At 41.2% G+C, this 72,089-nt stretch overlaps 1 pseudogene; it reads right to left on the bottom strand.

Moving 5' to 3' along the window:
- Positions 1 to 36,881: 36,881 nt before the first annotated feature.
- LOC112815027 (protein SPO16 homolog pseudogene) lies at positions 36,882 to 38,543 on the bottom strand (annotated as a pseudogene).
- Between the last annotated feature and the right edge of the window lie 33,546 nt (positions 38,544 to 72,089).

Here is a 72,089-nt window from a genome sequence, read left to right as displayed (position 1 = left end):
CACAAGGGAATAATTACATTCAGTTTGGGCAAATGAGTGTTAAGACAGTGAAATGTGAAACCAGGACAGTCAATGTTATTAGAAGCGTACAGCTTTTCCTTGACATTCATTCTGGTGTCAACACAGAGGGAGGTATGCAGACATTCACTTCCAGTGTGAAAAAGTATCAGAGTTTTTGGGCGACTGGGAGGCTCAGTCATTAAGCGTCTGCCTTCCGCTCAGGTCATGATCCCAGGGTCCTGGGATCGAGCCCCTCATAGGGCTCCCTGCTCTGAGGGAAGCCTGCTTCTCCCTCTCCCACTCCCCCTGCTTGTGTTTCCTCTCTCGCTGTCTCTCTCTCTCTGTCAAATAAATAAATAAAATCTTAAAAAAAAAAGAGTATCAGAGTTTTTAAACACTTATTATGGATTTTAAAGCAGAAGTATAAAGATAAAACTAAAACAAGGACCTATAATCCTGCTGCCCAAGTAAATGCACAGAAGCAAATCCAAACAAAACTACTCTTCCCTCTCGTTTCAAACTGTTTTCCCTCAATGTCACCACTGTTAATAATTTCTCTGCATCCTCTGAAAAAGTGGAAACTATTTCAATGAAATGCCACTATACAGTCATGAGAACAACCTAAAAAAAGAAAAAGGTAGTGTAATTCCAAATGCTGGTCACTGCAGAGAAATCAAGATTCTTAGACATTGCCAGTCAAAATGTAAAATGGTATCAATAGTCTGGAAAATTGTTTGGCAGCTTCTTTATACAATTAAACATGGACTTACTAAATGATGCAGAAATCACAACTCTTGGGCATTTATCCCAGAGAAATAAAAACTTATACTAATACACACACACACACACACACACACACACACAAGCTTATGTTGTGAAAGCTTTATTTATAACAGGAAAAACTGGGGACAACCCAAATGTCCTTGGGTGGATGGCTCAACAAATTCTGGTACATCCGTATAATGGAACATACTTAGCAATAAAAAGAACAAACTATTTATACATGAAACAACCTAGATGATTCTCAAGGGCATTATGCTTAGTTTTAAAAAAATCAGGCTTAAAAAATTGCATACTATATGATTCCATTTATATCACAACCTAAAAAGGACAAAACTACAGAGGCTAAGAACATATTAGTGGCTGTCAGGGTGAGTGGGGTATAAAGGCATAGCCTGATAGGGATCCTTTGTGATGATGGACCAATTGTATACCTTGATTGTGGTGGTGGCTATACGAATCTAATATGGGATAAAACTGCATAGAATTATGCACATAGATACACAGACACACACACACACACATAGAAATGTATGGAAAAATAGTAAAAAACTGAACAAGATCTGTAGTATTGTGACATTGTCAATTTTGTGGGCTTAATGTATGGTATAGGTAGACAAGATGTTACCGTTGGGGAATGTTAGATAAAGGGAATGCAAGGCTTTCTACACTATTTTCACAAACTCCTGTGAGTCCACAAAGATTCCAAAATAAGATGTTTTTTAAAAGCCACACATATGCCAACTGTATAGATTAGGATGCTTTTGGCTACAAATAGCGGAAAATTCTAATTCAATCAGCTTAAAAGAACAGAAATACCTTACCACCTCATCTAACAAGAATTTGGAAATAGGTTAGCTCTGGAAATAATTAAGTGCTCATCCACACTATCAAGGACCCAGGATTTTTCCTTATTTCTGCTCTATCATCTTTGGAACATAAGTTTGGTCTCTTACGCTAGCTTGTATCATGGCCTCAAGATGGTTAGCAGCATTACCACATCCAGGGGTAGAGGGACCATTTCTAATTAGTATCTGTTTTAGTCACAGAAACAAACATTTTCCAAGAAGTCATCTGCTAACCTTCTCTCATGTCCCATTGACAGGGCCACCTACCAACTCCTAAAACAAATGCTGGAGCTAGAGGATTTGGCAAGGGGAGTCAGAGCAGGAGAAGAGTAGACAGGAATGGAACCACCATGAATCATGATCCATCTTTGAGGCTGCAAACGAATGTCTATAGCTAAGAGTTAAATAAACTAAGTCACATGCACACAATGAAATACCATACAGCATAAAACGCGAACTAGATATTTATGGGTTAATATGGAAAATTCTCGAGGGGGGTGGAGCAAGATGGCAGAGGAGTAGGAGACCTGGATTTCGTCTGGTCTCAGGAATTCAGCTGAATAGGGATCAAACCATTCTGAACACCTACGAACTCAACAGGAGATCAAAGAAGAGAGTAGCAACAACTCTCTGAACAGAGAAGTGACCACTTACTGGAAGGTAGGACGTGCGGAGAAGTGAATCCGAGGCGATATTCGGGAGGGTAGACGGCGGGGGAGGGGGCCTCTGTCTGCCGCTTCTGGCACGTGCTAGAGCCGTGAGCACAAAATCGGAACTTTTAGAAGTCGGCTCCACTGAGGGACGTCACTCCAATGGCTAAGCGGGAGGTGGAAACCTCGCCGGACAGTGTGGACTCAGGACCCTCGGGGTCACAGAAAGACCGGGGGTGCCTGAGTGCAGCAGAGCTCCCAGGGATCGGAGCGGGGAAGCTGGCCGCAGAGACGGAGCCGAGGCGCAGGCTCTCAGCTCGGGGTGGCCATGAACTGTGATCCGCGGCCCAGTCGGGCCACTGCTCCTCCAGCAGGGACCCAACAAGCGGCAGAGCCGGGGAGACTCCCCTTCCTTCCCGGGGAGGAGCGGCGCGGGAGTGCACCGCAGGGATCTGCTGGGTTTGGAGACTCCACACGGGGTCGGGTGCCAGAGACAGAAACGCTTGGTCACAGGCTGGGTGAGCACGGAGTGAGGCCGGAGACCGGGGACACAGGAGTGACTGACTGCTTTTCTCTGGGGGCACACTGAGGAGCGGGGCCCCGAGTTCTCAGCTCCTCCAGGCAGAGAGTGGGAGGCCACCATTTTCACCTTGGTCCTCCAAAGCTGTACCGAGAGCTTGCAGGGAACAAAAGCTCCTGAGATCAAACCCGAGCAGCTTCCTTAGCCCGGACCGACAAGGGCGGGGCAATTCAGCCTCCGGCAAGGACATTTGGGAACCACGGCAACAGGCCCCTCCCCCAGAAGATCAGCGCGAACAGCCAGCAAGCCAAGACCAAGTTTACCGATCAAGGAGAACAGGAGAACTCCAGCGCTAGGGGAATAGTGCACATAGAATTCATGCTTTTTTTTACCATGATTCATTAGTTTTTCAAGGTTAATTTTTTTAACTTTTCTGGTTTTTTTTTTTTTAATTTTTCTTTTTCCCTTTTTCAACCAACATCTTATCAATCCCTTTTTTAAAAAAAAAATTTTATTTTTCATTTTTAGAGTCATATTTTATCCCTTCATCGTAGTTACCCTTATTTTTGGCGTATATATATATAAGTTCTTCTCTCTCTAAAATTTTGATATACAGTTTCTTCTAACAGATCAAAATATACCCTAAGTCACTAGTGTATGGCTTTGTTCTAGTCTCCTGCCTGATCACAGTCTCTCCCATTTTTTTTCTTTTCTTTTTTCTATTTTTTAAATTTTCTTCTTTCTTCTTTCAAACAACTTATCAATTCCATTTATAAAACCTTTTATAAGTTTCATCTTTACAGTCATCTTCCATCCCTTCATTGTATCAACCCTTATTTTGTACATATATAGGTCTTTCTTCCTTTAAAATTTTAGGAGGCACTTTCTTCTAACAGACCAAAATACACCCAAAATCTAGTGTGTGGCACTGATCTATGCACTAGCCTGATCATATTTGATCATATTCTGTTTTTTTTTTGTTTTATTCTGTTTTTCTTTGTTTTTATCTTTTTCTTCTTTTTTCTCTTTCTTTTTTCTTTCTTTCCCTTTCTTTTCCCCTGGTTTCAGATCTTTTCTGATTTGTATAGAGTATATTTGCTGGGGACGTTGTTAACCTGTTAGCATTTTGTTCTCTCATTTACCTGTTCTCCTCTGGACAAAATGACAAGATGAAAAAAATCACCCCAACAAAAAGAACAAGAGGTAGTACTGTCTGCCAGGGAGCTACTCAATATGGACATTAGTACGATGTCAGACCTAGAGTTCAGAATCATGACTTTAAAGATACTAGCTGGGCTTGAAAAAAGCGTGGAAGTTATTAGAGAAACCCTTTCTGGAGAAATAAAAGAACTAAAATCTAAACCAAGTCGAAATCAAAAAGGCTATTAATGAGGTGCAACCAAAAATGGGGGCACTAACTGCTAGGATAAATGAGGCAGAAGAGAGAATCAGCAATATGGAAGACCAAATGATGGAAAATAAAGAGGCTGAGAAAAAGAGAGAGAAACAACTACAGGATCACGAGGGCAGAATTCGAGAGATAAGTGATACGATAAGATGAAACAACATTAGAATAATTGGGATCCCAGAAGAAGAAGAAAGAGAGAGAGGGGCAGAAGGTATATTGGAGCAAATTATAACAGAGAACTTCCCTAATGTGAGGAAGGAAACAGGCATCAAAATCCAGGAGGCACAGAGAACCCCTCCCAAAATCAATAAAAATAGGTCAACACTCCGACATCTAATAGTAAAACTTAGGAGTCTCAGAGACAAAGAGAAAATCCTGAAAGCAGCTCGGGAGAAGAGATCTGTAACCTACAATGGTAGAAATATTAGATTGGCAACAGACCTATCCACAGAGACCTGGCAGACCAGAAAGTACTGGCATGATATTTTCAGAGCACTAAACGAGAAAAATATGCAGCCAAGAATACTATATCCAGCAAAGGCTGTCATTGAAAATAGAAGGAGAGATAAAAAGCTTCCAGGACAAACAAAAACTAAAGGAATTTGCAAACACGAAAGCAGCCCTCCAAGAAATATTCAAAGGGGTCCTCTAAGCAAAGAGAGAGCCTAAAAGCAGCATAGATCAGAAAGGAACACAGACAATATACAGTCACAGTCACCTTACAGGCAATACAATGGCACTAAATTCCTATCTTTCAATAGTTACCCTGAATGTAAATGGGCTCAATGCCCCAATCAAAAGACACAGGCTATCAGATTGGATTAAAAAACAAGACCCATCAATATGCTGTGTGCAAGAGACTCATTTTAGACCCAAAGACACCCCCAGATTGAAAGTGAGGGGGTGGAAAACCATTTACCATGCAAATGGACACCAAAAGAAAGCTGGGGTGGCAATTCTTATATCAGACAAATTCGATTTTAAAACAAAGACTGTAATAAGAGATGAAGAAGGACACTATATCTTACTTAAAGGGTCTATCCAACAAGAAGATCTAACAATTGTAAAATTCTATGCCCCTAACATGGGAGCAGCCACTTTTATAAGGCAATTAATAACAAAAGCAAAGAAACACATTGACAACAATACAATAATAGTGGGGGACTTTAACACCCCCCTGACTGAAATGGGCAGATCATCTAAGCAAAAGATCAAGGAAATAAAGACTTTAAATGAAACACTGGACCAAATGGACTTCACAGACATATTCAGAACATTCCATCCCAAAGCAATGGAATACACATTCTTCTCTAGTGCCCATGGAACATGCTCCAGAATTGATCACATCCTAGGTCACAAATCAGGTCTCAACCAATCTCAAAAGATTGGGATCATTCCCTGCATATTTTCAGACCACAGTGCTTTGAAACTAGAACTCAATCACAAGAGGAAAGTCGGAAAGAACTCAAATACGTGGAGGCTAAAGAGCATCCTACTAAAGAATGAATGGGTCAACCAGGAAATTAAAGAAGAATTAAAAAAATTCTTGGAAACCAATTAAAATGAAAACACAACTGTTCAAAATCTTTGGGATACAGCAAAGGCAGTCCTGAGAGGAAAGTATATAGCAATACAAGCCTTTCTCAAGAAACAAGAAAGGTCTCAAATAAACAACCTAACCCTCCACCTAAAGGAGCTAGAGAAAGAACAGCAAATAAAGCCTAAACCCAGCAGGAGAAGAGAAATAATAAAGATCAGAGCAGAACTCAATGAAATAGAAACCAAAAGAACAGTAGAACAGATCAACGGAACTAGGAGCTGGTTCTTTGAAAGAATTAACAAGATTGATAAACCCTTGGCCAGACTAATCAAAAAGAAAAGAGAAATGACCCAAATCCACAAAATCATGAATGAAAGAGGAGAGATCACAACCAACACCAAAGAAATACAAACAATTCTAAGAACATATTATGAGCAAATCTATGCCAGCAAATTAGATAACCTGGAAGAAATGGGTGCATTCCTAGAGATGTATCAACTACCAAAACTGAACCAGGAAGAAATAGAAAACCTGAACAGACCTATAACCACTAAGGAAATTGAAGCAGTCATCAAAAATCTCCCAAGAAACAAAAGGCCAGGGCCAGATGGCTTCCCAGGGGAATTCTATCAGACATTTAAAGAAGAATTAATGCCTATTCTCCTGAAACTGTTCCAAAAAATAGAAATGGAAGGAAAACTTCCAAACTCATTTTATGAGGCCATCATTACCTTGATCCCCAAACCAGACAAAGACCCCATCAAAAAGGAGAATTACAGACCAATATCCTTGATGAACATGGATGCAAAAATTCTCACCAAAATAATAGCCAATAGGATCCAACAGTACATTAAAAGGATTATTCACCATGATCAAGTGGGATTTATCCCTGGGCTGCAACGTTGGTTCAACATTCGCAAATCAATCAACGTGATACAATACATTAACAAAAGAAACAACAAGAATCATATGATCCTCTCAATAGATGCAGAAAAAGCATTTGACAAAGTACAGCATCCTTTCTTGATCAAAACTCTTCAGAGTATAGGAATAGAGGGTACACACCTCAAGATCATAAAAGCCATCTATGAAAAACCTACAGCAAATATCATTCTCAATGGGGAAAAGCTGAGAGCTTTTCCCCTAAGGTCAGGAACGCGGCAGGGATGTCCACTCTCACCACTGCTTTTCAACATAGTATTAGAAGTCCTGGCCACAGCAATCAGACAACAAAAAGAAATCAAAGGCATCCAAATCGGCAAAGAAGAAGTCAAACTCTCACTCTTTGCAGATGATATGATCCTGTATGTGGAAAACCCAAAAGACTCCACCCCAAAACTGCTAGAACTCATACAGGAATTCAGTCAAGTAGCAGGCTATAAAATCAATGCACAGAAATCAGTGGCATTCCTATACACCAACAACAAGACAGAAGAGAGACAAATCAAGGAGTCGATCCCATTTACAATTGCACCCAAAACCATAAGATACCTAGGAATAAATCTAACCAAAGAGGCAAAGGATTTGTACTCAGAAAACTATAAAACACTCATGAAAGAAATGGAAGAAGACACAAAGAAATGGAAAAACGTTCCATGCTCATGGATTGGAAGAACAAACATTGTGAAGATGTCAATGCTACCTAGAGCAATCTACACATTCAATGCAATCCCCATCAAAATACCATCCACTTTTTTCGAAGAAATGGAACAAATACCCCTAAAATTTGTATGGAACCAGAAGAGACCCCGAATAGCCAGAGGAATATTGAAAAAGAAAAGCAAAGCTGGTGGCATCACAATTCCAGACTTCCAGCTCTATTACAAAGCTGTCATCATCAAGACCGTATGGTAATGGCACAAAAACAGACACATAGATCAATGGACCAAATCGAGAGCTCAGAAATGGACCCTCAACTCTATGGTCAACTCATCTTTGACAAAGCAGGAAAGAATGTCCAATGGAAAAAAGACAGTCTCTTCCACAAATGGTGTTGGGAAAATTGGACAGCCCCATGCAGAAGAATGAAACTAGACCATTTCATTACACCACACACAAAAATAGACTCCAAATGGTTGAAAGTCCTAAGCGTGAGACAGGAGTCCATCAAAATCCTAAAGGAGAACACAGGCAGCAACCTCTTCGACCTCAGCCGCAGCAACTTCTTCCTAGAAACATCGCCTAAGGCAAGGGAAGCAGGGCAAAAATGAACTATTGGGATTTCATCAAGATAAAAAACTTTTGCACAGCGAAAGAAACAGTCCACAAAACCAAAAGACAACCGACAGAATGGGAGAAAATATTTGCAAATGACATATCAGATAAAGGGCTAGTATCCGTAATCTATAAAGAACTTATCAAACTCAATACCCAAAGAACAAATAATCCAATCAAGAAATGGGCAGAAGACACGAACAGACATTTTTCCAAAGAAGACATCCAAATGGCCAACAGACACATGAAAAAGTGCTCAACATCGCTCGGCATCAGGGAAATCCAAATCAAAACCTCAATGAGATACCACCTCACACCAGTCAGAATGGCTAAAATTAACAAGTCAGGAAATGACAGATGTTGGTGAGGATGTGGAGAAAGGGGAACCCTCCTACACTGTTGGTGGGAATGCAAGCTGGTGCAGCCACTCTGGAAAACAGTATGGAGGTTCCTCAAACACTTGAAAATAGAGCTACCCTACGATCCAGCAATTGCACTACTGAGTATTTACCCCAAAGATACAAATGTAGGGATCCGAAGGGGTACATGCACCCCAATGTTTATAGCAGCAATGTCCACAATAGCCAAACTGTGGAAAGAGCCAAGATGTCCATCGACAGATGAATGGATAAAGAAGAAGTGGTATATATACACAATGGAATATTATGCAGCCATCAAAAGGAATGAGATCTTGCCATTTGCAACGACATGGATGGAACTGGAGGGTGTTATGCTGAGTGAAATAAGTCAATCAGAGAAAGACATGTATCATATGACCTCGCTGATATGAGGAATTTTTAACCTCAGGAAACAAACTGAGGGTTGCCTGAGTGGTGGGGGTTGGGAGGGATGGGGTGGCTGGGTGACAGACATTGGGGAGGGTATGTGCTATGGTGAGCGCTGTGAATTGTGCAAGACTGTTGAATCACAGATCAGTACTTCTGAAAAAAATAATGCAATATATGTTAAGAAAAAAAAAAGAAGAAGAAGATAGCCGGAGGGGAAGAATGAAGGGGAGTAAGTCGGAGGGGGAGACGAACCATGAGAGACAATGGACTCTGAAAAACAAACTGAGGTTTCCAGAGGGGAGGGGGTTGGGGGAATGGGTTAGCCTGGTGATGAGTATTAAAGAGGGCACGTTCTGCGTGGAGCACTGGGTGTTATGCACAAACAATGAACCATGGAACACTACATCAAAAACTAATGATGTATGGTGATTAACATAACAATAAAAAATTTAAAAAAATATGGAAAATTCTCAAAACTCAATTAGGAGATGGAATACAAGGTATAGAGTCATGTATATAAGAAGGGTCCTGTTGGGCGAATTTCTTTCAATGATAGCAAACAACGGGGGCACCTGGGTGGCTCACTCAGTTAAGCATCTGCCTTTGGCTCAGGTCATGATTTCAGGGTCCTGGGATCAAGCCAGGCGTCAGGCTGCCTGCTCAGCAGGGATCCTGTTTTCCCTCTCCCGCTCCCTCTCCCTCTGTCAAATAAATAAGTAAAATCTTAAAAAAAAAAAAGTTAGCAAAGAACGTTGGGGTATGTACTGAATATTTGCATCCCCTCAAAATTCATATGTTGAAATTCTAACCCCAAATGTGATTATATTAGGAGGTGGAGACTTCTGGAGGCAATTAGGTCATGAGGGTGGAGCCCAACCATCCACAGGCCAGGAAGCACGCCCTCCCTAGATACTAGATCCACTAGCTCCATGAGCTTGGACTTCCCAGCCTCCAGGACTGCGAGAAATAAATGTTTCTTGTTTAACCCATCCAGTCTGTGGTACATTTGTGATAGCAGCCTGAGCTGCTGACTGAAACAGTTGATATATTCTCATTCCTTGTTTTTCATTCTTTTCTTTAGAACCTCTATTTCATTCAGGAAGGCATATAATAGGGCAACTTCCCATATATTCAGAAGTCCAAAAACTATTCACTGTTGCCAATTTAATAGATTTAAAATACCAGGTCACTACTGTGTGAACTTAAGGATTTTTAGGAACAAATGGGGTCACACATCTTTCCGCAGTCTTTGACATTTGGCTTTCTTCTCTTTAACATTTTCAATCGAGTCATTTTTCTTCTACTTACTGAGTTATGTGAATTTTATATAAACCTAAGAAAACTAACTTTTTAATCGGCCATACACATTGCAGGTGGTTTTTCCTCTTTGTTATTTTCTCTTACTTTTTGATGATATGATTGGTTATGCAGAAGTTTCTTATTTTCATATAATTAAATGTATCAAAGTTTTCCTTTCTAGGTTTCATGACCACTTTGAAAAGCTTTTTCTGTAAAACTGTAAGTAAATCCACTCAGGCTGTCTCATAGGACTTTCTCAGTGATGGAAATGTTCTATATCTACACTTATCCAACATGGTAGCCACAGTTAACCCTTGGTCAATCATGGGGGTTGTTGAGTAATTAGTAAGAGTGAAAAACTGAATTTTCCATTTTATTTAATTTTAATTAATTTTAATGTAAAGATCAACATGTGGCCAGTGGCCACCATGCTGGACAATGCAATTCTAGAATCTTCATGGTTTCATTTTCCAAAATATCTAAATATTTGAGCCTTTAGGAATTTATTTGGATAAAAGGAGTGAATTATCAGGATCTAAATCAAGATCTGATTGCTGTGTTTTATTGGGAACACGGACTACCTTAAGACTCAAGTGAAAGAGAATCTACCTCCAGAAAAATAAGTATATGGAGATACAGACAGAATTCTGAAGCTTATAGGCCAGTAGGAGGAGATAAAGTCAATCATAAATCAAGATCATTTCTGATGATGAGAAGGGTAAGAAGGAGCTGGGACAGAGCTATGAGAGAGATTGACGGTGGGGGAGGGACGGTGGGAGAGGCGCACCACCTTAGGGATGGCAGACAAGAAAGGCCCTCTGGGGAGAGGATATTTGAACTGAAAGCCTAAATATGAGTTCGAAGCCAGACCCCAAAAAGCTGGATCAAGAGCCTTTCAAGCTAAAGAATAACCAGAGCAAAGGCTTGGAGGCAGGAGTGAGGTTTGCTCCTTGGAAGGCAGAAAAGATGTCCAGGGTAGTTAGAGCCCAGTAAACAAGGGAGGAGTTAGATGGGATGAGGGTGGAGGACACAGCGGCCCCATAACCTTTCTTCTGAATTGTGAAACTGAAGCTTAAACAAAGTAAGCAGACCAAGCTCGCACTTGATTGGAGGTGACAGAGTCAGGATTCTGGTCCCTCCAAAGTCTCTGCTCTCCACCACGGCAGTGCCTGTCCTGTAATTCCAAGCCGCTGCTTCCCTGCTTAAATAGCTTGACCCGATATGACCCTTACTCTTGCTTCCAGGCTCATCTCTTGCCCCCAATATTCTATCACCCCAACAACTGGCATGTCCTCAAGAGAAGCCATCCTCAAGTTCCTCCAACAGCTCCCTGCACCTGCAGTGCCCTCCCTTGCCACTTATGCCTGATCAAGAGTTACTCATCCCAGCTGCCCTTTGACTTCCCAACCCCTGACCTCCCGGAACCTCTGCCTGCCCTGCAGCCCCGCCAGATACACTGACCTCTTCCCGTAGAGCCCACTGCAGCTGGTGCATACTGCTATGGAGTCACTTACGACCCGAGACATTACATTTCGGTAATATGTTGTCACTTCCAACTAAATCTCAAGTTACTTAATCATGTCTTACTCATCTTAGTGCACTGCCTGACGTACTTTTTTTTTTTTTTGAATGAGTGACTGAATTAATGAATCCATTTCCACGTAACACACTTTCCCTTTTGTTCTCCGTTATGAACCATGACAAGCACACTACAGTGCTCAGCTGATAATGGGTCTATTTGTCCTGAACTGAGAAGCTGAGGTCTAATTGGTATTTCAGCCACACTGTTGGCTTCCTCATATATTAAGATAATGCTTTCAAGCACCCCATATTGTCAATTTATGTCCTATCTAATAAGGAGCCTATCATTTTTATCGTTCCCTCGAGTCCTCAGTTAATCGTCATTCAGTTTTTCACTCAACATTCTAGAAAACCCTATCTATTGTTGTCAAAACCCACACAGACTTGATACTTTGTGCACATGATATGTTGCACATGCAGGACGCTTATATTTTATACTGACCGACATGATTTTCAAGCCATCACTTGAGTATCTAACGTCAAAAATTACCGCCTCATTTAAAGAGGGATTCACATAACTTTGTCTTGAATGAATCAGTGGCTTGGTATGATCCAACTCTCATTTTCTATGTCATGATTTGGTTTAATTTAACATTGATTGAACAAGCTGGGTAAATATAAATTGATTTTTTTTCAGGGATCAGGCTTGGATCCTTTGGCTCTATCTGTGGCTTATACCTCTCATCCATGAAGGAAAGAAATCAAGAAACAGAAGTGAAGCAATGCTATACTCACTGGGGAATCATTGGTCATCTAAGACGTGTGCAGAAAGTGACACTGTCAAATAAGCAAAGGAAACATCAAGGGCTATGTTATTTAAAAGCAATATATCAGGTATCAGAGAGAAGGTATACCTTAAACCAGTTGACTTAGAAAAAAACTTACTGTCAGTACCTGGGCCTTTCCTTTCAATGTCCAATCCACTTGAAAAAGTACAGTAAAATTTCTGATAATGTCATTTGGCTAGAAAGTGTGATGCCACCATGGTCTATTCTAATTCAAGCACTCGAACTTGGGAGGGCCATCAACAGCTGACGTCTGGAAGAAGAGCACAGGAGATGCCAAAGGGTCTAGAAAATATGCCTTTGGTGGAATAGTTCCTTCAACTTGCATGTTTTGCCAAGAATATAAGAGACTCACTTTTGCTTCCAACATGGCCAAGAAGTACAGACTGGCCCTGACCTTTGCAGATAACAACTATAAACTTGGGGACAGAATACAAAAACAAAGCAAAGCAGGGGCACCTGGATGGTTCTGTCAGTTAAGCGTCTGCCTTCAGCTCAGGTCATGATCTCAGGGTCCTGGGACCGAGCCCCACGTCAAGCTCCCTGCTCGGCAGGGAGCCTGCTTCTCCCTCTCCCACTCCCCCTGCTTGTGTTCCCTCTCTCACTGTGCCTCTCTCTCTGTCAAATAAATAAATAAAATCTTAAAAAAAAAAAAAACCCACAGGGGAAAGTAGTTGGCATGCAGGAAATAGTGAAACCATCACAGCAGAGGGAGTATCTCACTAGGAATCCAGACACCTAGGCCCCTGCTCTGACTGATGCATGTGACTCTGAGACTACCCATCATTTCACTTTGTTCCCCTCGCTAGCACTGGTTCACTTACCACAGTGCATTCTGTTTATACATGGGTCTCATAAACACATGGTCTTCAAAAGGTAGAAACCATTATTTCTTTCTGATGGGACTGAAGTAAGTGTTTCATCAGTGCTTGTTGGGACAGAAGTTGTTTTTGAAGATTTTAGTTGGACTGGGTGAGGAGCCTATTGAATTAGGATGAGAGTTAGAAGCTGAAACCAAAATCAGTGTAAGGACTATTTCAGCAATCCAGATAGAAACTATAGGGAACCAATGCATATGGAGACAGGGAGATAAAAGTACTAATTATGTAAATAAGTTTCTGTTGGCAGCGACAAGAACTGGATGAGTCATTTAAGCATAAAGGAGGAGTCACTAATGAGCTTGATGTTTCTACCTAGGGAAAACATGTGGTTGGGACTGCCATTAGTTAAGCAACTGAAAGCAGAAAGATGGGGTTTGGGGAGTGTAGGAATTGGAAAAGTGGCAAGATCCCTCTGAGGTCTGTTTTATTCAAGTGCTTTTGAGCACTCAGTTGAAAACACTCTAGAGTAACCAGGCAAAACAAGTGTGAAGCTGGGTTATTGATGGCAACTAACACGGGGAGGGGGTGGATGAAACTAGCTATAGAGAGTGTTGCAAAGAAAGAAGAAAGGGTGGTCCCAAATTCTCAACCCCTCAGGGGGCAAGTGGAGAAGTCGCTACAGCGGAGATAGAGCATACTCAGTGGGCAGGAAGAAAAGCAACACAGCATCAGAAATCGGTGGGGACAAACCTTGAAGATGGAGGGAATAGTTATCACCACTAGAGCCCAGGAAGAGATGAAGAGACAAGGACTAAGACACAATTAGATAGTTTGCAGTAGATATTTCAGTTCTGCAGCCAAAAGAGAACTCAGATGGTGGAGCATTGAACAGGGGAATGAGGTTAAAGCAGATGTACCCTTTCCAGAAGTTTTATGATGTTGGGAAGGAGAGAGAGGACATTAAATATAGAAACAGGACCGATATATATTTTTTTTGGAAGGAGAGAGACTCAAGCATGTTTCTAGGGTCCAAAGAAGAGGCTATCACAATCGTCAAACATTAGAGAGGGGGAGAAAGAACCAAAAAGCAAAATTCTAGAGGAAACAAGTCTTTAAAATACAGACTGAGAAAAGACCATAGAAAGGAAAAAGGATATATCATCCTTCCATTCATTCATTCATTCATTCATTCATACATACCTTCCCCCCCCCAAAAACACATTTATTGAGCATCTACTATCTGCCAGGCCCTGTTCTAGATGCTTGGGATATATCCATGAAGAAAACAAAGAAGCCTGCTCTTATAAAGCTCATATCCTAGCAAGGTTGATAAGGAGGGACATAAGATAACAAAGAACACTATAAACATATAAATTACGATTTGTTAGAAGATGCCAAATACCATGGAATAATAACAGGGCATCATAAAAGGGATTCAGAGTGTCAAAATAGGGAATTGGGTTGCAATTTTTTAATAGCATTGTCAAAGTAGAGTGTATTCAAAAAGTAAGATAAATGAGGAGATTTGCCATGTGTTAATACGGGAAAAAAAAAAAAAAGAATGGGCACGGGCATATGTATGGAAGAGGAGACATAAAATTTGTATTTTTAGAATCACAGAAACAAAAAGATAAATTATCTATCAAAGGAAGAAATATTGCTGCAATTTAGTGATATGCTTCTTGGTGGGAGGAGCCATCAAAAAAAAAAAAAAAGAATTCATCTCTTTCTGTGTGTTCCCTGGGGAGCCAAGCTAGTATCTCTGGTCTCAGTGTATTACACTTAGGACAGCAGTGGGGTGGCTGAAAGGTCAGGAGGCCCACAATTTAATAGGATCTGGAGGTACCTGGCTGGCTCAGTCGGTAGAGCATGCAACTCTTGATCTTGGGATCATGAATTTGAGCCCCACAGTAGGCGCCGAGATTGCTTAAATAAACAAACTTAAAAAAAAAAAAAAAAAAAAAACGGGATCTGCTTCCATCAGTCACAGCCCAGAGAAGCTAACCATGGAGTTCAATCTCACTATTACAAAACAACCAGGCAAGGAATTTCATAGTTATTACTCATACCTCTATTGATTCATTCAGTCAGCAATAAATTATTATTAAAGCTTATTTACTCAAAATGTTAAGGCACATAGTAAATAAGGCCTCCAGACTCACGCGTGATGCAAATCTAAATAAAAAGACGCACTACCTATGGAATTCCTCTTTCAACAAAAGGCAGCAACCCCATCCAAGAAAAGTCTGTCTAGTTGGTTTTTAAGATTTTTAAGGAAGCTTTTGAGGTTTCATCAGACCGAGAGAGGATGACTGCATACTTTCTATGTCCAGATTTCCCACCTGTTCTGTATTTTCAAGGACCAGTACAGCGTGGCTCCCAGTGGAAAATAGCATTGTTTTTACTGCACTGATACACACTCAAAACTTCCCACAATGAAGACACCCGAAAGAGAAAAACTCAGATTGCCACAAAAGTCACTGCAGAAGCTGAGAAGAAGCTCCACGAAAAGGAAAAGTGATGGGGTGAGGCTAACAAAAGCTATTCTGATCTGCCCCCCTGTCTGAAAGAACGCAGAGATATGGTATCCCTCCTCTACCAACAGGGTCCTCACCCAGGGACTTGGACTCTGAAAACAACATTTAAATATGGTCTGTGGCTTCTTAATTGTATTCCTCAAGGAAGCAGATCATGGCCCCCCTCAGCTGGTGTTTCTCTATATCCACCCAGAAGCAACAAATCATCAGGCCAAACTTGGGAGGTAGGGAGGCATGCCCTCAGGGATACAGTCTAATCTAGCATGTGTAGACCCTACAGTGAGGTGCTGGAGTTGGGCATGGAAATTCCCTGGCAGAAAAATCCCTGGCAGGGGTTCGCCCTGTAATTATAGCTTCTCATGGACTGCATCTGCTCAGAGCATCAGATAGCCAAGAACTGGGAGCAGGGGAGGCTCCCACCTCAGTCCAGTCAGGCTGAGTTACATAAATGCCTGCTCAAAATGAGGAATCTGGCTGGATGCTGTCCACATCAATCTCTCCTCTAAACAGTAAATTTGATAAGGGGAATTCACCGGTACTCAAGTTGACAATGAGTAAAGCCAAGGGAATTCCACACAGCTAGCCTTTTGACAAAGACAGAGTCTAGGTATTTCCTGCCTTGTTTGAAATAAAAGTGAGAAAAAAGCTTTGGACCTATGAGAATATATGCAGAAAGGGAGAGAAACATTCTCCTAAAGATTCAGAGTAATAGTGGGTGAGTGAAATGACTTATCACAAGAAATAGACAGTTATCCTGGGAAACATGTATCCCTAAAGGACCCAAGAAACTATTGTCTATGTAAAGAAAATCACAAGAAGTAAAAGGCAAATTGCAAATACAACAGGGTAAGTTGCAAAGATATTCAATTAGGATAAAAAAGGGAGCTTCATGCATTGCAAAAGAGTAGAAAGAAATGAAAATTTCACCAGATGAAGTAAAATCCTCACTAAAGAAAGAAAAAAGTAGTATTGTTACAGAATTTAAAATCATAGATGTGGGGGAAAAAATCTTAGGGAAGTGAGTCAAAGCCTAGGAATGGAAATATTCATTTGTTGATAGAGAAGGCATTGAAGTAGGAGGTTTGATAGAAATCAGAGGAGAGAGAGAGCAAAATCCAGACCATATTTCTAAATCCCACCCATCCTCATCTCCTCAGTATTCATTTCCATGGCTTCCAGCATCCGAAAAGTAAAATGGAAGTTACACCTCACTCTCAAAATATCACTTGGAGGGAGGGAGAAAACAGACTCCAATTAGGTATGATGAGTGCCAAAGAGAATCAACCCACATGGTGTCAGAGTATAAAGATCTGGACAGAGTCATTCAAACATGAGCAAGAGGAAGAGCTGAGGCATATGGTATTTCTGCAAGGCTTCTGGGCCGGGGGATGTCTCCCATTTGCCCTCCTCCCCACCCCCTCTCTCTTCACCTCCTCCTGCCTTCTCTATGCCCTGGAAGGTTGACTGTTATGCACACGTGCCTTCTGTCTTCCCACTGGAAGACGCTTGCAAAAGATTATAGGAAAGGAGAAATTAAGATGAAGATATTCATTCCCACCTCTCTCATATGACCTCCTATGACCTTGGACAAGCTTGTCTCTCTCTAGAAGGCCACAGTTTCTACCACGTGGGTTTTTCAGTAGCTCCCTTCTCTGGGCTCCAAGAACCATGCCCTTTTTGCCTCTTCAGGCCTGGGGGTGGGAGTGGCTCCCTGCTGATGCTGGCTGAAGGGTACTAGATTTTGTTGGTTTGGGCATTCCTCACTCCTGCCTATATCTTTGCAAACACTTTCTTTATTAAACTTCCTCAATTATTCCAATTTGCACGTAGCATTCATTTCCAACCAGGACCCTGACTGAAACATATACTCGAGCAAATAAAGTAAGAGAAAGAGCACACCAAAGAGAGAGAAATTGCCTAGAATTGAAGAAAGTATAACCCAAGCACCAGAAGATTCCTTGCATATTTTTGCAATGGATTATGGAAGCCTGTAATTCAATGAACAAGAGCTCAAGGACAAGACTATCAAGTAAAGAATGAAATTTAAAAGGAGATATAAGAAATAAGACAATAAATTGATAACTTAATAACTAAGACATGAACAATTATCATTTATCGCTAAGAATTAATTTCAAATGGCAAAAAAAATGAATAGAGCTGAGAAGCAAATTAATGATATTGAGAAAGTCACAATGAATACAAAAGAAAAAATATAGCAATTAGAGAAGAAATGAGAGATGGAGAAGACAAACACAACACAAAGATAATCAAGTTCTCAGAAGTAAAGGACCCAAAAGTGATGCCCAAAAGATTCCGACAGTTTCAAGACTTTTCTGAAAGGAAGGAAGAACTGAACTTGCAGATAAAAACAACTTTTTTTAATTGAATGGGTCAATACCAAGATTTCTAGGAAATAAACCTTAATGATAAAAAAAAGAACTCTTTAGTCATCCAGATCTAGAGAACGAATTATCCACAAGCGTGAGAAATCACATGAGCCTCGTCTCCCCCATAGCAGTAATCAATGCTAGATTTGAAGACATGTCTACATGACTAAGGGGAAGGAGTAGGAACCAACAATATCATACTCAGACAAGTTACAATCCAAGTTAAAGGCAACAAGAAGACACACTCATATGTGAGAACATCCAAGGACAATAACGCCCACAAAAACTTTTTGGAAAAAAATAACCCATAATGAACTCCAGCGAAACAGAAAAAAACTGGAAATAAAGCACAGAGCAAGAATGAAGTTATGGCAGGGGCGCCTGGGTGGCTCAGCCATTAAGCGTCTGCCTTTGGCTCATGTCATGATCCCAGGGTCCTGGGATGGAGCCCCGCATCGGGCTCCCTGCTCTGCCAGAAGCCTGCTTCTCCCTCTCCCACTCCCCCTGCTTGTGTCCCCTCTCTCGCTCTGTCTCTCTCTGTCAAATAAATAAATAAAACCTTTTAAAATTTTAAAAAAATGAAGTTATGGCAGAAGGCTTGGTAAAAAGTAGAATCCATCAGAAGATATTTGCAAATCATATATCCAATAAGGGGTTAATATCCAAAAAATATCAATCACTTACACAACTCAACATCAAAAAAACAAAAACAAAAACAAAAACAAAAACAAATCATCTGATTGAAAAATGAACAGAGGACCCGAACAGACATTTTTCCAAAGAAGACATACGGATGCCAAACAGACACAGAAAAGATGCTCAACGTCATTAGTCATCAGGAAAATGCAAATCAAAACCACAGTGAGATAGCACCTCACACCTGTCAGAACAGGAAGAATCAAAAAGACAATAACAATGTGAAGATGTGGAGAAAAAGGAAACCTCGTGCACTGTTGTGGGAATGTAAATTAGTGCAGCCACTGTGGAATATAGTATGGAGGTGCCTCAAAAAATTAAAAATAGAAATACCATGTGAGGGGCGCCTGGGTGGTTCAGTCTGTTAAGTGTCTGACTCTTGATTTTGGCTCAGGTTGTGATCTCAGGCTCTTGAGATTGAGCCCTGCGTTGGGCTCCGTGCTCAGTGGGGAGTCTCCTTGTCCCTTTCCCTCGGCTCCTCCCCACCACCCTCAAATAAATAAATAAATAAATAAAATCTTCAAAGAGAAGAAAGAAAGAAAGAAAAAGAAAGACAGAAAGAAAGAAATACCATATTATCCAGCAATTCCACTGCTGGGTATTTACCTGAAGAAAATGAACACAAAAATTTGAAGAGGTATATTCACCCTTATGTTTATTGCAGTATTATTTACAATAGTCAAGATATGAAAGTAGCCTAACTGTCCATTGACTGATAAATGAATAAAGAGAATGTGGTATATATGCAATGGAATATTATTCAGCAAAAAAAAAAAGAATGAAATCTTGTCTTTTGTGACAACATGATGGACCTAGAGGATATTACATGAAGTGAAATAAGACAGAGAAAGACAAATACCATATGATTTTACTTATCTGTAGAATCTAAAAAATAAAACAAATCAACAAACAAAACAAAACAGGAACAAACTCCTAGACCCAGAGAATAAACTGGTGATTGCCACTGGGGACTGTGCTCAGGGGATGGGCAAAATAGGTGAAGGGGATGAAGAGGTCCAAACCTCCAGTTATCAAATAAATGTCACAGGGTTGAAAAGTACAGCCTAGGGAATATAGTCAATAATACTGCAGTAACTTTGTGTGGTGACAGATGGTGGCTAGACATCATGGGGATCATTTCATAATGTATAAACATTTCAAATCACTATGATGTACACCTGAAACTAACAGGATATTGTATGTCAATAATTTTTTTTAATTCACATGCATAAGGGCTCAGAATATACACCATCCAAATCCCCTTAAAAATTAAGAACACAGATCAGATAATCAACAAATGGATTAGCGCTGAGAGTTCATGAGTTGGAAAGTGACTGTTTAAAAGTAGTTCCTCTCCTGCTGGAAGTGAATTATAATGGCCAAGGCTCAACCTTGGAAATGCCCCCATTCAGGGACAGCAGCCAACTTCACAACCCAGGTGTATTCCCAGATGTCCGGTTTCCCCATGGAAACTAAGTTTTCAGGGATTCTGGGAAATGCTGGCTGTGTGGAAGGGTGGCGATGGCACAATGAAGATAATACTGTGCAGGGGCACCTGGGTAGCTCAGTCGGTTAAGCGTCTGCCTTCAGCTCAGGTCATGACCCCAAGGTCCTGGGATCGAGCCCCGCATTGGGCTCCTTGCTCAGAGGGAAGCCTGCTTCTCCCTCTCCTTCTGCCCCTCCCCCCCGCTCATGCTCTCCTGCACTCTCTCTCTGTGTCAAATAAATAAAAACTTTTAAAAAAGAAAACACTGTTGAAATCAAAGCCAGCTTATAAAAATAAGTGACCTAACATTTCTAAACCCGGGAAACATACAGTAAGTAGTTGAACAGCCACACTCAGAACAACTAGAAAATCCAGAGCTTTGGAAGCAATGAGAACTACAGGGACAGAAATTCTAGAGAGAAGAGAACCCTTCAGGGAGGAACTGAAGACCAAATGGGGGCAGGAGCTGATTCGGAAGGTGGTAGAAGCTTGGGAATCAGGCCCTGGCCCAGGCAGAGGACCCACGGTTGGGGGACAGAGACACCACCGAGCTTTCAGTTGTCATGGCAGGACATGTACACTTGAGGGGTTGAGACCAACTTGTACACTTGAGGGGTTCCAACACACGGGTGGTTTTCCATCCACATCTGCTGAGTTCCAGAGCTGTGCAGGGCAAGAGGCTATTGGGCTAAGAAGGAAATCTGAAGGCAAAGTAGAATGTTCTGCATTCCCTTGGTGCTTAAAAAAAAATACCTGCCCAAGGATGCCTGGGTGGCTGTCGGTTAAGTGTCTGCCTTTGGCTCAGGTCATGATCCCAGGGTCCTGGGGTCAAGTCCCTCATCAGACTCCCTGCTCAGCGGGGAGTCTGTTTCTCTGCCTGCCACTACCCCTGCTTGTGCTCTCTCTCTCTCTCTCTCTCTCTCTGACAAATAAATAAAACCTTAAAAAGAGAGAGAGAGAAGAAAAGAAAAAGGGAAAAAAGGAAAAATACCTGCCCAGAGGAAAAGCCTTATAAAATTAAAATCCCTAGAGGGTGAATAATTCACACAGATGAGATGCAATTGTTTTGTTTTGTTTTGTTTTGTTTTATTGGTAAAGAGAACACACCAATCTAAGCCAACGTAGAGACTTAGTATCCAGACTCGGGCCCCAGGAAAGGAATAGAAAAAACAGCAGAGTTTTGGTGGTTCTGTGGAGTTAGAGCAACACATGTGGAGACTAATCTCTCTAAAGAGATTGCAAACACACTGCTGGGCTCCCCTAGAATAATTGTCAAAGTCTGCAGCTCTGTGGGATAGGAAAAGTTAAAAGTTAGGCCTAAACTAAAAAGAAGAATAAAACCTCCATCCATCTCTCAGCCCCAAGATCAGTAATTGTCACACTCTCAAATGAAAGCCCAGAATAGCCACAACCTTGGAACAGGGGAAAAACAGGTAGACTGGGTCTCACCCAAACTACAGCTCAGGGGCAAGTCTGATTTCATCTCTTGCTGAATCCAGGGAATCATTTCCATACTTTTTTTTCCCCCTAGGTAAAACCTCTCAGATGGAAAATAGCATCATCTGGTGTCTCCGACATTTTTTTTTAAAAGAGGGTGGGGAGGGGCAGAGGGAGAGAGAGAATCTCAAGCAGGCTCCACAGTGAGTGTGGTGCCCAATGGAGGGCTCGATCCCAGGACCCTGAGATCAGGACCTGAGCCAAAATCAAGAGTTGAATGTGTAACCAAGCCACCCAGGCACCCCTCTGACTTTTTTTAATAAACGACATCCCATATTCAATAAGAAATTACTAGGCACATGAAGACACAGGATCCATATGACAAATACCAAAAGAAAAAATCACCAATAAAAGAAAACTCGATAATTCTGGATCCCGGATAATGGAGTGAGCAGAATCAAATGGACATTCTAGAACCGAAAATTGTAACATTGAAATCAAGGATCCAATAGGCAGTTTTAATAGCAGATTGAATCTAACAGAAGAATTTATGAACTGGAAACATGGTTTAATAAAAATACCCAACCTAAACAACAAAAAGAAAAGAGAATGGAGAAAAATAATGATCTTCACATATTACAGCAATAATGTGGTTAAAAACTCTTGTTGTTTTTTTTTTTTTTTAAAGATCCCATTTATATTGCACAAAAATAACAAAGCACCTGAAAACAAACCTACAGAATAAATGTCCAGGAACTTTATGGAAAAAGATGTTAAGACTTTACTAAAGGATGTAAGACAAGGCATGAATACATGCTGAGATAGATTGTGTCCATGCTAGAAAGACAATATTAAAATATATAAATTCTACCTGAATTAATCTACATATACAAAAAATTTCCATCAAAATTCCAAAAAGATTTGAAAATTCACTTTATGAAGAATCTCTCAAAACACTGGGGAAAGATGCAGGCCTTAATAAATGGTCATAGAACAACCAACTATCCAGCTGGGGGAAAATGTAGGCTTCTATCTCAATATTTCCTCACGTCTCATGCCTCTGTATTTTTCTATGTATCCATACACATTACTGGGCTCACAAATAAGAATTAGAACCCTTGACAGATGAGAAATTATAGCGGGAGTGAGAGATGCAAGAAAATGGATGAGATCAGTTTGAACATTTTAATCACAGTCCAAAACATGTTCAGGAGAATACCACTGAAAATGTTGGAAGAGATACCAAGAGTGCTCCATTACCAGAGATGATAAATACAAGGAAAAAGGAGCTGAGGGCAAGAGACAGAATTCTTAGCTGGCATGCTGTAGCAGGATCATCTGAGTGTGAAGACATACCACACATTTTCCTCTCATCCCCAGCCAGAGTAGGCAACAACGAAAGTGTTTGCCATCAGGAAGGACAAGAGACTGTGAGAGCTTATTTGGAGGGGGTCTGTATCTCCACTGGGTTAGAAACATCCAGGAAGATTGTGGAATACCCAGATCTTAAATAAGAGGCCAGGAAGAACCACATGTTGCATTATATCATAAGAGTTTAACAAAGTTGCTTGTTAGGTCAATGTATTAAAATCAAGATCCATTAGTGAAACCAGTTAGAAAATGTGGTAAAATAAAACCTGTCCCTTTCAAAAGAGAAACCACCACCATAACATAACTGGAACTAAACATGATATGTGGGGCGCCTGGATCAGTCGGTGGAGCATGTGACTCTTGATCTCAGGGTTGTGAGTTCGAGTTCCACATCAGGTATAGAGATTACTTAAAAATAAAATTTAGGGGCACCTTCCTGGCTCAATTGGTTAAGGGTCTGCCTTCGGCTCAGGTCATAATCCCGGGGTCCTGGGATTGAGCTTCATGTTGGGTTCCCTGCTCATCAGGGAGTCTGCTTGTCCCTCTCCCTCTGCTGCTCCCCTGCTTATTCTCTCTCTCTCTCTCTCAAATAAATAAATAAATAACTTTTAAAAAAATAAAAATGTTTAAAAATTTTAAATAACATGCAAGATCTTCATAGAGAAGAGATAAAGTTTTATTGAGGAACATAAAAGAAAACTTGGATAAATGACAACTTTCTCCAAATTCATCTTAAAATCAATGCCATCTCAAAAAGATTTTACACGGAATTTGACAAGTTGATTCTAAAATTTAAAAGGAGGGATAAGTGAGCAAGATTTATTAAACACTAGTGAAAACATAGGAACAAATTGTGTGAAGAGGGTGGGAGTTTTATCCTCACCAGATATAAAATATGTTAGAAGGTAAAGAAGGTAAAAATAGCGTAATACTGCTACCAGATTAAACAGAGTACTGACTTTGACAATCCAGAAATAGCCACAATTTTATACGGAAATATAACATGAAAAAGTGACATTTCAAACCACTGGAGGAAAGATGTTCTGTAACATGTACTTTGAGACATTTAGTTATCCATTTGAGAAAAAGGGTAGAATTAAGGTCCTTTTCTGAAATAAATTCATTTATTTGAATGAACTGTTAATCTCTAGATTTGTCTTTGCCTTCTATTTTTCTCCTATGTGTAGAAACACACGTACAGTGAATGCTGACTGCTGCATGGTTTATAGCACTGAGTAACTGGAAAAAAAACCCAAATGTCCATCAAGTGGTTATGCTTCAATTAAAGTTATGCTTATGAAAATAACCATACCATAAAATAGATGCTGTAGGTTTTTTTAAATGTGAGTACTCATCTTGACAGATATTCAGGAATATTGCTAAGTGAAACATGTAAGTTGAATTCACTAAAAGGTAAAGGAAACTATACCAATGAATGTAATGTTAATGAAAGTTGAAGGAAGGATACTGTAAAACATACTATACCTTCAGAATATAGATTTTTCTTTTTACTCCAGGTTACTCGCTTTTTAGAGTATTCATGTATTACTTGAATATTTTTTAAAATAAAAATGCTATATAGTATGATTGAATGATCAGTGTGACATTATTATTACACATATATTTATACGGACACAGACTGGAAAGAAACAGGGAAATGTGAATTCATGTGCAGTAGGATCCCTGACAACCATTTCAGCTTCTTTTGGTAGAAGCACCCCACCAACTCAAGCAGTTCATATAGAATGACCTAGACCCAGTTAGAGGGGTGTGTGCCTTGTTGACCTAAGCCAATCAGCATATGCCATCCACCTGGTCACAGTGATAGACCCAAGTTTGATTTTCTGTTCCAATCTGATAACAATTTTGCTGAATTTTGGAGGAAGAGATGCAATCTCTTGTCCTTTAGTTGATTGACAATGAGAGGCTCAGGAATGCCACACCATCTATTTTATCATCAGAAAAGCCCATGGAAGAATGAAGTTCATCCTTAGTGAAGACACCCCAGAGAGGAAGAGAAACTGAGGAGTAAAGGTATCATTTGAGCCCCTAGATAAAACCATACCTGAATCCTGAATTCTTTGTAGGGCAATAAATTCCCTGTGGTCATTGGGTAAGCAAAATTGAGTTGGTTGGTTTCTCCGTCTCTTACAAACAAGAGTCCCACTTGTCAGATTTTGAGTAAAGAACTCAATGAAAACAAATTTAATGTTATAATTGTGCTGCTTTTATAGGTAAATGAGAGGAGGAAAACTCCCAAGGATTTCCCATTTCCTATAGGATAAATCATATTCATCAGGCACTATTTTGCAAAGACATATTGGAGTCTGGGGCAAAAGGAAAAATCAGTAACACTGATCCTGTCTTTACTTAAATTTGACATTCTGCTCATCGTGGATTTTTGCACAGATTTGGGATTTTTTTCAAGTATTGCATTAAAATATTTATCTTGGGGTGCCTGGGTAGTGCAGTTGGTTGAGCAACCAACTCTTGATTTGGGCTCAGGTCCTGATCTCTGGGTCATGGGATAAAGCCCTGCACTGGGGGCACCATACACAGTGGGGAGTCTGCTTAAGATTCTCTCTCTCCCTCTCCCTCTGACCCTCCCCCTGCTCACACATAGTCTCTCTCTAAATAAATAAATAAATAAAATCTTTAAGAATATATATATCATTTATCTTTATATCTGAGTTGTTTCTGGAGTCGCCTTAAATTCTGTACCTGAGGGGCATGTCTTGGTCCCCTCACCATAGTAGCAGCCGTGTCCTCAGGCTTTTTATCACCTGGGGCTATCCTAATCAATCCATCTGGAGTGGACACTGTGGTGTACTGGCCGATCTCCACCAATCATTTAAGGGCTCAAGAATTTATCCCCCCAGCCCTGGGACCATGGAAGGCTGAAACCTGGCATCTGGGTCCCCACCTCACTTCAGGCCAGTGCCTTAGCTGAAGAGAGACACCATACCCTCTATCTGGGGCAAGCCAGGTAACACAAAATGATGTGGGGGTACAAAGGTCTGTAGTAACTCTGCAGGGCCATCCCAGCTCTAGAGCTCCCTTGGGGATTTGCTGACCCTACACCACTGTCCAGCTTCTCTCTGCCCAGTCCTGCTGCCTTCCCTTTCCAACAGATGTTGGAAATGCCAACACATCCAAGATTCCAAGAATACGTCCCTATAAATGTCCTATATGCATACCTCTGTCAAAGAGTCTGCTTTCCAGAGAAGACACCTGCAACCCCTATCTCATCTCACGTGACCTCCAGCAACACCAACCTCATTTTTCATCACCCCCAAACAAATATCCTTAACTTCTACCAAGGCTGTTCTTCCCCTTGTCTTTACTTTATGTTCATCCATGCATCTGGTCCTGGTGTGTTATTCTCCTTGCCCCTAAATTCTTCATTTCTCTCCTTGGCCATTTCAAGCCCTACCATCTTTAAGACATGGCACAAGACCCACCTCTTACACAAATACCTTCTCTATCCATTCCAGCCTGCAACATCGCTATTCCTGATTTTTATCATGCTTAAGTATGTACCAAAGGATTAATGAGCTTTCCTGTTCCCTGCATCATGTTCTTTTTGAATCTCTTGGTCACAGTCATAGCAGGATTTGACCTAGTTTAACCTCAAGTTACCAGTGATGCTCCCAGAGCCAACAGCCCTCCTACTGAAGTCCTGACTTTTCCAACTCCTTTGAATTTGCTGACACCATGACACTCACCCATTCACAGAATGGACTGAGCTCACTGGACCACCTGTTTCACCTGCCTGGCAGGCTGGGAATGCATTTCTTACTTAACCTGCAGGCAAAGGGCCTTTCCAAGTCTTGATGGCTTGATAAGGATTTCCCATCACCAACTGTATTTTCTAACAGCATCATGCTTGAAAAACACAGTGTTAGTGCCATGTGGAAATTCTACAAAGAATAGAGGAGGCTTCCACAAAAGAGACAAGAGTTTTTTCTTGAAGTCCTGAAAAACCAATGAATATTCATAATATGAATTTGGCTATGACCTGTCCTAAGATGACATGCAATACACTTGGTCCTGCCATTAACTTAGCACATTCTAGAGTCCCCCCCCAGAAAGGGTCAAAACCAATGACTATCAAACTCCCTGAACAAGTAAAATCTATTTCCTGTAAGAAGAGAGGGTTTTTTGTTGTTTTTGTTTTTGTTTTTGTTTGAGAGAGATCAATAGAGAGAGAGAGCATCTCAATCAGACTCTACAGAGTGTGGAGCCCGATGCAGAGCTCAATCCCAGGACCCTGAGATCATGACCTGAGCTGAAACCAAGAGTTGGACACTCAACCAACTACACCACCCAGGCACCCTGATATTTTTTTTTATTATTGTACCAGTAACATCTTCTTTGATATTGACATTGCTTCTTTTTATCCCATTTGATTCTCAAAATGGCCCTGTGAATTAGGTTAACCTGCAGTGTACATAAGGAGAAACTGTTGGTCGGGAAGGTTAAAATATATATCTAATGCCACAGAGCTAATAAACTGGAGTCTTGAATCCCAGTCTTCTGGCAGTCCAGAGCATTTTCCTCTACATGCACCGCCCTCAACTGGATACTAATGGCTGGAGCTTTATCACTATGTGATTCGCTCGCAAAACGGAGCCAGTAGTTCAGGCATAACTCCCAAGGGGAAACTCCATTTGTTTCTGATAGTCATCAATGTTCTACTTCTACTCTGACAGGAACTCTGGCCACAGGGACTCCTCTGGGTCATGAGAATGGCTGGGAGGCTGGTTCTGTCAGGAGTCAGGATGGAGTACTTCTTTTTTTTTTTAATGTAAACCAGAGCTATTTAGCAACTGAGCAGGAAATTTATCTCTAAAAGGGGAAGACAAGTGAGAGTCTTTCGAAAAGCTGACAATTATAAATAACTCAGCCTCAGCAAAGGAAAGAGATCATTTCCTTAGAGCTTGTGGTGCTCAATTATAAGGTGTTTCCATGAAGAAAAAGTAGACTTTACTTTTAACACAGATCCTTGCAGCTTAGAGACAGTCGGCCCAAACTCCAGTCATTTCCAGGGTGTTCCAAATAATAGGGGAAGAACACCACCACCTACCTATAGCTATGGTTTTTCTTCAAAGCACCAGGAATTCTACCAGGCTCTCTAGAATCTGAACGCAAGATGGTGGCCATGACACACCATAGTGCTTGTTTTGGTGCCCAGCCTCCCCATCTGAGCCAACAAATGGTATTTTACATCAAGCACCTATGGCTCTCAGACCAAGGGCTTTCTTAGCAGGGGGAGTATGCTCAGACTACACAAGGGGCCAAATAGAAGTGCTAGAGAAGAGCAGGGAGCATCCCTCCTTGACCAATGATGGATTGGGTTGGTAGACAGATCCCCCAGCTTCCTTGTCTCCAGGGCAGAACAGTTCCCAGGTATGCTCTCCCACATATCTCATACATCCTTCAATGTGTACCCATCCAAATGAGAAAGCAATGCTGCCCTGGGGTTAATAAGTGTGGCAGACGTTTTCCAAAGCCCGATGGAGGGAAGCAAAGAAAGCCTCACTTCCAGTATCACTGAGCAAGAGCTCATAAGCAGAGAAAGAGAAACAAACACTGAGCTCCTACTGCTGAGGCATACCTCAGGAAACCACATGAGAACAGCAGAATAAAGAAAAAAACAGAACAGAGAAGACTCAGGCCAGAGGATCTCAGCCCTGGGTTCTGAGTTCTCTGTTTTCATCTATTGATCTATTTGTCTCATACCTATACCATAATATTTTATTGCTTTAGCTCTGTGACATTAATCTCTCATGGGCCTAGTTCCTCCTTATAATCGTCTTTGCTTCAATAATTAGCTTAGCAATTTGCATACGAATTTTAGAGTAAATTCTTCAAATTCCACAACAGCTCCAACTAAAATTTTGATTGCCTGTTTTGAACTTATGGAGTAACTGGGAGAAGTTACATTTATGTTGTTGACATATAAATTGACATTTATGTTGATTTGTCTTATCAAAGAATATCAAGTACCTCTTCATCCTTTAGCTTCTTTATTAAAGTTTTTAAATCTTCTGCATAAAAATAAAATAAAATTTTCTGCATAGAAGAATTTTTTTTTGTTGTTAATTCCAATATATTTACAGGATATATTCCTATATACAATATACTTACATGGATAATATTTGGAATAGAATAAGTAATATCTTTTATTTAAGAATTTATTTATTTATTTGAGAGAGAGAAAGAGAGCATGAGCCAGGGGTGGGGGTGGGGGGGAGCCACAGGGAGAGGGAGAAGCAGGCTCCCCGCTGAGCAGGGATCCTGACCTGGGGCTTGATCCCAGGACCCAGAGATCGTGACCTGAGCCAAAGGCAGATGCTTAACCTTTTGAGCCACCCAGGTGCCCCTAGAATAACTATTTTCTAGATGGTTATTTTTGGCATTTTGTTTATGGAAAGATATCATATTCAGCAACCCTGAGGAATGCTCTTATTTCATGTCGATTTTTCTGGGTTGTTTTCAGTAAAGTAAATAATACTATCATTTGCAAATAATATAAGTTTATCTTTTTCCTTCAAATTTCCTTCAAATCCCTTCATATTTCACTTATGAAGACACATATGAATACCATAAATAAAATATTAGCTAGCTGAATGGAATCCTACTGTTAATTAAAAACATATATTATGTATTAAAAGTAATATATTATGATCAAGTTGGGCTTCTTTCAGGAATGCAAAGAGTTGGGCTTTTTTATGTAATTCACCACTCTGGAGGAAAAGAGGAGAAAATCCTATGATTACTTGGAATTAGAATGTTTGCTAGATAGAATTAACACAATCCTTAACAGTGATAAAAAGTCTCAGCAAAATAGGTTAAAAGGGAACACCTTTCAATTAATAAAGGACATATCTACAAAACATGCTATCAAAATTCTACACGATAGAGATGTTTTAAATGCATTCCTTTAAGGGGCGCCTGGGTGGCTCAGATGGTTAAGCGTCTGCCTTTGGCTCAGGTCATGATCCCGGGGTCCTGGGATCAAGCCCCACATCAGGCTCCTGGCTCAGCAGGGAGCCTGCTTCTCCCTCTCCCTCTGCCTCTCTCCCTGCTCATGCTCTCTCTCTCTCTCTATATATATATATATCTGTGTCTCAGATGAATAAATAAAATCTTTAAAAAAAATAAATAAATACATACATACATAAATGCATTCCTTTAAATCAAGAACACCACAAGGCCACCATCATCACAATTTCAGGCCAGCACAATAGTGGAAGTCCTAGCAAATTCTGCAAGGAAAAAAAGAAACAAATGGGGTGCCTGGCTGGCACAGGTGGTAGAGCATGCAACTCTTGATCTCAGGGTCATGAGTTCATACCCCCCATACTGGGGGGGTAGAGATCACTTTTTTAAAAATACTATAAAAGAAATGAGATGTATGTTTATTTCTATTGGGAACTCTCAAACCATTATTCAGCCATAAAAAAGAAGAAAATCTTGCCATTTGCAACAACACGGACAGACCTAGAGGGCATTCTGCTCAGTGAAATATGTGAGAGAAAGACAAATACCATATGATTTTACTTATATGTGGACTCTGACAAACAAAACGCATGAGCAAACAAAAACACAGAAGTAGACTCATAAATACTGAGAACAAATGGGTGGTTGCCAGAAGGTAGGGGCCGGGGGATAGGCAAAATGGGTAAAGGAGATTAAGGGGGGGGAAACCTGTCATACTGTATTCCAAAATGGTTGTACCGTTTTGCACTCCCAGCAAAAATGTGTGAGAGGTGAGAGTTCAAGTTGCTTCATCGCCTTACCTACACTTAGTGTTATCAGTCTTTTTAACTTTAGCCATTCTAGTGGGTGTGAACTCACACCTCAGTGCAGGTTTAATTTGCATTTCCAATACAGTTAATGATGCTGGGCATCTTTTCATGAGTTTACATTATCTTTTGTGAATTATCTGTTGAAGTCACTTGCCCATTTTTAAATTAGTTTGTTCATATTTTTCATTATTTATTTGCAGGAGTTCTTTATATACTCTGTATAGAAGTCCTTTGTCAGATATGTAGAGTAAATGTTTTCTCCACTGTGGCTCACTTTTTCATTTTCTTAACACTTTTTTGATCTGCACAGATGATTTTTTATTATTTTATTTTTAATAAATATTTTATTTATTTTCCATCTTTTTGTGTCTTCTTCAATTTCTTTCATGCGTGTTCTGTAGTTCCTAGAGTATAGATTTTTACCTCTTTGGTTAGGTTTATTCCGAGGTATCTTATGGTTTTTGGTGTTATCGTAAATGGAACCGTTTCTCTAATTTCCCTTTCTACCATTGCATTGTTAGAGTATAAGAAAGCAACTGATTTCTGTGCATTGATTTTGTATCCTGCCACATTACTGAGTTGCTGTATGAGTTCTAGTAATTTGGGGGTGGAGTCTTTTGGGTTTTCCACATAAAGTATCATGTCATCTGTGAAAAGAGAGAGTTTGACTTCTTCTTTGCCAATTTGAATACCTTTTATTTCTTTTTGTTGTCTGATTGCTGTTGCTAGGACTTCTAGTACTACGTTGAATATTAGTGGTGAGAGAGGGCATCCTTGACGTGTTCCTGATCTTAAGGGAAAGGCTCTCAGCTTTTCCCCATTGAGGATGATATTCACTGTGGGTTTTTCATAGATGGATTTTATGAACTTGAGAAATGTTCCCTCTATCCCTATACACTGAAAAGTTTTCATCAGGAAAGGATGCTGTATTTTGTCAAATGTTTTTTCTGCATCAATTGAGAAGACCATATGGTTCTTCTCCCTCCTCTTATTAATGTGTTCTATCACATTGATTGATTTGCGAATGTTCAACCACCCTTGCATTCTGGGGATAAATCCCACTTGGTCGTGGTGGATGATCCTTTTAATATACTGTTGGCTCCTCTTAGCTAGGATTTTGTTGAGGATTTTGAAACCATATTCAACAGGGATATAGGTCTGAAATTCTCTTTTCTGATGGGGTCTTTGCCTGGTTTGGGGATTAAGGTAATGCTGGCCTCATAGAAATGGGTTTGGAAGTTTTCCTTCTGTTTCTATTTTTTTTTTTTTAAACAACGTCAGGAGAATAGGTATTATTTCTTCTTTGAATGTTTGGTCGAATTCCCCAGGGAATCCATCAGGCCCCAGACTCTTGTTTTTTGGGGAGGTTTTTGATCACTGCTTCAATCTCATTACTGGTTATTGACCTATTCAGGTTGTCGATTTCTTCCTGTTTCAGTCTTGGCAGTTTATAGGTTTCCAGGAAGACATCCATTTCATCCAGATTGCTCAGCTTATTGGCATGTAGTTGTTGAATAATTTCTAATAATTGTTTCTATTTCCTTGGTGTTAGTCGTGATCTTTCCCCTTTCATTCAAAATTCTATTAATTTGGGTCCTTTCTCTTTTCTTTTGGATAAGTCTGGCCAGTGGTTTATCGATTTATTAATTCTTTCAAAGAACAAGGTTCTAGTTTTGTTGATCTGATCTACTGTGTTTCTGGTTTCTAATTCATTGATCTCTGTTCTAATCTTAATTATTTCTCTTCTAATGTGTGGCTTAAGCATCGTTTGTTGCTTTTTCTCTAGTTCTTTAAGGTGTAGAGTTAGTTGGTGAATTCGGGATTTTTCTATTTTTTTGAGTGAGGCTTAGATGGTTATGTATTTCCCCCTTAGGACCGCCTTTGCAGTATCCCATAGGTTTTGGACTGATGTGTTTTCATCCTCATTGGCTTCCATGAATTGTTTAAGTTCTTCTTTGATTTCCTGATTGACCCAAACATTCTTGAGCGGAGTGGTCTTTAGCTTCCAAGTGTTTGAATTTCTGCCAAATTTTTTCTTGTACTCGAGTTTCAATTTTAAAGCATTATGGTCTGAGAATATGCAGGGAGTAATCTCAATCTTTTGGTATCGGTTGAGACCTGATTTGTGACCCAGTATGTGGTCTATTCTGGAGAAAGTTCCATGTGCACTCAAGAAGAATGAATATTCTGTTGGGTGGAATGTTCTGTATATATCTATGAAGTCCATCTGGTCCAGTGTGTCATTCAAAGCTCTTGTTTCCTTGATTCTCTGCTAAGATGATCTGTCTATTGCTGAGAGTGGAGTACTGAGGTCTCCTACAATTAATGTATTGTTATCAATATGACTCTTTATTTTGGTTAACTACTTGGTTTATGTAGATGGCTGCTCCCATGTTGGGGGCATAGATATTTACAATTGTTAGATCTTCTCGTTGGATAGACGATAAGAATGATATAGTGTCCTTCTGTGTCTCTAACTACAATCTTTAGTTTAAAATCTAATTTTCTGATATAAGAATTGCTATCCCAGCTTTCTTTTGAGGTTTGCTGGCATGGAAGATGGATCTCCATCCCTTCACTTTCAGTCTGGATGTATCTTTAGGTTCAAAATGAGTCTCTTATAGACAGCATATGGATAAGACCTGTCTTTTTATCCAATCTGCAACCCTATGCCGTTTTATGGGAACATTTAGGCCATTCACGTTGAGAGTGATTATTGAAAGATATGATTTTATTGTCATCATGTTGCCTGTGAAGTCCCTGTTTCTATAGACTGTCTCTGTAAATTTCTGTTGTATATCACTCTTGGGGGCTTTCTCCTTTTATAGACACCCCCCTTAATATTTCTTGCAGGGTCAGCTTAATGGTCACATATTCTTTCAGTTTCTGTCGGTCTTGGAAACTCTGCATCTCTCCATCCATTCTAAATGACAGCTTTGCCGGATAAAGTATTCTTGGCTGCAAGTTTCTCTTTTAGTACCCTGAATATGTCTTGCCAGGCCTTTCTGGCTTGCCAGGTCTCTGTGGATAGGTCTGACGTTATTCTGATGTTCCTTCCTCTGTATGTAAGGAATCTCTTCCCCCTAACTACCCTTAAGATGGTTTCCTTGGTTCTAAGATTTACAAGTTTTACTATTACATGCCGGGGTGTTGGTCTGTCTTCCTTGATCTTGGGAGGGGTCCTCTCTGCCCCTAGGATGCGAATGTTTGTTTCATTCCACAGATTAGGGAATTTCTCAGCTATGATTTGCTCAAATATATCTTCTAGTCCACTCTCTCTCCACCCCCTAGGGATCCCAATAATTCTGACATTGGAATGTTTCATGGTGTCACTTGTCTTTCTGATTCTATTTTCATGGATTCTGAGTTGTTTTTCCCTGCCCTCCTCTTTTCTCTTTTTGTCTATTAAATGGTCTTCTAGGTCACTAATTCGTTCTTCTGCCTCACTTACTCTAGCTGTTAGATTATCTAGATTCGATTGGATCTCATTGATAGTATTTTTAAGTTCTGCCAATTCAGCTTTCATTTCTGCCCTTAGAGACTCTATGTTGCCATTAATTGATTTCTCCTTTCTAGCTATTTTCTTCACAACTGCTAGCCTGAATTCCATCTCCGACATCTTGGTTATATCTGAATCCATTTGTAAATTTGTGGCATAAATCATAGTCTCTGAGTCTTTTCTATTTTGGGGGTTCCTCCTCCTAGTCATTCTGTTGATGGGTGGTTGAGGGAATGTATAGAGTCCAAATTATTGACCACAACCCAAAAAAGATGCACCTGTTTTATAGGGACCTTAGGGTCGCTTGTCTCTTGTTCTCCCTGCCTGTCTTTTGGGGGAGGGGCTTGCTACACTGTTAGTCAGGCAACCCTGTTTGGGCAGAGTTGCCCTGCCCCTATGGTGGGGGATGGGCTCAGTGAAAACCGGTTTTGGGGGGATTTTGTTCTCTGGCGGCTTTCCCTGGCGGCTTTCCACATCTCTTCTGAGAGTCAGTGCAGAAGAGACTGTTTCCAGCCCTCTCCTTCAGAGCAGAGAGATCACAGTTTGGTCTTCAGTGAGCTCTCCAGGCCACACTATTTCCATTTCTGTCTGTGCTGCTATAAACTGCAGCGTCCTGGGTTGTGCGCCCCTCCGCAGTGCCCCCAGTCCTTGCCTCCAGGTCAGGGCTCACCTCTGCCCTTTGTGCTTCTAAAACTGCCAACCACCCCCAGTTTGCAGGTGCAGCCTCGCCATTCTGGTTTCCCAGAAAGGCCCTAAAATCCTTTCCCTACCGCTATCAGACTGTGAGTCTGTGCCCCGTCCCCAGCGGTGTAGGATCCCCATGGCTGGCTCCCTCCCCCTTCCGTTTATCCTCCAATATCTGCCCATGGAATCACGGCTCCCTGCTTCATACCTCGAAACCAACTGCCTTCAATATTCTGTTTGTAGAGATCCAGATCTATCTTCTTACATCTCAGGCTGATTTTGTGGGTATTCAGAGTGGTCTGGTAGATATCCAGCTCAATTCCGGGCACCGGTTGGAATAGGGTCTTCTACTCCTCTGCCATCTTCCCCCCCCGAATCAGGGTTATTAACAGAGATTAATTTTATCTGAGTGACCCATCTGTAGGGTAGGGCATACATCTAATTACCAAACATCTGCTTTTATCATCCTGTGAAGTACATTCCTCTCCTCCAAAATCCCAGACCCTCCTACCTGCTTCTCCTTAGCTCAGAATGGCATATATACCTCATTTTGCCTGACTATCTTTGGAATTTCCATGTCTATGTGGATTTCCCATACATACATCTATTAAATTTGATTTTCTCCTTTTAATCTGTCTTTTGTTGATTTTATATTCTCAATGTAGTTAGGACCTTGAATGAGACAGGAGTTCTTGCTCCCTGACACTATCCAACATAACAGATACATCATAGCAGATGCATGTGTCCCACTTCAGTAGATACTGACCTTTTTTTTGTAAGATTTTATGTATTTATTTGAGAGAGAGAGAGAGCAAGAGAATACAAGCTGGGGAGAGGCAGAGGGATAGGGAGAAGCAGACTTCCCACTGAACAGAGAACCCGACTCAGGGCTCGATCCCAGGACCCTGAGATCATGACCTGAGCCAAAGGCAGACACTTAACTGGCTGAGCCACCCAGGCACCCTGATAATGACCTTTTTAAAAAGTATTTGTCCCACATCTCTGCTAATTGTTACTCTTTGTCATTTAACAATACAGGTGGGTATATGTTTAAACATATTATCTAAGTTTTATTTCTATTTATGTGTATCCTACATACATCATATTTGAGCACTGGTAAAGCTCACAAGATGGGGGTCTATAACATGGTAGATTTTCACTAAAAGAATTAATGAATGACGGCAAATATAATTTGTAAACACAGTAAACTGTTCTTATTCGTTCAGTCTGAAAGTATTCATTGAGTATCTGCCAAGTGCCCACATAGAACAACACTAGTTAAAGTGCGAGACCATATCCCCATCTGTTCTTATCTGTTCCCAAACCTCCTATCCCTTAATATGTGTGTATTCAACACCACAAACCTAAAGGAATATAGTCAAGACAGTTTCCTGGCATACCAAATTTCCCATGTGCCAGAGAAGAGGCAGCTTTTACTATAAGACAAAGCAAACAAATAACAGAAACAAATATATATATGTATATATATATATATGTATATATATGTGTGTGTTATGTATTTTATATATATTATAGATATATATTATTATATATTATAGATATATATTATCTATAGATATAGATTTTAGATATATAGAATTTTTCATTTTTAATCACATACATTTTGTTATTTTAAATTTTAAAAAATCTTTAAAGTAAATATATATTTGAACATTATAATTTAACTGGCCTAATTATTTTAACATTCTTCCAAAAGAACTTTTGTAATTGATACTTTAATTTGGGTTAAATGAATCACTGCTCAGTTTTAACTTCTGAAGCATTTTCCTAACAGGACTTTGCTCAATGATGTAAGCCACAGTTGTTATCACTCTATAGCAGATGTTGTCTGTGTATGGTTTGGAGGCAGTCTTAGCCCTAGTGCACATAAGATTAATAGCACTTACTGTGTTGTGTACTGGGAGTATCTGTAAGTTACTACCCAGGAATCAGAAAGAGAAAATACAACTGATCCATTTTCCACTGAATCTGAATACCGAATCTTGTGGCTTTGATTTTCTAGGGCATTTGCAACTTTGTTACTCTTAAGAGATGAGCTAATAACAATGGTGGATGCCCGTTTGGTCCTTTGTGATATGAAGTTTTCACATGTGATGATCTGCCTTTCTCATCCAGGGCCACTCCAGAGTAGACCACACATGAATCCCTATTCTGGGATGATGAGAAGCATCCCAGAGAAGACTAGCTTCTGAGGCATTCGGTGCATGACCACAGCAAGCATGTCTGGTGCTCATTTTCTTTAAGATGGCACAGAGCCAAGATTTAAACTAATATTCTAATTACAAGCCTGGTTCCTGCCGTCTGCAGTCACTAATTCATAATTCAGAAAATGTATTCCAGCACAATAAGGCAACGCTGTGGATTCATCAAAGGTATAAATAGGTTAGCTTTTGTTTTCCATTTCATTCTTGAGCCCTCAGCCTTCTCTTCTCAGTCTACACTCTCTTCCAGCAACTGTCTCTCTTTCCATGGCTTTAGATAACATCTGTACTATCAATAGGAGGATGAAGCCCAAGTTCATATATCCAGCCCAGACTTTAGCTGTCTGCTACACGCCCATCCATTCAAATGCTTATTCCAAACTCAACACATAATAAATGGATACGACCATCCTTTCCTTCAAATACCTTCCTTTGTCAGTGCACCCTCTTCAGTAAATGGCACCACCATCCACTTACTTGCTCTTACCAGTATTGTGTGCCATCCTTGACACCTCCGGTCACAAGGTCTTGTCAGGTGGGAATCCTAAACATCCCTCAGTTAATCTCATCTCCTTAGCCGCTGCCATACTTCAAGGTACCATTGTTTCTCGTTGAGAATATTACAATAGACCCCTGATGGGTCTACCTGCTCTTAGCAGATTCCTTCTCCACATTGTGGGTACAGCCATCTCTTACACACAGAATGGATGATGTCTCTCCTCTACTTAAAATCCTTTATTGCATTCCACTGTTCTTGGGAGGAAGTGGAGTTCAGGATCAGAATCCCGGATCTAACCACTCAGTAGATATGGAACTTTGAACAGGTTATTTAATCCTTCTGATCTATTTCCTTACCTGTAAAATGGGGAAAATAGTAGCATCTAGATGGTTGTGGGGAATAAATAAGTTAAAATATATCAAGCACTCCGAACAGTGGCTGGCTCCAAAAAGTGAATGAATGGGAAAGAGAGAGAGAGAACTTCTAGAAAAAGAAGATTGTTCCCAACACCTGGTGTGATCAACCTCCTACTTTTTTCTCTAGCTCCACTTTGCACTATTCTCTTCATTAGCTATGCCATCTTTTATTTAGTTCCTCAAATGTCAAGTTTTCCAGAGCTTGAGGGTCTTCCACCAAGTGTTGCCTCACCTTGAACTGCTCTTACCGCCAATCACCATTGTGCCAACTCCTCTTTGAAGTGTCTATTTGTTCCTCAGTGAAACCTCCCAGCTCCTCAGCACATACCCCATCCAACTAGGTTGGATCCCCCATCGTATGCTCTGGCTAATAGAATTCATAAAGCTACCAGGATCTGCAATATTTTACTATATTAATATAAGAAAATGTTGTCTTCCTGCTAAAGACCTAAAAATAACCTGAAATCTGTTATCCTCAAAAATGAATATACTACAAATCATGTCAAACTGCCAGGTGGTCTGGATGACAAAGAATATATTCCTCTGTCTCAGCAATTTGTATGGGAAGAGAAATTTCTAAGCTTGAGATTCAGAGAGGCTCCACTTTCTACTATCTACTAAAGAGCAGTTCAGCAGCATTGCCCCAAACCTACACCAAAAGGGGACAAATCGATATTTACATTGTTGAGTGGGGTTTGGGGGAGGAGTAACAGGTCTTTCCATTTGAATATCCCAGCCCCTGATTTATTGATTCTATGGTAGGTTAGGATCTTACAGCATCTGCTCTTTGAGAGCCTAGACTATCTTTAGCCCTCGAGGGGTGTTAAACTAAATTCCATCTGTCCACAAATGGTGTGCAACTAGATTTTGGTGGGAAACTGCATTACTAGACCTTGTATCATCTACTGACATCTCCTTCCAGGTAAATTAGTGGCTGAGTGAGGGAAGTCTTAGGACTTAGGGACATGTTGGGCTTGATGAATTATTACCAGTGAAAATTAATCCTGGAATTATCCCATCCTCTAATAGCTGATTTTCATCATAATGATTTCACATGTTTGGTTTTGAAAACAGATCCCCATTCCTAAAGAATTATGTTCTCTCAACTGGCCTATTCTGGTTTGTGCCTTACTCCATAGTGAGTGAATTACACAATGAATAACGACATTAAATTATAAAGCTTTCTTTTGATGCTGTACATCTTTATAAGTTCTTATCACCTACAATTTCTTAGTCTCTCTGTATTGCTTTTTTTTTTTTTAACAAATAAGAACACTTCTATTAAATGACAGACTTCGCGTGTGTGTGATTGAGCCAGAGAGATGGGAGTTAAATTTTCACTCTTTGGAATGGAATTAGAAGCTGGCCACTTGACATTATGAAATGAGCCTATACCAGAGAATGTGAGGAGCCTGGGCCCACATTGAGCTCTTAACCTATTGTCATCTGACCCTTTTATGACGTCAGGTCATATAGCCTTTGGAACAGGACCTACGCTTTGTTCCAAGACCAAAAGTCCTAATTCTCAGAGGTGGGTGAGCTTACATGAGTAAATGTCAGAATGTTTCTCTTCCCTATCCAGGAAGGGAGGCTGCCCAGTTGCTGGTGGGCTTGTATGTGTTTTCCAGAGGCAATTCCTCAGCTCTGTGGCTGGGAACAGTGCAGTAAAGGAGGAAGAGGTCATGTGTATTTGCATTTAACCGTCTCTGGGAGCCTGCCTATAGACTCCTTTGCTGGGCAAGCTCAATGACTTCAAGTCTGAGAGAACCCAAGTTTGCTAGGTTGTGTAATACCTAAAGTCAATAACTTCATGGCTCAACTGAGTGCATCCCCACTGGAATGTGAGCTCCATGAGAGGAGGTACAATGTCTATTCGACACCATATTTCTAGAGGCTGGAACGGTATTGAGCATGGAGCAGGAAGTCAATAAATCTTTATTAGATAAGTGTTCATCGGTTCAGTCAACAAAGAGCATATGTTACAACTTACAGTATAGATTTCGTTTTAGTGGAACTATTCACTAAGAGAGGCTGTAATCATTCAGTACAATGAAACTGACAGCCGGAGAGGTGTGCTGGTCAATCATTCTTAGTAAAAGAACTTTCTGTTTGCCTTTAAGGGCTATAGTTCTAAGCACCTCCAGGATCTGCCAGAACTTTTAACCAAGGCCAGGCTCTTCCCATGGAGTCCCCAGACAGTGACACAGCAGGTTTGGCCATTTCTTTCCAATGGAAGACTCTCTCCAGCAGTTTTGGCTGTAGCACCTCCTGCTGGCCGGCTGGAAACTTTATCAGATCTACAGAGTGGTCTAAAGCCCTTGCTGCCCAAAATCCTTCTTCCACTCCCCTTTCCTCTCCTAGGCTTCCTATCTTCATGCAGTCTGAAACCTTCACTGTGCAGCCTGGCTTCTTCCTCATTTTTATCTTTCACAGTTCACATCCCCTAATAAGCCCCTTGTAATCTCAGTGTCTTCCTCCTAAAAGACCCAACTGACAAAAAACGGAGCCCAGGCAGAGCCTAGCAGTCTCCCTGAGGTGAGGAGACAGAGTGAATAGTTCCAGAAGGGATGCTGGTTAGAGCCTGCAGGGCAGAGTGCCAGACAGGAGTGAGCTACACAAAGAATTCTAGAAATGTGCCGAGTCTCCCTTGAGTATTCAGCTAAACCCTGATCAGTACATACACGTAAGACAACAGCCCAAGTTCAGGGACAAAACAAACCTCCTAAAAACATAGGAAGGAAGAATGTTAGCAGCTTAAAGAGGAACAGACATAATTCCTGTTCCCATCAGCCAGAGTGAAAAATCTCCTAATAGGTAGGCTCATCAGGTAGAATAACTACAAAGGTTTTATCTCAGTAGTGGGCTAATGTTTTCCCTCAACTGAAACCTGCTCTTCTCCCACCTAACAAAGTTTTAAAGCAAGCCCTGAAATGATCAAACTGTTTCCAAGCAACTCACCTGCATCACAGAACAAAGCTCAAAAATATTTCTTAGAACAAAAAAGTCCCAAACACCTAAAATTCACAACGTGTGGTATCTACTTAAAAATCACTGGGCATGCAAAGAAGCAGAAAAAAATAGAAGTTATCATTAGGAGAGGGAAAAAAGCACAAATAAAACCAATTCAGAAATTATAGAGATGTAGCATTAATAAATAAGGATAATTAAACATTGCTATAATGTATTCCATATGTTCTTGAGGCTAGGAGGAAAGACTGAACAAGATACAAATTGATTACAAGGGGGAAAAAAAGATATACCATGCAAACGCTCATGTCCTGGAAGCTTTTTATCTCTCCTTCTATTTTCAATGACAGCCTAGCTGGATATAGTATTCTTGGCTGCATATTTTTCTCATTTAGTGCTCTGAATATATCATGCCACTCCTTTCTGGCCTGCCAGGTCTCTGTGGATAGGTCTGCTGCCAATCTAATGTTTTTACCATTGTAGGTTACAGACCTCTTATCCCCAAACTGCTTTCAGAATTTTCTCTTTGTCTCTGAGACTTGTAAGTTTTACTATTAGATATTGGGTGTTGACCTATTTTTATTGATTTTGAGGGGGGCTCTCTGTGCCTCCTGGATTTTGATGCCTGTTTCCTTCCCCAAATTAGGGAACTTCTCTGCTATAATCTGCTCCAATATACCTTCTGCCCCTCTCTTTCCTCTTCTTCTGGGATCCCAGTTATTCCAATGTGGTTTCATCTTATGGTATCACTTATATCTCGAATTCTGCCCTCGTGATCCAGTAGTTGTTTATCTCTCTTTTTCTCAGCTTCTTTATTCTCCATCATTTGGTCTTCTATATCAATAATTCTCTCTTCTGCCTCATTTATCTTAGCAGTTAGAGCCTCCATTTTTTATTGCACCTCATTAATAGCCTTTTTGATTTCGACTTGGTTAGATTTTAGTTCTTCTATTTCTCCAAAAAGGGATTCTCTAGTATCTTCTATGCTTTTTTCAAGCTCAGCTAGATCTTTATAATCACCATTCCAAACCCTAGTTCCGACATCTTACTAATGTCAGTATTGATTAAGTCCCTGGCAGTTGGTACTGCCTCTTATTCTTTTTTTTTTTTTTGAGGTGAGTCTTTCCATTTTGTCATTTTGTCCAGAGAAGAATAGATGAATGAGAGAACAAAATGCTAAAAGGGTAACAATGACCCCAGAAAAATATACACTAAACAAATCGGAAGAGACCCAAAAAGAAAGAAAAAAAAAAAAGAATATGATCAGGCTGGTGAATATAACAGAGCCACACACTACATTTTTGGTGTATTTTGGTCTGTTAGAAGAAACTGCCTCCAAAACTTTTAAAGAAAGAAAAACTTATATATATACAAAAATAAGGGTAAATACGATGAAGTGATGTAATATGACTGTAAAGATGAAAATTAAAAAAGACTTTAAAAAAGGAATTGATGAGATAAGAAGTTGGTTGAAAAAAGAAAGAAAATAAAAAAAGAAAAAGGAGAGAATGTGATCAGGAGGGAGACTAGACAAAAGCCATACACTAGATTTAGGGTGTATTTTGGTCTGTTAGAAGAAACCGTATCCTAAAATTTTAAAGAAATAAAAACTTATATATATACAAAAATAAGGTTAAATACAATAAAGGGATAGAATATGACTGCAAAAATGAAAATTAAAAAAGATTTTAAAAAAGGAATTGATAAGATGTTGGTTGAAAAGGGAAAGAAGAAAACTTCAACTAAAAAAAATAGAAACAGGAAAAATAAAGAAAATTTTAAAAATTAACTTTGAAAGACTAAAGCATCATGGGAAAAACACCATGAATTCTATGTGCAGTATTCCCCTAGGACTGGAGTTCTGCTGTTCTCATTGATCAGTAAACTTGGTCTTGGCTGGCTGTTCTTGATGATCTTCTGGGGGAGGGGCCTGTTACCATGGTTCCCAAATGTCTTTGCTGGAGGTGGAATTGCCCCACCCTTTCCGGGTCCTGGCTAAGCAATCTGCTCGGGTTTGCTCTCGGGAGCTTTTGTTCCCTGCAAGCTTTCTGTACAGCTTTGGAGGACGAGAGTGAAAATGGTGGCCTCCCAATCTCTGCCCCGGAGGAGCCGAGAACTCGGTCCCATTCCTCAGTGCGGCCCCAGAGAAAAGCAGTCAGTCATTCCCGTGTCCCCGGTCTCCAGCCGCACTCCATGCTCACCCGGCCTGTGACTGAGCATTTCTATCTCTGGCACCCGACCCCTTTGTGGGGTCTCCAAACCCAGCAGATTCCTGCAGTGCGCTCCCGCGCCGCTCCTCCCGGGGGAAGAAGGGGAGTCTCCCCGGATCTGCCGCTTGTTGGGTCCCTGCTGGAGGAGCAGTGGCCGGACTGGGCCGCGGATCACAGTTTATGGCCACCCCGAGCTGAGAGCCCACGTCTCGGCTCCGTCTCTGCAGCCGGCTTCCCGGCTCCAATACCTGGGAGCTCTGCCGCACTCAGGCACCCCCGGTCTTTCTGTGACCCCGAGGGTCCTGAGACCACACTGTCCCAGTGAGGGTTCCACCCCCCGCTTAGCCACTGGAGAGACGTCCCTCAGCGGAGCCGACTTCTAAAAGGTCCGATTTTGTGCTCAGCCTCTCTATCACTTGCCAGAAGTGGCCGACGGAGGCCCCCTCCCCGCCATCTATCCTCCCGAATATCACCTTGGATTCACTTCTCCGCACGTCCTACCTTCCAGAAAGTGGTCGCTTTTCTGTTCAGAGTTGTTGCTATTCTTTTCTTCAATCTCCTGTTGAGTTCATAGGTGTTCAGAATGGTTTGATCCCTATTCAGCTGAATTCCTGGGACCAGACGAAATTTAGGTCTCCTACTCCTCCACCATCTTGCTCCTCCTCATGCAAATGCTCATGAAAAGAAAGCAAGAACATCTATCTTAAATCATACAAAATAGATTTTTAAGCAAAAAAAAAAAAAAAACCCACAGGAAAAAAGAGGGTCATTTCCTTAAGAGGGCATAATAATCATAAAGATTCGTGTACCTAATAATAGAGCTGCAAAATACATAAAAGAAACATAGGCAAAACTGCAAAAAGAAGCAGATAAACCATAATATGAATAGATATTTCAACAACAATTTGGTAATAATTGATTCAACAAGTAGACAGAAAATCAGTAAAGACACAGAAACCTTGAACACTAGTAATCAGCTAGACATAATTGACATTTGCAGAATGCAATACCCAATGACAGCAAAATGCATGTTCTTTTCAAGGGCACATAGAACACTTAGAAAGACAGACCATATTCTGGGCAATGAAACAACTCTCATAAAGTTATAAGGATTCAAATCACACACAGTATGTTTTCTGACAACATTGGAATTAAGTTAGAAATCAAAAACAAAGATATTTGGGAAATCCCCAAATAATTGGAACCTAAATAATACCTTTCTAAACCTATGTCTTAAAGGTAAAATCAAAAGGGAAATTAGAAGTGCCTGAACCAGATGAAAATGAAAACACAATAATTCAAAAAAATTGATGGAACAAAAGCAGCACTTCAATGGAAATTTATAGCACTAAACATCTATATTAGAAAAAAGAAAATTTCCAAATCGCTTGCCACTGCTTTCACCCATTTAGAAACCAGAAAAAGAAGAGCAAGGCAAACACAAAATAAGCAGAATAAAAGAAATAATAATGATTAGAATGGAAATAAATGAAATAGAAAATAGAAAACAATAGAGAAAGTCAATGATATAAAAACCTGTGTCGTTGAGAATGAAAAAATTAATAAACTCAGAATAAGGAAGAAAGAAGGGAGGGAAAGAAAAAAGAACAATCCATTCCTCACAATTATGTACAAAAATTAAGTCAAAATGAATCATAGATCTAAGGTAAAAACCCTAAAGCTGTAAAAGTCATAAAAGAACACCTAGGAGAAAATCTTTGTGACCTTGGGTTAGACAAAGATCTATTTAAAAATTGAGTAACTTTTGTGTTTTTGTTTTGTTTAGATTTTTTTTTATTTATTTAACAGAGACAGACACAGCGAGAGAGGGAACACAAGCAGGGGGAGTGGGAGAGGGAGAAGCAGGCCTCCCGCCGAGCAGGGAGCCCGATGCAGGGCTCGATCCCAGGACCCTGGGACCATGGCCTGAGCCGAAGGCAGACGCTTAACGACTGAGCCACCTAGGTGCCCCACTTTTGTGTTTTGAAAGATACTGTTAAGAGGAGGATAAAACAAGTCACAGACTTGAGAAAATATTTGCAAATCATATGTCTGATAAAGGAATTATAACCAAAATGTATAACAAACTCTCAAAACTCAGTAATAAGAAAGCAACAATTAACAGGAAATAATAAGAGTAACAAAGCCAATAAAAATTAGGCAAAAGATTTGAAGCGACACCATAAAAGAAGATATGTACCAAAGAAAAGCATGAAACGATTCTTAGCATCATTAGTCTTAAGGAAATGCAAATTAAAACCACAATGAGATACCAAATCAGATCTACTAGACTCTTACAATGACTACAATTTAAAAGACTGGCCATATCAAGTATTAGGATGTGGAGGAACTGAACCCTTATACACTCCCAGTGGGGAGGTAAAACTTTAGAGAACCATTTTGCAGTTTCTTAAAACATTAAACATAAGCAGACCACATGGCCCAGCCATTCCACTCCTAGGCATTTACTTAAGAGAAGTGAAAGCAGATGTTCACAAAAAGATTTACAAAAACTTATACCAGCACTATCTGTAACAACCTAGCAAAACGGAAAACAACCTAGCGATTATCAACAAGTGAATGGATAAACAAATTGTGATACACCCTTATAGTGCAATGCTATTCAGCAATAAAAATAATTCAGCAACAATCTAAAGTGAGAGAAAGCAGATCAGTGATTGGCTGGAGTTGGGGATTGGGAGCACGAAGAAAAAAGAGGCCGGAAGGAGGGATTACAAAGAGCAGAAGAAACTTTGGATATGACAGAAATATTTATTACCTTAATTGAGATGATGGTTTCACAGGTTTGTACATATGTCACAATTTACCAAGCTGAATAATTTAAACACGTGCAGTTGTAAATTGTATGTCAATTACACCAGAAATCTGTTTGTTTTTTTAAAACAGTGTATCATCGTGATCTTTCTTCTTTTTAAGGATTTTATTTATTTGTCAGAGAGAGAGAAGGAGAGAGAGAGCACAAGCAGGGGGAGCTGCAGGCAGAGGGAGAAGCAGGTTCCCTTGCTGAGCAAGGAGCCTGGGGCTTGATCCCAGGACCCTGGGATCGTGACCTGAGCCAAAGGCAGATGCTTAACTGACTGAGTCACCCAGGTGTCCTTCATTGTGATCTTTGATTAACTACTTCCATCACAAAATGGTATAGTGTTTTTTCAAACATAGCCTAACACCATGTTTATCACTTTCTAATTAAAAATTGATCTAGTGCTGCATCAGTGAGATCAGATTGGTATCAGATTCATTACTGCATGCAAGTAAGGGCAAATTAATACTGGCTTAGAAACGGGGTTTTATTCTTTCATTTTAACAGTCCATAGGTGGATAGCCCAGGGCTGTAGAGCACTTCCACAAACTGTAAGGGGCCCAGAATTCTATAACTTTTGCCCCTTCATGTGTTAAGTAACTCCTTAAGACCCAGCCATTATACAGTCATTCCAGAGGCAAAAAAGAGAGAGACAAAGATGAGCGGGCTTCATCCCTTAAGGACACTGCCCAAAAGTCACACATGATACCTTTACCTACATCTCATTGACCCAAACTGAGTCATGTGGCCACACCTACCTGCAAGGGATGCTGGGAAATGTAGTCTTTAAATGGCCACATGGCCAGTTAAAATTCTCATATGCCATTAGCAATAAGGAGAGGAAAACTCGATTAAGGGGCATTTAGTAGGCTCAGGTTTCCACAGAAGATCTATAACTGAAAAAAGAGATTGTGACATAGCTCAGTCCTGAACAAATAAGCGTTTTCAATGCTGAAGATACAGCCAATTTTCACTTGTGCCTCTTTCATAGTCACACTTCCTCTCCAGTATTTACAAGCAACAGTGAAAAAAAGGAAATTAGCTTCAGTCCTGGAGATGATGTGGGTGTCAAGAAAGTGATGCACGCATGCCAGGCTAAACCCACTTGTGAGCAGTCACAGTGGGATGGCGCACACCTGAAAGCAGCCCAAGCCATACAGATCCACCATCATGTGGTGGATGCCTCCCGGTACAAGGGGCTCCAGCACAGCCTCTGACCAAACACTGGCTGAGCAATAAGCTGCTCATGCAGAAGGTGACTCCTAGGCAGCCAGGCTTACAAATAATATCACAAGCACGGCCAGTAGTCTGGAAGACTGTGCATTTGCCTAAGCTTTTCCTCTCAAGAGCCACCAGAGGGGAGCTCCAGGCTAAAGGTGGGCAAAACTAACACACAACAATGACACAACTCCCTGATTTGCAACAAACCACATGCACCAATAAAGGCTAAAAACCCAAAGGGCCACATAAGGGGCCTTAAACATGACTTTGGCCAAGAGTGGCTTTGGCTGTACACTGCAGATCCCAGCGAAAGATAAAAAACAGAGAGGAAACTCTGAGCAAGGCCATCAAAGGCTGTGCATTGTGGGGGAAAGAGACTGCAGCTGAGTGACAACCAAGTAAAATGGCCAAGAAAATGGGCACCACAACACTGGGGACAGGGGATATCGGTAGCCAGGGCCACTACAGTGTCATCTAAAATGTCCCTTTTAGAACGATCACTAACAGTTGGAGAGGGGAAAGGCTGGAAGTAATGCAAGACTGGGGGCAAGGAGATGGACTTCTAATTTCTGGTTAAGAAACGCTGATGAGGGGCACCTGTGTGGCTCAGTGGTTAAGCATCTGCCTTCGGCTCAGGTCATGATCCCCGGGTCCTGGGATCGAGCCCCGCATCGGGGTCCTTGCTCAGCGGGAAGCCTGCTTCTCCCTCTGCCACTCCCCCTGCTTGTGTTCCCTCTCTCACTGTGTCTCTGTCAAATAAATAAATAAAATCTTTAAGAAAAAGAAAGAAAGAAACGTTGACCTGAATAAAGGCAATGGCAGTGGATGGGGAAAATGGAAAGTGTTATAAAGACTTAAATAGTACTGACCAACTGGTTAATTAGTGGGGATGGAGGGTTCAATCCAGCGAGAAGGTGGTACTGGGAATAAATCCCAGAAACGTGACAAGTGGACCCACTTGTCTGCTATAATGGCTTTTTGGCAAATGGGAGAAATTTATGACATTTGGGACACGTTCAGTCCAATATACTCCTGAGAACTTCCGATGAAAATGTACAAATGGAATATGTATCCAAGAGTCTAAAAATCATGGGCTTAAACCTGTATGTTTGGGAGTTATCAGGATATAGAGGTTGAGAGAAGGTATGCAAGATCACGTAAGAAGAACATTTAGGTGGGAAGAAAAAAACACATTTCTATCTTGAGTAACTCAAGACAGGACACATGGAAGAACAAGGGTTTGGGCAGAAATGACAGGTGCCATCTTGTCCCAGTTAAGTCTGAAAAGACATGGGACACTGAGGAGGAAGTGAGACTGATCTGGAGGCCAGGCACCGTGTTCACATAAGAAGTGGGGAGGCAGGCAGGATCCAGAGAACAGACTGGCAGCTTTTACACCACCACCCAGCTCAACCCCTGAAAAGTCACGGGGCTCCCCAACCTCCCTTTTCCTCATATGACAAAAGAAGGTCTGGAACAAGTGATCTTTATATTTATGTTCAGCTGTAAAATTCTAATCCTCAAATTCAGCCTGCCCTTCATGACCCTTGTGCCCCTTCCCCAAATATGGCACATCTCATCTCTTACCCTTTGTCTGTTATGATATTTCTTGAGCCTAAACTGAGCTTCCCTGAAATGCCCACCCCTCACCCATCTCATGTCATTTGCAATATTTTTGGTTCCAAGTACAGAAATCCTCATGTGGACTAGCATGAATGGTTAAATGAATTTATCAGCTTATGTAACTACAAGATGTCGAAGGATTTCAACTTTCCTGTACCTGTTAGGGGAGTACTGACGTTCCACTTTTCTGCCTTTCTATAGCTCTGTGCCCCTCCCTGGGTCACTTTGTCCTTAGACTTGTTTCCCTCATAGTGGACTCTACAATTCCCAGCTCCCTATCAATACATGGTAGTACCTAGCAACTTGAAGGAAATATAGCATCAATGTCATGGAATTCAAGAAAAATTCCTGTGATTTATGCACATTCAACCTACATCTGCCATCCAACAAAATGCCTCAAGTCCAGGTTACCTGAATTAATTATGAGAGAAAGGATGCAGGGTGGCATCAACGAGGTTGAACCAATCAGAGTGTATCCAGAGAGCAGGGATAGAATCAATTCCCCCAAATGACATTGCTATGACCTAACAGAAATGTGCGATGGATGGTGGGGGGCAATTGCAATGTCTTCTAAGTAGAATGATTGTACCTCTAGCTGCCAAGTCTTACCAATCTTTCATTCCTTCACAGGCCACCTCTGTTCTTGTTCACCAAAAAAAGTGCAATATTTCCCACTTCTTTTCCATAGTCTCCATGTTGCTCGTATTTTTAGAACCTATTTTATCCTCTATTCTCTAAGCTTCTTTAGGGCAAGAACTATATCCTATTTATCTCAGAATTTTCCAATTCCCCAGCCCAATCTAGCTCTAGTGATGCTTAATGTTTACTGAGAGGTGCCTGGCGGGCTCAGTCAGTAGAGTGTGCAACTCTTGATCTTGGGGTTGTGAGTTCGAACCTCATATTGGGTGTAGAGATTACTTTTTAAAAATCTTTATAAATAAATAAACAAACAAGTAAGCGTTTACTGAACTAAATACAGGACTGCGGATAGCTGAGATAAGTAACCTCTTTTTCCTTCCGTCAGTTCTCGGGAGGTGTAACTCCCCCTTAGTTTATACATAGGAATACCAGAAGTACAAAAATAATAAAGTAGGTCTTTGAGCAGTAATTCTCAACATTTCAAGTATGTTAACAACCTATTCCTTCTCCTTGACTTTGTGACTCCGTCAGGTAGCAAGTGACAAGATTTTTAATTTTGGTCACTTTATTGGGGACATTCATGCCCCCCTCACTTTATTTTAAGAACTGAACTCATGGGAAAAGGGCCTACAGTGTAAATAAGCCACCTACCCTTTCCCTTTGGAATGACTAAAGACTGTCTCCTTGCAGTCTTCAAGAAAGGGGAAAAGGAAGTTAGTTTGGGGTTACCAATAATCTCAGCTCCAGTTTTAGTGGACCACAAAAGACTACTCTAACAGAAAAGACAAGACAAATGCTTTTGAAGAGAAGCATGAAGAGGGTTTGGAGGGAGAGGAGTTGTCTTGGCAAATGGAAGGGAGGATTCTGGGAAGACTAAGTAAAGTGCACCCAAGCGAAGGTTTTGTCAGGTCTTGTATTTATACCAGTCCTTCCTGGACTGCTATTAAGGATAAGAGTGGGGCACTCCCTGGGAGGTCCTGGTAAGCACCAAAGGCCAAGCTGAATCCAGTCCCAGACCTACAACCATGGAGCCTTCCCACCAAGAACGTTCTTACAGCTACCCACTGGCCTCAGGACAATGACGTCCACTCTCTATTTCTGCCACCTGCAACAGTGCCTCAGCAACGTCCTCTAAGAAGAAGCCGTGTTTCAGGCACCCACAAGCCCTGGGTCTGCTATTTAATATAATTTAATTTAAATCTATGAAGTGTCACGGACACATCCCAAAAGTGTCCCCAAACAGCTATAAGCCCAAAGAGAACATCAAAGAAGAGCCCCGTGCCTTCTCCCAAGGGGCTAAAGCAAGCAGGTTCAGGACCCAGAATGGAAGCTGAGGTTAGTGATACCCACAAACATTCTTTATAAAACACGAAATCGAGTATTATCATATTTCTCTAGAGAACTTGAAAAGATGAGCTACAACCCTGGAAAAAACACAGAGACCCTCCAAAGGCCTATAAAACCGGAGATTATAGGCTTTTTTAACATCACCCCTGAGACAGAGAGTTACATATTGCCCTGGAAATACAAGGCCATGCTTTCAAATCAATAGACACTAGCGGAGGAAGAAAAGATGGCGGAGGAGTAGGGGACCCTATTTCAACTGGTCCCCGGAATTGAGCTGGATAACTATCAGACCACTCTGAGCACCCACGAAATCAGCCTGAGATGTAAGAAGATCTGGATCTCTACAAACAGAATATCGCAGGCGGTTGGTTTCGAGGTACGAAGCAGGGAGCCCTGATTCTGTGGGCAGATATCGGAGGATAAACGGCAGCGGGAAGGAGCCTGGCTGTGGGGATCCTACACCGCCGGTGAGCGACGGCCTCGCGCGCTGGGGACCAGGCACAGACTCGCAGACCTGTAGTGGCAGGGAAAGGACTTTAGGGCAGTCACGGGGGGAGGGGGGGACCCGGAGAGGCGGGGTCGCGTGTGCGAACTGGGAGCAGCTGGCGGTTTTAGAAGCACAAAGTGCGGAGACGTGCCCCGACATGGAGGCAGGATTGGGGGTGCTGCAGAGGGGCGCACAACCCAGGCCACTGCAGTTTATAGCAGCACAGACAGAAACGGAGACAGTGTGGCCTGGAGAGCTCATTGAAGAATGGACTGCGGTCTCTCTGATCTGAGGCAGAGGGTTGGAAATGGTCTCTTCTGCTCTGACTCGCGGAAAAGATGTGGAAAGCTGCCAGGGAAAGTTGCCAGAGAACAAAAGCCCCAAAAAACTGATTTCTACTGAGCCCATCCACCACCATGGGTGGGCAGGGCAACTCTGCCCAAACAGGGTTGTCTGAGTAACAGTGCAGCAGGCCCCTCGCCCAGAAGACAGGCTGGGAAAACAAGAGGCCAGCAACCCTAAGCCTATAAAACAATGTGCATCTTGCTTGGGTTCTGGTCAATAATTTGGACTCTATACATTCCCTCAACCAGCCATCAACAGAAAGACTGGAGGAGGAATCCCCAAAATAGGAAAAACTCAGAGACTATGATTTATGCCACAGATTTACAAATAGATTCAAATATAACCAAGATGTCAGAGATGGAATTCAGGCTAGCAATTGTGAAGACAATAGCTAGAATGGAGAAATCAACTAATGTCAACACAGAGTCTCAAGGGCAGAAATGAAAACTGAACTGGCAGAACTTAAAAATGCTATCAATGAGATCCAATCCAATCTAGATAATCTAACAGCTAGGGTAAGTGAGGCAGAACGAATAAGCGACCTGGAAGACAATATAATAGATAAAAAGAGAAAAGAGGAGGCCAGGGAAAAACAACTCAGAATCCATGAAAATAGAATCAGAGAAATAAGTGACACCATGAAGCGTTCCAATGTCAGAATAATTGGAATCCCGGAGGGAGTGGAGAGAGAGAGAGGACTAGAAGATGTATTTGAGCAAATCGTAGCTGAGAACTTCCCTAATCTGCAGAATGAAACAAACATTTGCATCCTAGAGGCAGAGGGGACCCCTCCCAAGATCAAGGAAAACAGGCCAACACCCCGGCATGTCATAGTAAACCTCGCAAATCTTAGAACCAAGGAAACCATCTTAAGGGCAGTTAGGGGGAAGAGATTCCTTACGTACAGAGGGAGGAACATCAGAATAACGTCAGACCTATCCACAGAGACCTGGCAAGCCAGAAAGGCCTGGCAAGACATATTCAGGGTACTAAATGAGAAGAACTTGCAGCCAAGAATACTTTATCTGGCAAGGCTGTCATTTAGAATGGATGGAGAGATGCAGAGCTTCCAAGACCAGCAGAAACTGAAAGAATATGTGAACACTAAGCCGGCCCTGCAAGAAATATTAAGGGGGGGTTCTATAAAAGGAGAAAGACCCCAGGAGTGATATACAACAGAAATGTACAGGGACAATCTATAGAAACAAGGACTTCACAGGCAACATGATGACAATTAATTCATATCTTTCAATAATCACTCTCAACATGAATGGCCTAAATGTTCCCATTAAACGGCACAGGTTGCAGACTGGATAAAAAGACCCATCCATAGGCTGTCTACAAGAGACATTTTGAACCTCATTTTGAACCTAAAGATACATCCAGACTGAAAGGGTAGGGATGGAGATCCATCTTCCATGCCAGCAGACCTCAAGAGAAAGCTGGGGTAGCAATTCTTGTTTCACACAAATTAGATTTTAAACTAAAGTCTGTAGTTAGAGACACAGGGGGACACTATATCATTCTTAAAGGGTCTATGCAACAAGAAGATCTAACAATTGTAAATATCTATGCCCCCAACATGGGAGCAGCCATCTACATAAGCCAACTGTTAACCAAAATAAAGAATCATATCGATAACAATATGTTAATTGTAGGAGACCTCAGTACTCCACTCTCAGCAATGGACAGATCATCCAAGCAGAAAATCAACAAGGAAACAAGAGCTTTGAATGATACACTGGACCAGATGGACCTCATGGTTTTATACAGAATATTGCACCCTAAAACAACAGAATACTCATTCTTCTCAAGCGCACATGGAACTTTCTCCAGAATAGACCACATACTGGGTCACAAACCAGGTCTCAACCAATACCAAAAGATTGAGATTATTTCCTGCATATTCTCAGACCACAATGCTTTAAAACTGGAACTCAATCACAAGAAAAAATTTGGCAGAAATTCAAACACTTGGAAGCTAAAGACCACTCCGCTCAAGAATGTTTGGGTCAATCAGGAAATCAAAGAAGAACTTAAACAATTCATGGAAACCAATGAGGATGAAAACACATCAGTCCAAAACCTATGGGATACTGCAAAGGCAGTCCTAAGGGGGAAATACATAGCCATCCAAGCCTCACTCAAAAAAATAGAAAAATCCCGAATTCACCAACTAACTCTACACCTTAAAAAACTAGAGAAAAAGCAACAAACGATGCCTAAGCCATGCATTAGAAGAGAAATAATTAAAATTAGAGCAGAGATCAATGCATTAGAAACCAGAAACACAGTAGATCAGATCAACAAAACTAGAAGTCGGTTTTTTGAAAGAATTAATAAGATCGATAAACCACTGGCCAGACTTATCCAAAAAAAAAGAGAAAGGACCCAAATTAATAAAATTATGAATGAAAGGGGAAAAATCACGACTAACACCAAGGAAATAGAAATAATTATTAGAAATTATTATCAACTATATGCCAATAAACTGAGCAATCTGGATGAAATGGAGGCCTTCCTGGAAACCTATAAGCTGCCAAGACTGAAACAGGAAGAAATTGACAACCTGAATAGGCCAATAACCAGTAACGAGATTGAAGCAGTGATCAAAACCCTCCCAAAAAAACAAGAGTCCAAGGCCTGATGGAGTCCCTGGGGAATTCTACCAAACATTCAAAGAAGAAATAATACCTATTCTACTGAAGCTGTTTCAAAAAATAGAAACAGAAGGAAAACTTCCAAACTCATGCTATGAGGCCAGCATTACCTTAATCCCCAAACCAGGCAAAGATCCCATCAAAAAAGAGAATTTCAGACCAATATCCCTGACGAATATAGATTCCAAAATCCTAAACAAAATCCTAGCTAAGAGGATCCAACAATACATTAGAAGGATCATCCACCACGACCAAGTGGGATTTATCCCTGGGATGCAAGGGTGGTTCAACATTCACAAATCAATCAACGTGATAGAACACATTAATAAGAGGAGAGAGAAGAACCATATGGTCCTCTCAATCGATGCAGAAAAAGCATTTGACAAAATACAACATCCTTTCCTGATTAAAACTCTTCAGAGTATAGGGATAGAGGAAACATTCCTCAAGATCATAAAATCCATCTATGAAAAACCCACAGCGAATATCATCCTCAATGGGGAAACGCTGAGAGCCTTTCCCTTAAGATCAGAAACACGACAAGGATGCCCACTCTCACCACTATTGTTCAACATAGTACTAGAAGTCCTAGCAACAGCAATCAGACAACAAAAAGAAATAAAAGGTATTCAAATTGGCAAAGAAGTCAAACTCTCTCTTTTCACAGATGACATGATATTTTATGTGGAAAACACAGAAGACTCCACCTCCAAATTACTAGAACTCATACAGCAATTCAGTAATGTGGCAGGATACAAAATCAATGCACAGAAATCAGTTGCTTTCTTATACACTAAAAACGCAATTGTAGAAAGAGAAATTAGAGAAACGATTCCATTTACAATAGCACCAAAAACCATAAGATACAGTGGAATAAAGCTAACCAAAGAGGTAAAGGATCTATACTCTAGGAACTATAGAACATTCATGAAAGAAATTGAAGGAGACACAAAAAGATGGAAAAATATTCCATGCTCATGGATTGGAAGAATAAACATTGTTAAAATGTCTATGCTACCCAGAGCAATCTATACCTTCAATGCCATCCCGATCAAAATTCCAATGACATTTTTCAAAGGACTGGAACAAACAATCCTAAAATTTGTGTGGAATCAGAAAAGACCCCAAATCACCAAGGAAATGTTGACAAAGAAAAACAAAGCTGGGGGCATCACGTTGCCCGATTTCAAGCTATATTACAAACCTGTGATCACCAAGACAGCATGGTACTGGCACAAAAACAGACATATAGACCAATGGAACAGAATAGAGAACCCAGATATGGACCCTCAACACTATGGTCAAATAATCTTCGACAAAGCAGGAAAAGACATGCAATGGAAAAAAGACAGTCTCTTCAATAAATGGTGCTGGGAAAATTGGACAGCCACATGCAGCAGAATGAAACTCGACCATTCTCAAACACCATACACAAAGATAAACTCAAAATGGATGAAAGACCTCAATGTGAGACAGGAATCCATCAAAATCCTAGAGGAGAACATAGGCAGTAACCTCTTCGACATCGGCCACAGCAACTTCTTTCAAGATACATCTCCAAAAGCTAGTGAAACAAAAGCAAAAATGAACTTTTGGGACTTCATCAAGATAAAAAGCTTCTGCACAGCAAAGGAAACAGTCAACAAAACAAAGAGGCAACCCACAGAATGGGAGAAGATATTTGCAAATGGCACTACAGATAAAGGGCTGGTATCCAAGATCTATAAAGAACTTCTCAAACTCAACACCCAAAACACAAATAATCAAGTCAAAAAATGGGCAGAAGACATGAACACACAATTCTCCAAAGAAGACATACAAATGGGCAACAGACACATGAAAAAATGTTCATCATCGTTAGCCATCAGGGAAATTCAAATCAAAACCACACTGAGATACCACCTTACACCAGTGAATGGCAAAAATGGACAGGGAAAGAAACAACAAATGTTGGAGAGGTTGTGGAGAAAGGGGAACCCTCTTACACTGTTGGTGGGAATGCAAGTTGGTACAGCCACTTTGGAAAACAGTGTGGAGGTTCCTCAAAAATTTAAAAATAGAGCTACCCTATGACCCAGCAATTGCACTCCTGTGTATTTATCCCAAAGACACAGAAGTAGTGAGAAGAATGGCCATGTGCACCCCAATGTTCATAGCAGCAATGTCCGCAATAGCCAAACTGTGGAAAGAACAGAGATGCCCTTCAACAGATGAATGGATAAAGAAGATGTGGTCCATATATACAATGGGATATTACTCAGCCATCAGAAAGGATGAATACCCAACTTTTACATCCACATGGATGGGACTGGAGGAGATTATGCTAAGTGAAATAAGTCAAGCAGAGAAAGTCAATTATCATATGGTTTCTCTTATTTGTGGACCATAAGGTATAGCATGGAGGACATTAGGAGAAGGAAGGGAAAAATGAAGGAGGGGGAATCGGAGGGAGAGATGAACCATGAAGTACTGTGGACTCTGAGAAACAAACAGGGTTTTGGAGGGGAGGGGGGAGGGGGGATTGGTTAGCCTGATGATGGGTATTGGGAAGGGCACATACTGCATGGAGCACAGGGTGTTATGCAAAAACAATGGATCATGGATCACCACATAAAAACTAATGATGTATTGTATGGTGACTAACATAACATAATAAAATTAAAAAAAAAATAGATACTAGCTATGTCAATGTAACCTTCCAGACTTCCCTACTTCCCAGGTCCATACCGCAGGGACCTAGAAGTCAGCACTCCATCTCTACAACCAGTAAAAAGCTGAACAAACCGAAAACATCAACAACTCTTCTTAGATCTGTAAGAGAATTGAGGTCATGGGGCAAACAACAGCCCCTAGAATTGGACAGTCAGACAGACAGACAAATGCAAAGAACACCAACATCCCCCAGCAGAGGCCTCCATGGGAACCAGGTCCCCCGGGGGTGGGAAAACCTGAACTGTAATTGCTAGAAGCTCCCTGTGGACAAGTCTGAGAGTTAAAACCCCAGGGGACCCAGTGAGAGGGAGGCCCCCAAAGTTGTGTGAGTTTTAGCCTCTTGGAGCTCAATGTGGTTCTCACAGTGGGGATCAGAGAAAAGTCCCCTGGTGCCTCCAACAGAGGGAGAAAAAGGGGGCCATGTTGAAATACACCTGAGCATCCGGTCAGGAGAAAGTGGGTAACCCCAGCCTGACCTGCTGGATTATTATCAGAGCCTAAGTGACCTGAGGAAGGGGAAATACACAATCCCAGCCCCCTTTATCCATCCTGTGCCACCTCGGCAGGGAGAAGAAACCAGAGAAATGCAGGTGAAGTCTAGAGTCCAGAGGTAAAGGCTCAGGGTATAGACAAAGGCCTCGCTCCTAGGACTATAGCCGCCTCCCCTCGCCCACACCTCACCACGCATTACTAAAGCCGGGTTACAGCAGTCCCCTTCATCCAGTTGGTGACGTCTGGTTATCATGAAAACATTACAAGGCAGACTAAAAGGCCAAAAAAAAAAAAAAATCGCAGTTTGAAGAGACAGAGCAGGTGTCAGATCCAGACGTGACAGGGATGTTGGAATTATCAGACCAGGAACTTAAAACAACCGTGATTACTGTGTGGAGGCCTCAAATGGATAAAAGACGATACGTGACTGACTACACCTTCCAGAATTTTCCAGAAAGTTTGAAACTGTTCACCTTCCCTTGAGATCTATCTCTTGATCTTCACCCAAAAACAGAATGGTACTGGTTACCAGACTAAACTCAAGGACAGGGAATCACAGACCATCAGAGCAGGGCCAACGTCAACTCTTCCCTCTCCCCTCTGTTTCCTATTTTGACCCCTACCCACCACTCCAGGCCATACTCTGCAGTCAACTCCAGAGCCCCTTCAGATAAAAGCTCAGGAACTCACTGCTTTGAAGGGTAAATGAGGGTCTAAAGGTGTCATGGCTCCCCGGGGCATCTGCGTCATAAAAGAGGAGGGTTCAGACAATAACTCACCTTTGAAGGTGGATTTGAGAATTTTGCTTCCAGGTTAAGGGATTTTTTCTTTTTGGCTGGGTCTCTCTAAATCCCCCAAATTCAGAGGCAGGTTAGCATTTACTCTAAAGCTGGGACCCAGAGGCCTGTTTCTTTCCCAGGGATGAGAGATTTTCACTAATGTGCTCTTTTTGATGTTTCTCCAACTCAGAGTCTGGAAAAGGCTCTCTTCTACCCGCCCCCCAGATAGAGAAACTAGCTACCAGATCCGCTGGGGGTCCAGCTGGGGGCCTTAAAACAGACGAAACTGACTCCAGTTTAAAATTATTTATAAAAGGGTCTCCTTCTTTTATTTTAATGAGTTCCCAAATGGAATCTTTCACCAGATTTCTGAAAAGTGTAAAAACTAACAAATATTGGATTTGTTTTCCTTTCCCTAATCTTCCTTCTGCCATACAAGGGCTAAGGAGCAACAAAATGACCCCCCAAAAGGCTTTTTCTGCATGGATGGCAGAGGACAGCTAGGCATGACTCTTAAGCACTTGACAAACAGGGCCTCCTGTAACTTTCATGAAAATACAGGGAGTTAAGGGCTATTTTTATCCCTAAGTGACTGGTCCAAGGCTCTGCAGCCAGGGAGGGGGAGAGCGGGAAACTTTGGTGCACAGCCTCTTGACTCACTCTACTACTCCTTATTACCGAAAAAAGCCCAAAGCCTTCGGCTACCACATGAGAGAAGAGGATCTGATTAAGCATGAATAAAGGAAAACTGCTCTTTTATAGATTTCAACGTTTTTACAATAGCAATATAATTTGAGAGATGGAGCCTCAACAGAATAGAAGCTGAAATAGGAGTCTCCGCCTTGATAGACTAGTTAGCATTGATACATTCTCTGAGCCCCTATTAGATCATCCATAAAATGATGATAGTAGCCAATATCTTAATTTGTATACAGAGTAATGGTACATGAAAGTTCTCCAAAAACTGTTAAGACCCCATCTAAATGTCAGGAGCCATTATTTTTATCCATATATATGATTGAGGGACAAAACACAAATCGTACACTTGCAGCCACTGAGTTAAACGCTCTTAATGAGTTAGAAAAATTAAACACTCTCCTACTTGTGTTTAAAACTGGCATCACGCAATATAAAGATGAACAATGAAATTCAGGCTGATCGTTTCAATTTTTAATTTTTCTTTCCTTGGAATTTTCTTTTATTCATCTCTTTATTCCATGCCAGCACCTCAAACGGCACTTTTTCCTGGTTTTTGAAAAAGAGACCCCCCTGGTGCAAAATGCAAAGGACCCCACCAATGATGTGGCCAGGCCTGGCCTCAAGACGGGTTCTCCACTAAAACTTGAAAACATTCTCCAAGGCAGATTATATATAAATAAAGAGATTACGGCTTCCCCTCCAGCAGCAAACTGCCCCGTGTTCCCACACATCTCCCATGAGACACGTCTACTCTTGGTATCACTGATTATCAATACAGGATCATTCATTGTATGGCTTACTTGGGTTATTCAAGATTAAAGAACATATACAGAACAAATATTCTTCAGAGAAGACCCTACCCCTTTTCCTCACTTGTGAGCTTCTCCCATGTGGCTCTGGATATTTTCACTAACATCTCACCAAACCTCCTGACTAAAACGCTCATAAACCTTTTCCTCAAACCGACCACACTACACGCTAATGGTCTACATATTGCTTATCAGCTGAATTTCTTTTTCCGCCTGTATTACCATGTCTTTGCTGTACACTGTCAGGTGTATATATTTTTCTGTTGGTATCTGTCAACTTTTTTTTAAAAAGCAAATGCAGCTTTATTGGACCCCTTCCATAGAATACTCAACATATTAGCTATACACAAATAGGTTATTTCCTAAAGTAAAATAAATTTTAAAATTATAAAGGGTAAGACGAGCAAGGTATTTTAGAGATCATTAAGCTCAGATTTTTCCAAAGTATTTCTTTTTTTTTTAAGATTTTATTTATTTATTGAGAGAGAGTGAGCACATGCACGAGCACTCACTCTCAAGAACACGGGGCAAGGGGGGCGCAGAGGGAGAGGGAGAAGCAGACTCCCTGCTGAGCAGGGAGCCCTACTTGGTTCATTCCCAAGACCCCAACATCATGACCTGAGGAGAAGGCCGATGCCTAACTGACTGAGCCACCCAGGTGCCCCCAAAATATTTCTTATGGAACTATACTTCCAGGAGTAGTTAAAAGTTGCTATCTTAAAAAGAAAAAAAAGTAATAATGGAAGTTTTTTCTAGGGTCAAATAAATTTTGGCAATGTTGGATAAAATAGTATTTGGCAGATTTCTTTACTGCAGCAATTCTTAGTGCTAATGTGCTTCGTGAATTTCCAAGAAAGGGATATTTCTTGCTGCATTGTCCAAGGAATCATATTTTGAAGGAGTCTGTAGCATGTACTTTGGAGGGGGCGCCTGGGTGGCTCAGGCGTTGAGCGTCTGCCTTGGGCTCGGTTCGTGATCCCAGGGTCCTGGGATCAAGCCCCGCATCGAGCTCCCTGCTCAGCGGGGGTCTGCTTCTCCCTCTCCCACTCCCCCTGCTTGTGTTCCCTCTCTTGTTGTCTCTCTCTTTCAAATAAATAAATAAAATCTTTAAAAAAAAAAAAAAGAATGTACTTTGGAGGAGGATAATCTATTTTGACCCTCCCCACCCCCCTCCCCACACACACATCAAGCAAAGTGATTTTCCTTGTTACAAATCTAGAAGAAAAATCATGGCCAGAGCCCCCATCTCCTGACCCCCAGACAGGGCACCTTCCTCTAAGTCATAGAAAGTCAGTACTGAGATGGATCTGCACAATCAGACTTTAATAAAATTACCCTTATCTTCCATTCATTTCTACACCTATTCCCACAATTTACCACTCCTAGAAACCCAAACTCCTTTTCTTTTTCCTTGCCACTTCACAAATTTACCGCCCTTTGTTAAAATGCTTATATAAGCCCTTGAATCCAACCACCCTTTTGGGATCTTCATTTCTTATCTACTAAGGCCTCCCCACACATAAACATCAAAATAGTAACATCAAATAAAATTTGTACACCTTTTCTTCTGTTAACCCATCTATTTGTTAATTTAATTAGCATGCCACAGTCACAGAAGAGGGTAGAAAAAATTTTTTTCCTTCCCTACAACAACCACACTTCCCTCTGTAAAACCACCTGCACCACATCTGTGTGTTCTTGGACCACTGAATCAGATCAAAGAAGTCAGGATATGAAGAAGAAAGAGCAAAACCAAAGAAAGAGTGCCAAATTAAAAAAGAATACTGTATATTATCTATGATTTCAAGACTTTAAGTCAAAATATGATAGGACATGAGGTTCCACTTTTCAACAGATATATTAATCGCTGTAAGATTTTATCTACATACACAAATCTACAAGCCACTAACCCTGTTACAAAACTCACAGTTTAGCTTCATCTCTTCACAGGGATCCACATTAGTCTTATTTACATGGAAATCATCCTCCACTTCTGTGGTTTTACCAGAATGTCTCCAGGAAGTTCCATTCCCAGAATTCTTTTAAACAGCCTCACAGTTTTAATTGGTACACTTGATTTCCCTCACATCTTTTTCCCTCAATAAACTGTTGATCAATCAATCAATAAGCAGAGATGTACAACTAATGAATGGATAAAGATGTGATATATATGTCTATACACACACACACACACACACACACACACACACACACATATATATATATATATATATATATACACACAATGGAATATTACTCAGCCATCAAAAAGGATGACATAGATGCAGCTAGAGAGTATTATGCTAAACGAAATAAGTCAGAGAAAGATAAATACCATGTAATTTCACCCATATGTGGAATTTAAGAAAGAAAACAGATGAACATATGGGAAGGGGGGAAAGAACAAAAGGAGAGAAGGAAACAAACCATAAGAGACTCTTGATGACAGAGAACAAACTGAAGGATGGAGGGAGGCAGGTGGGGGATGGGCTAAATGGGGGATGGGCCTTAAGGAGGGCACTTGTGATGAGCACTGGGTGTTGTATGTAAGTGATCAATCACTGACTTCTACTCCAGAAACTAATACTGCACTATATGATAACTACCTAAAATTCAAATTAAAAAAAAATAAGCATAGATGTAGATATCTGGTGGGGTTAGGGCACTTCTAACCTTGACATAGAACCAGTTTGATTTCTCTGAAGTAAAAAAAAAAAAAAATTCCTTTTGCTTTTAAGGCTTCTCACCTAGGTTACCCTTCCAGGGATCAAAATCCGAAAGCCCAGAAAGTAATCTCAATTTATCAAAGCTGTTGGAAAGGAAAGCCTTTGACATGCAGCATACCTGCACACCTGTTTTGACCTGGATTGGCTGCTCAGTCCTGTTTTGACCCGATTGGCTGCTCAGTCTCCAGAAATCCCCTGGGTTTTTGGGCTTCCTCTAAGGGATAACTAATACACACAGGAGTACACACCAGCTCTTCGTAAAACACTTCCTTCTTTCTCTTCTGTCCTGCTCTAATAACTTCACCAATATAGGTCAACCCACAGTTATTCCTTGTATGTAAAACAATTACCCTGCAAGCCTCCTTCAAGTTTGACTTCTACCTTATTGTTAACTACTGCTATGACAGTAATCACTGTTATATTTTTACCCATGACACTTCACAGAAAAAGATCATGCCCTCGTTTGTCAAGGGGAGAAATGCCATAAGGCTAATGAGTGAGGATTCCTTCACATTATTAAAGCTCTTTTGACCCAGTTTCTGCAGGACAAGGTGTGAGCACATCAAGGCTGCCAGTTCCTAATGCATTTTCCAGATCGGTTCACTTTAACAAGCATTTTTTTAAAACATCTTAAATATACAAAGATTAAAGAGACATGGCCTCTGCCCCCAAGGACTCGGAGTTAAGTGGGAGCAAGAGAAATAGGAAAAGGTATTTTGAAGGTAGTATGACAAGTGCCAACCAGAGGGGAATGTACCGTGATGCTAATGAGGCCAAAGCTCTCACGTCCACAGTCCCTTTAGAGAAAGAAGGTTCCTAGCATAGGGGCCAATGGCAGGCTGCCCCAGGATGGGCCACTGTGGCATGAACAGTATTCTGAGTTAAAAGCAATCAAAACCCAGCAGATTGAGGAAAAACTGTTAACATCCCCCCTCAACTACCTGCTTGTACCAAGAAGAGAGCTATTAACAGAGACACCCCCTTTTTTTAAGATTTTATTTATTTATTTGACAGAGAGAGAGAGAGAGAACACAAACAGGGGGAGTGGCAGGCAGAGGGAGAAGCAGGGTCCCCATTGAGCAAGGAGCCCAATGCAGGACTCAATCCCTTTGTGGGAGAAATGTATCTATATAACAGGGTAACCCCTTTGTTTTCCAAACATCTCCTCTCACCTTCCTGCTAATGAGCTTTCTCCCCTTTCTCCCATTTGTATCCTCGGACCACTGCCCCCCTCCTTAGCTCACCCAAGCGTCATGTTGCCTATCTTTGGAATTTCCATGTCTGTGTGGATTCCTCATACGTATGTGTGTATGCTATTAAATTTTATTTTCTCCATTAATCTCACATCACTTTGATTCATACTCCAGCTAGAAGGATCTTGAAGGGCAAAAGAAATTCTTCTTCCCTGACACTAGCAAGATGTTGATATGATCATAAGCTTTTGTAGTTACAAAATTAAGATTTTTGTATACTCCTTTTTATTTATTTATTTATTTATTTATTTATTTATTTATTTATTTATTTGAGAGAGAGAGAGAGAGAGAGCACAGGCGTGCAAGTCAGGAGGAGCAGAAGGGGAGGGAGAAAGAATCTGAAGCAGACTCCACGCTGAGGATGGAGCCCGATGTGGGGCTCAATCCCACGTTGGCGAGATCATGGCCTGAGCTGAAATCAAGAGTCGAATGCTTAACTGACTGAGCCACCCAGCCTCCCCTGTGTACACTCTTTCTTAAGAATGACACCCAAACCCTACAGGCCTCCAGAGCCTTATGCTATCAGAGATCAGCCCTGATGCTCCTCTCCCATTTTTGGAAACAATGGGTTTTGACTGGTTAAGGACAGGAAATCCACCCTCAAACCTCATCCAAAGTAACCACAACACAGAGACCTTGTAACACAAATGATAAGTCCACACTATTACGATGATGATGCTGTCAGCAAAGACCTTAACCACGAAAGGATATGTTTTTTCAATGTGAAATTAGGACAGAATTTAATGAAATAAATAGTCAAACCTCCATCTCTCCTCATTGACGCTATTGTAAGAACTGGCCTGGCCTTCTCCTAAAGGCCCTGAACATCCCTAGCAGAGCAGCTTTTGTACAGAGAAGTGGGTAAAATGCTAACTTTCTGAAGTGGAAAACTTTTACATAAAGATGAGGCAAAGCAATTTATAGCACTAACTTGGGCGTTATAGAATTTAGAATCAATAAGCCTTGGGAACTCCCCAAATCTATCTATACATAAAGCATATTGATAGCTAGTTAGACACAAGAGAGAATTGAGATATATTTATACACACACTCACGCACATATGTGTGAGCTTAATTATGTCAACCCAAATTCCAGGCATACAGATGACTCCACCTAAAACAACATGCTGCCTTCCCACGTCCCACAGAACTTAAGGTAGTGAGCTAAAGACTCAAAACTCCATTCCCTCTTTATCGCCATCCTTAAAATTCTCACTTTGATATATAGAGGATCAAGAACAGAATTAAATCTATTTAAGTCGTTACTTGTTAGTCAAATGAAAAAGAAACAAACAGTAGCCAAGGCGACTCTAGGTCAATCGTGAACGTCTTCAGTTTCCCATTAAGTCATGCTTTCGGGTTACTGTGGGAGATGCTAAGGCTGCCACCCCCTGATCACAGGAAGGGGGCCATCCTGAGAGTATTTCCTTCAGAAAGCAAACAAGCATGGACTATTTTCTGTTATCTCTGCCTCTTCTAAAAGTGGGCCCAACAGAGAAGCCCCGGGGCTGGCTCAGGACGTGGAGTGTGCAACTCTTGATCTCAGGGTTGTGAGTTTGAGCCCCATGTTGGGTGTAGAGATTACTTAAAAAATAAAACAACCCTTAGGGATGCCTGGGTGGTTCAGTTGGTTGGGCATCCAACTCCTGATCTCAGGAGTTCTCAGGTCCTGATCTCAGGGTTGTGAGTTCAAGCCTTACATTGGGCTCCACGCTGGGCATGGAGCCTACTTTAAAAAAAAAAAAAAACTTATCAAAAAAATATATATATAAATAAAAGTGGGACACACAGCCGTTACTTCCACTACCATTCCCCACCATTCTACCTCCTTTCTTCCCACCTGTTCTCATTTCCTTTTCCCAAAGCTAGCTTATAAGGCTTTTAGCACAGTTTTTATTCATCCAGAAAAAATGTTTAATAAGCATCTTAAGCTGGTTGGCAAAGTTTTTGCCATTTTGCTTCACACATCCAAAAAAAAATTTTTTTTTAATTCTTTTTTTGCGGGATGCCAGTGAGAGATACAAAGTCAAGTAAGACCCTGTGTGTTCCGTGTCTGCCTCCCACGGGGTCCCCATCTATGTTGTAAGGTTGCTACTGTGGTTTTGTCCATGCAGGGCGGCAAGTTCCTTTAGAGCAATGTGGCATCTGAGTATCCTCCCAGGCCCTTCTCAGGCAGAGAGCTTTTCATGTGGGAAGCATGCTCAGAAATTACCTAGGAAGGAGGGGGACTAATTTCTCAGCTTTCATTCTGGTAAAGAACATTCAAGAGGACTATTCCCTTCCCTTTTAGAAGACACTTCTGGTGTATCCGTGGTAATATTCCAGTTTTGAAAAACCACCTCATTAGAAAATCAATTCTAGGCTCTGCTCCTAACCAGCCATGTGATTTTAGGCAACTCGACCTCACTGAGGATCAATTTTCTCATAAGTAAAATGGATAATAGATTTCTTTGCTTTTTCTTTTCTTTTGGTAATGATGTATTTCTACTTCCCTGAAATACTCTAAAAAATAAGTGGAAGATAATTTATGCAAAACAGTTTCCTTCACCTAATAAATATTCAAACAACATTGCTCTAATTGTTATGACATAAAATGCAAAGTATAATGCCTGGTAGAAAGTTCGGTATTCTCACTGATGGCACTCAGGTGTTTTTTATTTTGTTTTGTTTTTTGTTTTGTTTTGTTTTGTTTCACCAGGCACTCTGTTTGACTAATAATGCGTGATGCAGTCCTGTTTCAAGGTTTAGCTCTTTTGCTAGTGTGGAGTTTTCAGAAGGGTTCCAGAAGTTGGGCTTTACTGCAAACTATTTGGTCTAAAGAATATTTCCAGGATTTTGAACACTATATGGGGGAAAAAATTACACCTAATGTATACCCAGTTTTTCTCTCCTTTCCAATGAAGACTCAACAGAAGGTTCTACAGTGAACTGAAACGAGTATCGACAGAGGAGTAAAATGAATTAGGAGCATCATTAGACCATTAACTGAGAGCATCACTCAACTCAAGTGGGACCATTTGATGCATGAGGCATGCACTCAGCAGTGAGACCAAGTCCTAAGTACCGGATCTTTCACTCTTTAGTTATGTGGCCCAACACAACTTACTTGCACGACACACACACACACACCCCCTATGAGGTTACTGTGATTACATTAAATACTATATGTAATCAACACAGGCGCTCAGTAAATGTCAACATTTGCTTTGGTGAGGGCAGCAGAGCATGAAGATTAAACAGATGTTCTGCCAAGAATGGGCTGCATTCCCCCCTCATGTTTCCAATACTTCATCAAATTCCACAAAGACACAAATTATGAACAACACATGCAACCAACAACCTTTGAAATGATATAGAGCAGTAATGATTTTTCCACTCCATTTTTCCCAGAATTATAGAAAGAGTAAAGGAAAAAATGAGCCTGCTGTCATTCTTCCGTCCGCACTCCAAATTTGGAAGTTACATTAATTCTCTTTACATTGACTCCCTCGCTAATGAGTTTACCAAGTGATATTATAAAATGTTGACAGTAAATATTTCATCTTAGCCGCTGACTACATTTATTAACTGAATTTTTCATGTGTTTATTTACTGATTTCATTTCTTCAATGCTTAATGATGTATCTGCAAAAGGAGACTCAGACATGAATGAACCAGATTGCAACTCCCATGAGGGCAAAAACAAATCTGACAAAGTTCACAGAATAAGGACAACTACCAAGTCACATTGGAGGCAAAGAACAAAATCTTTTCTAATTGGCTGATTTGGATAAATTACATTTTAAGTTCTGTACCCTTTCCAACATGGCAACTTACACACACACACAGGAACTGAATTATGCTAGAAATTATTACCCACATGCAGTGAATCGCTCTCAGCCCTAGAACACATGAATTTTTGCAAGATGGTCTGACTATTCAGAAAAAGATTATAAATCATTTTTATATTGTTCACGTGTGTATGTGCATGTGTACATGTGTTGCAGTGTTGGGTTAGGAAACATGCAAAAAATAACCTTGACCTTAGACAACCTTAATGTGATTAACTTGTCAGGGAATGTATTAGAAGAGTAAACAACTATTCACCTTTTTACCATGTTCCCAGCTTCTGGTGCCAATGAGAAGCAAACAGCTCGACTACCCTAGGGTTACTCTTATGTCTCCATCCTAGACTCATAGATTGGCTTCTGAAATTGAAAAAAAAAAAAAAAAAGGAATGTTATCTGCTTGTCTTCTCAGAAGGTCAAAATTAGAAGGAAAGAGATGAACCAAGTCACAGATCTGTTTTAGTATCCGTAGACCAGAAGATATTATTATAAGAAGAGAAACCTGAACAAATTTAAAAAGAAAGAAAACAAGATGGGGCGCCTGGGTGGCTCAGTCGGTTGAATGTCTGCCTTCAGCTCGGGTCATGATCCCAGAGTCCTTGCTTCTCCCTCTGCCCCTCCCCAAGCATCCCGCCTCCCTCTCTCTCTCTCTCAAATAAATAAATAAATCTGAAGGAAGGAAGGAAGGAAGGGTGGAAGGGTGGAAGGAAGGAAGGAAGACAGAAAGAAAGAAAAAAAAGAAAAGAAAAGAAAAGAAAAAAAGAAGAGAAAACAAGAAGTAGAGCACTTGAAATGGATTTTCTTACATTTTGTTAGTTCCAGGAATTATAAGTTGGCAGAAAGAGGGAAAATCTTCTATGTGATGGTGGGAGTCACCTGGGGGGATGGGAAGGCAGGTGGAGAAGGGGTCAGAAGGCCTCACTGCAGGTCCCAGCTGTGTCCCTGGTGCACTGTGTGACTCTTCACAATACCTCGATGGGGCTCATGTTTCTGTTCTATAAACTCTGAAATCTGGGCCAAAGCATGCTTAAATAATCTTAGAGATGATTTCCAACGTCCACTTCACACAATGTATATGTATGTGTCTACATCTATAAATGCATCTGTTACACTTCAGCCAGGAGACTGAACATAACTAAAAGCTGGTTAGAACTAGTGGGACCAGGGTGGGGGCGCCTGGGACCAGGGTGGGGGCGCCTGGGTGGCTCAGTTGGTTAAGCGTCTGCCTTCAGATCAGGTCATGATCCCAGGGTTCTGGGATCAAGTCTCGCATCGGGCTCCCTTCTCAGCAGGGAATCTGCTTCTCCCTCTCCCTCTGCCCTCCTTCCACTTGCTCTCTCTCTCTCTCTCTCTCTCTCTCTGTGTCAAATAAAAAAGTCAAAAATCTTTAAGAACTAGTGGAACCGGGTGGGGCCATCCAGCTGGGGTGTGGGGCTGCAGAAGGAAGTCCCGGCAGTGGAACAGGGTAGAACAGCACAGAACCCAAAGAAGATCGCAACTATAGCTGTGATCCAAAGGTGCATTCCAAGGATCACCGAAAGCAAAGGTCACAGAAGATGCAGATGGGGGGCCATCGGGGGGACACCTCAAAGGTGAGGATTTAGCAGCCAAAGAAAGTCAGTGGGCAGGGTAGCTAGGTGAGGTGCAAACACAGTAAGAAGACCCTGGTGAAGGATGCTGTCCAGTCCACTGGTTTAACCACAGATACCTATATTAGAAAGAGAAGAGATCGTGCAAACCAGAAGCAGCAACATGTCAATGTCAATGTCATCCATCCATGTTCTCACTCCCTTCCACCCTCTTTTATGATCCTTAGAAACAAGAGAGAGGTTTAGTTGCAGCAGCAGATGGTCAGCATTGCCTCCATTCCCATTCAACTCACAAACCCTCACTGTCCAAGAACCAGGTCCTACAAAATCAGACAGTGGAGAGTGGAGGAGGCAAAGCCAGCATCAGCGAAGTCCCAGACAAGAGGGACCCCATGCGCTGGCCCTGCCCCTCCTCAGGGCTAGGAGGCTGTGGGAAACAGAACGCCACAACGACCACTGGTGCATGTTCGCTCAGACTCTGAGATCTCTGAGAAAACTTGAGATTGCAGGGTTAAAAATAACCCAAAAGGATCAGAGTGAAATGCCCTTGGGACGTGTGTGGTCAGTTCTAAAGTACGCAGCAGCAGATGTTTAATAGATAGGAAGGCAGCTGTAAACAGCACACTGGGCACTCCCCTCTTTGTTCCTTTATTCTGTTTTAAAGATCCTTACGTGCTTGACTACTCCTGGGTACGTGGAGGAATGTGCCTTACTATGCCGCTGCTGTAAATCATTATAGATCTATATCGCTGTAGAAGGTATATAAGAGTATGGAAAATAAACCTCGGTGCCTCGGGCTGATTGCTCGGGGTCCCCTGTGCCTCGTTATTACTGTCCTCTCTTTTTCTCAGTTCCTTCGCCGCCCGAGGTCCCCGACTCTCAGAGGTCGACAGGAGGCCATGGCCAAGGACAGGTACCAAAGCCCTATGTCCCCTTCCTCCAAGACTATGTTCCTCTTCCACTGGATCCAGAGTTCCTTCTCCCCAAACCTGCTTCCAGGGAACCTGCATAGACCTCTTTCTCAGTCTGTCCATCTAAGGGGAAACCATAACCTCCAAGTATACCTCTAGACCCAAGTGGCATTCCAAGAGTGCCTTTTGAGGACAGTGCTTAGCTACACAGACCGGGTGTCCACATGCATGTGTGAGACAATCCTCCCCAACGAAAGATGGGGTTGGAGATGGAACAACACGGGCCATGGGCTAGGGGCTGGTCTCAGCGCTGGGGAGCTGGGAGCCACGGATGAATGGCTTCATCAGCCCACATTCTGGCACCTGACTCCCCAGAGTCTCACAATTCAACATTGAACCCGGCTCCTACCTTCATACCACGGTAGAATGGTAGAACATGTTCTGCTCTTTTCACAGTTAGCTTAATATATAAATTCGCACTTCTTAAACTATGGTATTAGGCCTCCATTTCTACCTCCGCCTTGGGCCCTGCAAAGGTTAGGAGGAGCCCATGCAGAGCAAAGCAAATCTGCAATGTTGACTTTATTTATACTGACAGCAACAGAGGTGGTCATACCAAAAGAGGGTCTTGAACACACATGGATTATTTTTACATGTTTAAATAGAATCGACCCCATACTCCTTTCTTTATTCTCTGAGTGTATTCAGATTTCCAGTGAGTTCCAGAATAATCTTTTTCTACCCCCATGTGTGTTGGGAGGGGATGGCAGGGGGTGGTTAGGGTGTAATGGTTCCACCATACCCCAAATTCTTTGACCAAATCTGGCACCGTGGCAGCATTTTTTTTTTTTTGGTAGCCACAACACTAGTTGGGTTTTATCCCCAAATGCATACAAAGAACATGACATTTCTGTGTTCCATATTTTGCAAAGAACAAGACACTTATTCTATATCTATATCTGCTGGAGTTAAGTAATCTGCATATTTTCCCACCATCCTTGTATCCATGGCCCTGTTGTTACCACACACCTGACTTATCTCGATGGTTGTGTAGTTACTTCTAAAATTTCAACATCCTGATCAACAAAACTGATGGTCAGTTTTTCCCCTCATCTGTAATGCTCACAACTCTAAATTTAACTATGACCACTCCTCTGCCAGTGTTTCTGGACCTGAATGAAGCCACGTTTGGCTTTCCGAAACCACTTAGATAACGCACTCAGCTCCAACCATGCTAAGAACACACAGTCAGATTCAGGGCCCCAGTCCTGGTCCCGGCTCTGTTGTCAGTCTGCTCACCAAGGAATCCCGGCTAGATCACTCCTAGTCCCTGAGTCTGAGTGTCCTTGTCTATCAGTTGAAGGGGATAAAACCTCTCCACTGCAGGTAAAGTCCAAATCAAATTGGCTCAGAAAAGACAAAATGTGTGTGTGTTTGTGTGCGCATGCAAGCACTGGGGAGGTAGGAGGGTTCATCTTGCCTCCTGGAACTAGAATGTCCAGGAGTCCAAATGGCTCTAGGTATAGCTTCAACTATGACAAGGACCTGGTTTCTTCCCATTCCTTGGCTCAGCCCTTCTCCACGGTTTCATTGTCAGACTCCAACTTGGAGCAAGATGGCTGCTAGCAGCTTCAACCCAATATTCTCCCAAGTTCAAGTCCAGGGACAAGAAGAAATCTTTCACAGCACT

The sequence above is a fragment of the Callorhinus ursinus genome, unplaced genomic scaffold, assembly GCF_003265705.2.
Source record: "Callorhinus ursinus isolate GAN/ISIS: 27379988/994484 unplaced genomic scaffold, GSC_fseal_2.0 scaffold30, whole genome shotgun sequence".
NCBI lineage: Eukaryota > Metazoa > Chordata > Mammalia > Carnivora > Otariidae > Callorhinus > Callorhinus ursinus.
Note: the sequence above shows the minus strand (reverse complement) of the source record. Positions and strands in the feature narration are given on the sequence as shown.